The sequence below is a fragment of the Amblyraja radiata genome, chromosome 39, assembly GCF_010909765.2.
Source record: "Amblyraja radiata isolate CabotCenter1 chromosome 39, sAmbRad1.1.pri, whole genome shotgun sequence".
In the NCBI taxonomy this organism is placed as follows: Eukaryota; Metazoa; Chordata; class Chondrichthyes; order Rajiformes; family Rajidae; genus Amblyraja; species Amblyraja radiata.
Window position 1 is genome coordinate 4,352,991 of NC_045994.1, and position 72,089 is coordinate 4,425,079.

General features: G+C 47.4%; 2 protein-coding genes across 7 annotated transcripts in view; both read right to left on the reverse strand.

Annotated features, from left to right (window-relative positions):
- Window positions 1-9,503: 9,503 nt before the first annotated feature.
- LOC116967419 (fibroblast growth factor receptor 1-like) lies at window positions 9,504-49,567 on the reverse strand. Of its 5 annotated transcripts, none has more exons than XM_033013971.1 (11): window positions 49,545-49,567; window positions 44,312-44,509; window positions 39,704-39,976; window positions 37,720-37,836; window positions 34,911-35,101; window positions 33,488-33,632; window positions 23,400-23,590; window positions 21,977-22,121; window positions 18,964-19,154; window positions 13,162-13,306; window positions 9,504-9,913 (listed from the first exon to the last, which is right to left on the reverse strand). In XM_033013971.1, the coding sequence occupies exons 2-11, from the start codon at window positions 44,400-44,402 to the stop codon at window positions 9,831-9,833; spliced, it is 1,572 nt and encodes a 523-aa protein (XP_032869862.1). In that variant the 5' UTR covers window positions 44,403-44,509; window positions 49,545-49,567; the 3' UTR covers window positions 9,504-9,830. The 5 variants fall into 5 exon arrangements, with proteins under 5 accessions (XP_032869862.1, XP_032869863.1, XP_032869859.1 ...); XM_033013972.1 differs by lacking the exon at window positions 49,545-49,567 and adding an exon at window positions 48,148-48,287 and having other exon boundaries at window positions 39,704-39,967; XM_033013968.1 differs by lacking the exon at window positions 49,545-49,567 and adding an exon at window positions 48,148-48,287.
- A 22,304-nt stretch (window positions 49,568-71,871) lies between these two features.
- The window catches only part of LOC116967420 (lysoplasmalogenase-like protein TMEM86A), a 14,205-nt gene continuing 13,987 nt past the window's right edge, over window positions 71,872-72,089 (reverse strand). The window contains exon 3 of one of the 2 annotated variants that reach the window (XM_033013974.1): window positions 71,872-72,089. This exon is cut by the window's right edge and continues 487 nt beyond it. The gene's annotated coding sequence lies outside the window, so the exon portion shown is untranslated. The other variant, XM_033013975.1, reaches the window with a different exon arrangement.

A 72,089-nucleotide genomic window follows, 5' to 3' on the forward strand; every position in this document is an offset into this window, starting at 1 on the left:
GAACTGCAGATGCTGGTTGAAACCGCAGATAGACACAAAACCCTGGAGTAACTCAGCGGGTCAGGCAGCATCTGCAAATTTCCCAACAACGTTGTCATTCAAACGGTCAATGTATGTGATAAACCAGGCGGCACAGCTCGGACCTTTGCGGTACACCTTTGGCCACATATTTCCAATCAGAAAAACAACCCTCCACGAGTCCTGCATGAATATTTCCTCCAACCCCATTTTGCATCAAATTGGCTGGCTCACCTTGGATTCCAGGTGATCTAACCTTCCAAACTAGCTTGCCTTGCTACGTCGCTTGAAAGGCCTTGTTAATATCCACGTGTCCGACACCCACTGCCAACCTCTCAATTCCCTCGGTGACCTCTTCAAATATCTAAGTTTAGTGAGACACGGTTTCTCATGCACAAAGCCATGCTGACTATCCATAATTAGCCCGTGCCTCTCCTAGTGCTGGTATACCCCGTCCCTAAAGAACTCCACCATCACCACTCCCACCACCGACGACAATCTCACCAGCCTGTAGTTCCCTGGCATGTCCTTGCTACCTTTTTATAACAACGGTACAACATGAACCATCCTCCCGTCCTTCGGATCTTCACTTTTGGCTGAAGATTCAAATATCTCTGCAAAGACCTCTACACTTCCCACAAAGTCTAACGATGTACTGGTTTGGTCCAAACTTTTCCACCTTAATGCACATTGGAACCGCCAATACATCCTCTTTGTTATTCGAATCAATGTGATCACAATTAATGTGCGTCTGTGGTTTAGCTTCCATGATCTTCTCCTCAGTAAAAACGGACGAGAGGTATTAATTTAATATATTTCCATCATCTCTTGTAGTTCTACACAAGACCGCCATGTCGAACTTTAAAGGGACCAATTCTCTCCCAAGCCATCGTTTTACTCTTAATACACCCCTAGAATCTCTGTATTTTTCATACCTTACTTCTGTCTATTTTTTGTTCTCTGTTTGCCTTCCTGATTATCTTCTTAAATGTACCCCCACTTATAATCGAGGAGGGATTTTCTACTTAACTATGACGTACGCCTCATTTTTTCTAGTCAGATCGTCAACATCTCTCGCCAACGTCTCTCGATTCTCTTAAACTTACCATCCTTAGTTGTAAATAGATTCCCCCAATCAACGCATGTAGGTCCCAGCCTCATGCCACCAAGATCAGTGCTTCCCCATTTTCAGATTTTACCTTGCACCAGTCCTATCCTTCTCCATAACAACGTTAACATTAATAAAATTATGCTCACTGTTCCAAGGTGCTTTCATACTGACATTTCAGTCACATGTCCTACTTTTTACACAAAGAGGAGGTCCAATGTTGCGCCCCTCTAGTAACACCATCTACATATTGATCAAGATAACTTTCTTGGACAGATTTAATAACTTATACCCCGTCCAACCCCTTTAAGTCACGAGAGACCCAATCAATATAAGATGAGTTAACATCTTCCATTAAAGCTGCCCTATAATTTTACAGCAACGTAAAATCTCCCTCTACACCTGATCCTCCAATTTGCGCTGATTATGGAAGGGGAGGGGGAGGGGGGGGGGCTATAATACAGCCCTATCAATGTGGTAATTCACTTCCTATTTCTAAGTTATGCCACGTACCTCTCTGCGTAGTACCCCACAATAGTATATCTGTGTACTGTGGTTATGCACTCATTCTCCAAGAAGACAAATACTCCCACCTGTCCTCCCTTACTTTCACCTCTATCGCCAATGTAGTTTCTCAACATTGAAATATTGAGCTGGCAGTCCTGCCATTCTCTCAGCTATATTTCTGTGATGAAAATAATATCACAGTCTCTAAGACAAACCATGCCCTGGGTTCATCGGTTTTCACTGTGAAGCCGATAGAATTGAGATAAATATATATCAAACCACCGTTCTTTCTCCTCGTATTGAGGAGAAACCGTCCAGAACAGCAAATGTCCCACGCAGGATATTGATTCCACCCCTACTCGCCTCCACCCAGCCCCCCCCCCCCCCCCCACACACACACACACACCGTCCAGGTGTAATCCTTGCCTGTTACAGGTTCAACAAGGTACCCCAATGATCCAGAATCCACAGGCCACACCTCCTACATCAACTCCTCAAGAACGCTTTCATCTAAACTATCCTTATATTCCTAAAGATTCTTAAAGTGAGTGGAGTAGGAACGGGGTACTGATTGGGGATCATCCATGATCACATTGAATGGCTGTGCTGGCTCAAAGGGCCGAATGGCCTACTCCTGCACCTATTGTCTATTGTATATCAGCAACAACGATGAGTCGGCCTACAGGGAGGAGGTCCAGCACTTAGCAGCATGGTGCGCTGACAACAACCTGGCCTTTAACTCCAAGAAGACCAAGGAGCTCATTGTAGACTTCAGGAAGTCCAGGGGCGGCACGCACACCCCCATCCACATTAACGGGATGGAGGTGGAACGTGTTTCTAGCTTCAGGTTCCTGGGAGTCAACATCTCCGATGACCTCTCTTGGACCCACAATACCTCAACTCTGAACAAGAAGGCTCACCAGCGTCTCTTCTTCCTGAGGAGACTGAAGAAGGTCCATCTGTCTCCTCAGATCCTGGTGAACTTCTACCACTGCATCATCGAGAGCATCCTTACCAACTGCATCACAGTATGGTATGGCAACTGCTCTGTCTCCGACCGGAAGGCATTGCAGAGGGTGGTGAAAATTGCCCAACGCATCACCGGTTCCTCGCTCGCCTCCATTGAGTCTGTCCAAAGCAAGCGTTGTCTGCAGAGGGCGCTCAGCATCGCCAAGGACTGCTCTCACTCCAACCATTGACTGTTTACCCTCCTACCATCCGGGAGGCGCTACAGGTCTCTCCGTTGCCGAACCAGCAGGCCCAGGAACAGCTTCTTCCCGGCGGCTGTCACTCTACTCAACAACGTACCCCGGTGACTGCCAATCACCCCCCCCCCCCCCGGACACTTATTATTATTTATTCAAATCATTTGCTATGTCGCTCTTCCAGGGAGATGCTAAATGCATTTCGTTGTCTCTGTACTGTACACTGACAATGACAATTAAAATTGAATCTGAATCTGAATCTGAATCTGAATATTCCAGTCCTCAGTAGCATGAGGCACAGGAAATACTTCTGAGATTACCAATATTAAAGTCGTGCTTTTTAACTTATTTCTGAATCTCGTATATTCACTCTGCAGGACCTCAGTCTTCTTCCTACTTACGGCGTTGCTATTTCTGGTACCACAGCTACCTCTCACTGCTCAACATCCCCCCAAAGGATGCCCTGCAACCGCGGCGGGATATCCTGGACTCTTGCACCACGGAAACAAAAATACACCCTCGAGTTCCGTTTCCGACCACAGAAACTTCTCGTTAGACCCCACTATCACTTTCTCCCATCAATGTAGCACTGGCTGAACACCCAAACCAGCTGTGCCTCAGGGCCGGACTCTGTGTCTCAGAAATGACTGCTGCTGCTTTCTCTTGTGCAGTCATTCACCACAACACGACCCATAATATGTTTTCATGGGAAATGCCCACTCTGCCTGCTCGCTTTACCATTCCTGGTCGCACCCGTCTATGTTCTGCCTGCAGCTTAGGTGACCACCTAACTTCTATGTGTGACTCATTTTTTTCAATCCAATCCTGAGGTTGTCCAGGTACAGCTCCATTCTCATCCCTCGGTCAGTCACGAGTTGCAGCTGGGCGCGCATCCCACGGGTGTAGTCCTCAGGGATACTGGACGCTTTCCTCATTCCCCACATCTTGCAGGAGGAGCAATAGCTCTACCGTCCCCACATTTAGACTAAAGAAGGCCGCAGTATCTCACCTTATCTTGCTCTCATCCTTTGCCCACCCTCCAGTCCAAAGCTTCTCGAAACAAAAGCCGCAATACTTCGCTTACAAATACAGCACTTGAACGTCAGAATAAGACCTCTCCTGGCACAATGGCGCAGCGGTAGAGTTGCTGCCTTTTTCAGAGCCTGAGACCCGGGTTCGATCCTGACTCTGGGAGCTATCGGTACGGAGTTTCTACGTTCTCCCTGTGACCGCGTGGGCTGTCACCGGGTGCTCCAGTTTCCTTTTACATTCCAAAGACATCTAGGATTGCCGGGAACTTGGCATCTGCAAGTTGTCCCGAGTGTTTAGGATAAAACGACTGTACGGGTGATCGTTGGTCGGCGCGGACTCGGTGGGCCGAAGGGCCTGCTTCCACGCTTTATCTCGACATCTAGAATTGAAAACTAAATATGTCAGCTCCTAATTGGCCGCTCAGTTAAATAGCTTGTTTCTCTTATTGGCTGTTGTGCCTTTCAATGCGGATATCAATATAAACCACCGGCCGCTGTTCTGCTCTGTTCCGCCTGCTGGCGTGAACCACTTGTTTACAGGACGCTCTACAATTGTTTACAGGGCGCTCTACAAAATCTTCCTGCTGTTGCTCCGCTCTGATACCCCTCGAAACGTGCTCATCTCACCTTCCATCAGGATCGTCGCTGCCTCAAGAGTCTACGTTACAACTTTGCATCACATGCTACCTCTCCCTGTCCATGTAGGGAAAGTTTCTGATGGTCATTCTACTCTAGCAAAAGGATTTGAGTATAGGAGCAGGGAGGTTCTACTGCGGTTGTACAGGGTCTTGGTGAGACCACACCTGGCGTATTGTGCACAGTTTTGGTCCCCAAATCTGAGGAAAGACATTCTTGCCATAGAGGGATTACAGAGAAGGATCACCAGACTGATTCCTGGGATGTCAGGACTTTCATATGAAGAAAGACTGGATAGACTCGGCTTGTACTCGCTAGAATTTAGAAGATTGAGGGGGGATCTTATAGAAACTTACAACATTCTTAAGGGGTTGGACAGGCTAGATGCAGGAAGATTGTTCCCGATGTTGGGGAAGTCCAGGACAAGGGGTCACAGTTTAAGGATAAAGGGGAAATCCTTTAGGACCGAGATGAGAAAAACATTTTTCACACAGAGAGTGGTGAATCTCTGGAAATCTCTGCCACAGAAGATAGTTGAGGCCAGTTCATTGGCTATATTTAAGAGGGAGTTAGATGTGGCCCTTGTGGCTAAAGGGATCGGGGGTATGGAGAGAAGGCAGGTACAGGATACTGAGTTGGATGATCAGCCATGATCATATTGAATGGCGGTGCAGGCTCGAAGGGCCGAATGGCCTACTCCTGCACCTATTTTCTATGTTTTTATGTTTCTCTCTGTATATCGTCTGGTCCGGTTGGCACGCCCCAATATCCTGGAATCATATCGGCAACACATTACACAGCTTTGTCGACGAATGTTATAATCTGGTCTCAGAAAATGTTGTTCAACTGGAAAGTGTGCAGAGACGATTTACCAGGATGTTGACAGGACTCGAGTGCTTGAGCTATAGGGGGAGATTGAGATGGCTTGGACATTAAGCCTCGGAGCGCAGGAGGATAAGGGGTGTCCAGTGTTTTTTTTAAACCTGTGATACAGATCTGCACTAATTGACTCATTCTAACGGTAACGGCCCCGTAGTAGAGGCATCCACGTCGCGGGTCTGGAAACTGGAAGAATCCCCAGCTAATTACCGTTCACAGGGCGCACGGCTGGGAAATTAATATTCAAGGGTATACGTCCTATTGAAAAGAGATACAGGTTGGCAGATGGGGTGGGGTAGCTCTGTTGGTGAGGAATGAAATTCAGTCCCTTGCAAGGGGTGAAATTGAAACAGGAGATGTGGGGTCAGTATGGATAGAACTAAGGAATTGTAATGGTAAAATACCCTAATAGGACTTATCTACAGGCCCCCAGACAGTAGCCTGGATATAGGGTGCAAGTTGAATCAAGTGTTAATATTGACATGTTGTAAAGGTAATGCTACTGTTGTTATGGGTGATTTCAACGTGCAGGTAGACTGCAAAAATCAGGTTTGTACTGGACCCCCAGAAAGGGAGTTTGAGGAGTGCCTCCGTGATGGATTCTTAGAGCAGCTTGTACTGGAGCCTACCAGGGAGAAGGCAATTCTGGATTTAGTGTTGTGTAATGAACTGGATTTGATAAGGGAACTAGAGGTAAATGAGCCATTAGGAGATACTGACCATAATATGATAATTTTTAATCTACAATTTGAGAGGGAGAAGGGTAAATCAGAGGTGTCAGTATTACTGTTGAACAAATGGGACTATGGGGCCATGAGAGAGGAGCTGGCCAGACTTGACTGGAAATATACCCTAGCAGGGATGACAGTGGAGCAACAATGGCAGGTATATCTGGGAATAATATAGAAGGTGCAGGATCAGTTCATTCCAAAGAGGAAGAAAGATGCCAAGGGGAGTAAGGGGCGACCGTGGCTGACAAGGGAAGTCAGGGGCAGTATAAAAATGAAGGAGAAGTATATAATAGCAAAGGTGAGCGGGAAGCCAGAGGATTGGGCAACTTTTAAAGAGCAACAGAAGATAACGAAAAAGGCAATACCGAGAGAAAAGATGAGGTACGAAGGTAAGCTAGCCAAGAATATAAAGGAGGATAGTAGAAGCTTCTTTAGGTATGTGAAGAGGAAAAAAAAATAGTTAAGACCAAAGTTGGACCCTGGAAGACTGAAAAATGTGAATTTATTATGGGGGAGCAAGGAAATGGCAGACGGGTACTTTGGATCCATCTTCACTAAGGAGGACACAAACAATCTCCTTGATGCACTAGTGGCCAGCAGATCTAGGGTAGCGGAGGAACTGAAGGAAATTCACATTAGACAGGAAATGGTGTTGGGCAGACTGATGGGACTGAAGGCAGATAAATCCCCAGGGCCTGATGGTCTGCATCCCAGGGCACTTAAGGAAATATCTATAGAGATTGTAGACGCATTAGAGATCATTTTCCAATGTTTTATAGATTCTGGATCACTTCCTGTGAACTGGAGGGTTGCTAATGTTATTCCAATTTTTAAGAAAGGCGGGAGAGAGGAAACAGGGAATTATAGACCAGTTAGCCTGACATCGGTGGTGGGGAAGATGCTGGAGTAAATTATAAAATATGAAATGGCGTCACATTTGGATAGCAGTAGCAGGATCGGTCCGAGTCAGCATGGATTTATGAAGGGGAAATCTTGCTTGACTAATCTTCTGGAATTTTTTGAGGATGTAACTAGGAAAATGGACAAGGGAGAGCCAGTAGATGTAGTGTACCTGGACTTTCAGAAAGCATTTGATAAGGTCCCACATAGCAGATTAGTGGGCAAAATTAGAGCACATGGTATTGGGGGTATGGGGCTGACATGGTTGGCAGACAGGAAACAAAGATTAGGGATTAACGGGTCCCTTTCAGAATGGTTTGCAGTGACTAGTGGGGTACCGCAAGGCTCGTTGCAGGGACCGCAGCTATTTACAATACACATTAATGATTTAGATGAAGGGATTAAAAGTAACAAACAAATTTGCAGATGATACAAAGCTGGGTGGCAGTGTGAACTGTGAGGAGCATGCTATGAGAATGCAGGGTGACTTGGACAGGTTGGGTGAGTGGGCAGATGCATTGCAGATGCAGTTTGACATGGATAAATGTGAGGTTATCCATTTTGGTGGCAAAAACAGGAAGGCAGATTATTATCTAAATGGAGTCAAGTTGGGAAAAGGGGAAGTACAACGGGATCTCGGGGTCTTTGTTCATCAGTCAATGAAAGTAAGCATACAGGTACATCAGGCAGTCATGAACGCAAATGGCATGTTGGCCTTCATAAGAATAGGATTTGAGTATAGAAGTAAAGAAATCCTTCTGAAGTTGTACAGGGCCCTAGTGAGACCACACCAGGAGTATTGTGTGCAGAGGGCAGTGGAGGCTGGTTCTCTGGATGCTTTCAAGAGGTAGTTAGATAGAGCTCTTAGGGATAGCGGAGTCAAGAGATATGGGGAGAAGGCAGGATGGGGTACTGATTGTGGATGATCAGCCCCGAACATATTAAATGGCGGTGCTGGCTCGAGGGACCGAATGGCCTACTCCTGCACCTATTGTCTATTGTACACCTAACAAGCATCGTGCGCTGGGGCTGGAGGGAAAGGGTGTTGAGGACGGTAATGTGGTACCAATCTATCGGGTCATCTGTCCTGGACTTTTCTTGCCATTTGAACATTGTTGCAGCTGCACTCATCCTTCCACCAGCGATCCCCGCATATCGTACACATCCAGGGACAAATTCCAATTTTACCAAGCCAATTAGCCTACAAAGCTTTACGTACTTGGTGTGTGGGAGGAAACCGGAGCTCCCGGAGAAAACCCTCGCAGGTCATGGGGCCAGCGTACAAACTCGGGAAGGATTGTACACGGTGCACTTGCGATGTAAGGGAGCAACATTACCGCCTCCCCTTGTTGAGGTTAATGTGAAAAATCTCATAGCACCAGTACCTCAGAATAAAAGGACGTGCCTTTAGGATGAAGATGAGGAGCAATGTGTTTGGTCAGCCTGGTGGTGAATCTGCGGAATTCATTGCCACAGACTCCTGTAGAGGCCACATGTAGGAATTTGACAGGTTCTTGATTTTTTTTTTTTTTTTATTAAGATTTTTATTAGAAGTAGTGTACAGTAGTATAAACCGCGGCATATGACAAAATACATTTATTGTGCATTCCCATTTTAATTTTTACAAAAATGAAGTAGAAAAAGTGAAAAAGAGCAAGAGAGAAAGTGAAAGAGCAAGTGAATGTGTAAACCCCTAAACTACCAATGAGTGTAGTCACAGAGAGAATAAGTAAAGACTTTAAAAAAATAAAAAGACTAAACGAAAAATATTTTTTTTTTTAAAGAAATAAAGGGACGATAACGTGTTGATATACCTGCTTCATTTCTCACCACACCCATCACCCTGTCCGTAAATCGGTTTAATTCCGAAGTTGTGTTCCACCATACCTTGCTTGTAATGAATCAATGAAAGGAGACTATATCTTTAAAAATTGCTCTGCTTTTCCTGCTAAGACGAGTCTCATATCTTCAAGATGTAGCGTCTCAGACATGCTCGTGCTCCCCATTTTAAGAGTTGGGGTAGATGCATTTTTCCAAAAGTTAAATATAAGTTTTTTTGCTATTATCAGACCATAATTGAGGAAACGTCTTTGAAATATTGGTCCAGTTTTGTTTTTAATAATTTGAGAAGATTTCAAAGATTCATTTCCAAAATTTATGGAGTTTTATGCAAGAGGCGAAGGAGTGTGTTATAGTTGCTTCTTGAGATAGTCATTTGTCGCAGATAGGAGATGCATTTGGAAAAATTGTGTTCAGTTTAGTTTTTGAGTAATATAGTCTGTGTAGTATTTTAAATTGGATTAGAGTATGTCTTACATTAATCGAACAATTATGTATATATAGATATTGTTCCCATCTGTCTTTGGGGATTTTTAAGCTTAATTCCTGTTCCCACTCTCTTCTAAATACATCTGACGATGGAATTTCTATATTTAGAAGGATATTGTACAAGTATGATAGTATATCCATATATCTGTTATATATTGTGTTTTTTAGGTATGTATTTAAAAGTTCACTGGATTTTTGATTTTATATTAAGTCTCTTTTGTTGGGCAGATTTATCCAGATATTGATCTAGAACGCAATTGAAATCTCCCCCAATTATCACGTTTAGTAATTGTACTCAGAGCTTATATTCAGGATTTTATTAACGAATTGCGGATTATCCAAATTAGGAGCATAAATATTTACCATGGTGAGTGGAATGGAATATATCTCTCCAGTAATTATGACATACCTCCCCTCTTTATCTGCGATGGTATTCTTATGTTTAAATGGTATGCCTTTACGAATTATAATTGCGGTACCCCTAGATTTAGAGAGATCGGAGGAATGATATGTTTGACCGATCCAATTTGCCTTCAGCCTGGTCTGAGCTTGGAGTTTCACGTGTGTCTCCTGTAAAAATATAATATCAGCATTGAGAGATTTTAATTGGGCAAGAATCTTACCCCTTTTAATTGGCTCATTAGCGCCCCTTATGTTCCAGCTACAAAACGTAATTCCTCCAATTTTCTTTTGCGCGTCGTCTTGCATTATAAAATACATTGGTACCTTTATTTCAAATGGTGCAACGCAATACCTCAAGCTTCCGGGTGTTGGGTGGGTGCTCACAGCTGCTAAACTCTGCTGGTATATCCCTTGAAAATATGCACTTAATGAAAAAATCAAAAAAAGTGCTACATAGCATAAAAATTGTGAACAAAGAGTATTTTTTTTTTAAATACTGTGAGAAAAAAACACCAAATGATGGGAGAAAAATTGATGAAACCTTCCATAGATGTAATGTTGCATTAAGCTCTGCTCCCTTAAACAAGTATTGTAAAAAAGAACGAACAGTTCAAAACCGGGTAATATAGAGAAAACCAGCGAACATGTATTGTGATTAGTTCTTCTGGTGTCTTAAACTGAATAAGCATTTACTATTTAATTACTGTATTTAACTTACCAGACAAACCCCAGTATATTTAAGTACGAATCTGCTGGTTGGAAGGAGTTAACCAAAAATGCGATCTTGGCTGCTTGCCAGCTGTTTCACTCCCTTGCAGCCTGTGATTTCTTGTTAATTTATCCTGAGCATAACTGGGAATTTGTCTTCCCGAATCGATTACACATATTTTAGTATATATTAGTATATTAATCCAACAGACTTAACTAACGATCATAAGTCTGACTTTAAAAAAGAGTGAATCATTATTTGGTTATGATAGTACATTTTAGATTAGAATACATGAGTTAGTCCAGTTATTAATGTGTTAGTATATAGTTATTTATATATTTTTGTTAGTGAATTATTACGTTCCGCTACATTTAATTTGTTTTCTATGTTGCGTAGTTCCATTTTATTTTTCGTTCTATCTTTCGTTCAAGAATATCTTGTCCTTGAGGTTGCATTCCAAAGCTAATGGAATGTGGTGTCTAGACATAAGCACATGTGAATTCGGCAGCCATCTTATCGGCAACATTTGTACTTATATTTATTTAAAAAGTCATATTTTCTCAGTTTTCCCCTCTAAATATATATAAAAGGTAAACCTCCGGACAACAGCAGTTAAAAGACACTGTCATAATGTCCTTTAACTGCTGTTGTACCACATGCCTCAACTACCTCATTCCATTCACCCACCACTGTTTGTGTGAAAAGGTTGCCCCTCAGTTTCCTATTAAAACTTTCAACTCTTTAAACCTATGTCCTCTGGTTCCTGATTGCCCTACTCTGGGGAAAAGACTCTGTGTATCTACCCTATCTATTCCCCTCATGATTTTATACATCTCTATGCGATCACCCCTCATCCTCCTGCACTCCAAGGAATTAAGCCCTAGCCTACTCAACCTCTGCCTGTAGCTCAGGCCCTCGAGTCCTGGCAACATCCTCATAAATCTTCTCTGCACCCCTTCCAGCTTGACAACATCCTTTCTATTAGACAATAGACAATAGATAATAGGTGCAGGAGCCAGCACCGCCATTCAATGTGATCATGGCTGATCATCCCCAATCAGTACCCCGTTCCAGCCTTCTCCCCATATCCCCTGACTCCGCTATCTTTAAGAGCCCTATCTAGCTCTCTCTTTAAAGTATCCAGAGAACCTGCCTCCACCGCCCTCTGAGGCAGAGAATTCCACAGACTCACCACTCTGTGAGAAAAAGTGTTTCCTCGTCTCCGTTCTAAATGGCTTACTCCTTATTCGTAAACTTGTTAAAGACTCACCAACTCGCCCCCCCCCCCCCCCCCTCATCTCAGAGAGGTCCACGTTTGGCAAGTGCGTGGAGATGCCGCTGATAATTGAGGAAGGTTGACCCATGCCAGGGCCACAGTTGACCGTGGTTGACCCATGCTTCACCACAGTTGACCCAACATGGCAACTTCCCCCCTGCTGCCAATTATCAACCACTTGCCAACGTGCCACTCGTTGATGGTCACTTCAACAGAGGAGTGAAGTGGCATCAAGCGGGCATGCCTGAGGGGTTGGGTATGCAATGCAGGAAGCAGGAAGTTGGCACAGAGTTCATGCAAAAATACACAACCACAACAACCCCAAGAAAATGCATTTTTTTTTGGTTTCCCTTTCCAACAAAAATCGGCGCACACTCCAACACTGGCTAACCCGGTACGGCTCTGGAGCAGGGTCGGGCAGGCAGTAGGCATCGGGCATTGGCCCGACACCGTGCAGCCTGGCGGACCTGCGCCGGTCATCTCCGGGTTAGCCGGCCCTGGGGTTGGCACGCTGCTTCTTGAAGCGAGGAGCCGCTCAGATTCGCGGGCACTGAAGGTACCGAACTTGTGCGCTACAATGCTGAGAACTATATTCTGCACTCTGTATCTTCCCCTTTGCTCTACCTGTTGTAATTGAGTTTGGCGATTATATTTCTGTGCAGTATTATCTGATGTATCCGGATAGCATGCAGAGCAAAGCTTTCCACTGTACCTCGGCACAGGTGACAATAACAAATCTTAACCTAACCCTGTTTGCTTTCACATGAGTGCAGTTATAAGGTCATAAGTGATAAGAGTAGGATTAGGCCATTCGGCCCATCAAGTCTACTCCACCATTCTATCATGGCTGATCTACATAGAAAATAGGTGCAGGAGTAGGCCATTCGGCCCTTCGCCTTTCAATATGATCATGGCTGATCATCCTAAATCACTTCTGCATTTTGTGTCTACCTTCGATTTAAACCAGCATCTGCAGTTCTTTCCTACACATCAGTACCCCGTTCCTGCTTTCTCCCCATACCCCTTGATTTCATTGGTCCTAAGAGCTATGTTTAACTCTCTCTTGAAAACTCTCTCCCTCCTAATCTTTTTTCTCCTGCCTTTGCCCCGTAACCTCTGGCTGTGGACGGTCGCCAGACGCAACTCGCGACGCAGAAACGCCACCAGTCGTGTCAATGTCTGGGTGTAAACCGATGGCAAATGCACAGGGAGACTGCAGGCCCACAGAGTGGACAGTGACAACCGCGGGGCCAATTGTAGGGGGCAGGCCCTTTGGCTTCTGGGGCTCCCCCCCCCCCCCCCCCCCCACCTCACAACACACCGGCTGGCAAAAGGGATGAATTTAGGGCGGGCTCCCTCTATAGAAGCAGTAGCTGGCACAGGCCTTTGTTGGAAGGTGTGAATCATAAGAGAAAAGAGAGTAGCATGTACCTTGAAGAACTGTCAACCATGCAGAGTGATGGGATATCCCAATAGAATTACCCGCCAAGCATGTATACTGCCCCGCATCCTCAAAAGTAACATTCCGTAAATAGAGAGCCTCCATTTCTTGATCTGTTGTGTCAACACTAGTCGCCTAGAAGAGAAAACAGAAGCAAACGGGACAAGCAGACGAGATGAGAACTGTGGAGAGACAGACATAGTGGGCTGTGGGCCGAGGAGCTTTATTCCAGTGTTTCGTGACCCAAGTCACAGAACTACATGAAATTTTCACATATTGTGTAAAAATATTATATAAATCACCCCTGAAACTCGTCATGAACAAGACTTGCACATTTTTTTTATTGAATTAGAGAAAAAATGGAAAGATTTCAGGTATTTTTCGTCCAATCAACATTGAGTTGTATGCCAGTTCGCCAATCAGGCGAACTGGCATACTTTGCTTCAGGCTAGTACACAACATGGATGAGAGGACTTCACTGATGCATGTTTTACTGGAGATTCCGATGAAGGTTCTTTCTAGTTCTGTGGAATACATGTCGTGGAAACTTGCAGCAGGGTAATTGAATTTAGTGAGAAAAGCATTAAGAAGTCTGAAAAATGTGCAGCTAAGTGGATATGTGGAAGAAAGTCTTGAAAGCAAAGTCCCTGCTGAGATGCTGCAACACAAAGTTGTGAAACCAGTGAGATTTGGAGCCTGTACATTCACTCATTTATTCACTCACTCACTCACTCATTCATTCCTTCATTCATTCACTCATTCACTCATTCACACTTTGTGAATCAAGTCAAACTGAAAGGTAAGATCTAAAGTCTGAATTTATGAACATTTATCTGTATGGGCTTTAATTAATTTAATTGCACCCTTTTATAATGTGAAAAAATGAGATTTGGAGCCTGTACATTCACTCATTTATTCACTCACTCACTCACTCACTCATTCATTCACTCATTCATTCATTCCTTCATTCATTCACTCATTCGCTCACTCATCAATTCCTTCATTCACTCATTCACTCACTCATTCATTCCTTCATTCACTCATTCACTCACTCATTCATTCCTTCATTCACTCACTCACTCATTCATTCATTCACTCACTCATTCATTCCTTCATTCACTCATTCATTCCTTCATTCACTCATTCATTCCTTCATTCACTCATTCATTCCTTCATTCACTCATTCATTCCTTCATTCACTCACTCACTCACTCACTCATTCATTCACTCACTCATTCATTCATTCATTCCTTCACTCATTCATTCACTCATTCATTCATGAAGTTGAGGGCCTAAACTATGTGTATCCATAACACAAGGTAAATTAAACATTTTCACTAATGCCAGCTTGTTGTAGTCTAGTAAGTCTTTAACATTTAATATCGGAGCTGCCTGCGATAACTTACCGGGAAAAAGTGCTCCGATCGCGGGGCCTATGTACTTAACATAGTGAAGCCGCGGTCTCAATTAATAAGCGGGCTGGGGGGGGGGGGGGGGGGGGGGGGGGGGGGCTGTGCATAGTGCCGTCGGTAGCGGCCGTTTCCAGATCCGGGAGTACGGGAGAAAAACGGAGGAATATTCACTGCACTTTATAGGCTGCCATTGGAGTGCGAAATGGTCAGAAATGGCTGATGTTTATGTAGAAGTGAACTGGTGTATGTGAACTTGAACTAATTTATCTATGGTAGTAACAGTGTTGTTCTCATTAACATTAAGAAGTTGAAATGTTATGAATTGAAGTCCATGCAGACTTAATGACTATATGTTTTTTTTTGTTGCCTCTGCCTGACCCTTATACTTAATTATATATGTTTACAGTTATATTTACAAGTCATATATATATATATAGGTGTAATAATATATAGTTTAATTAATTAATGTGCAACGTTTGGCAATGACGAGGTATGACATCCTTCTCAATTATATTTCATCTAAATCTGTGGAAATTTTCATGTAGTTCAGTGACTTGGGTCACGAAAACTGATTTCTAGACACATTTTTGATGCTCGGCCCACAGCCTATAGGTGGACACCACTGTTATTGGTCACACTCGCCCCACCTCCCAGGGAGGTCAATGGGCTTAAAGCAACACCTGGCTGGCAGGTGACCTTCCAGGAGTGCAGGAGTCCACACCTGTCCCTAGGAAGCAAAACAGGTCGCAGAAGCAGGAGTAGGCCATTCGGCCCTTCGAGCCTGCACTGCCATTCAATATGATCATGGCTGATCATCTAAAATCAGTACCCCCTTCATGCCTTTCCCCATATCCCTTGATCCCTTTAGCCCTAAGAATTTTAGAGATACAGCGCGGAAACAGGCCCTTCGGCCCATCAATTCAGCACTGACCAGCGGCCAGCTAACCCACCCAGCCTCACATTTAGTTTAGTTTAGTTATATAGTACGGAAGCAGGCCATTCGGCCCATCGAGTCCATGCCAGCCACCAATCACCTGCTTACACTAGTTCTGTGTTACCCCACTTCCACTCCCTACACTCTAGGAGCAATTTACAGAAGCCAATTAACCTACAAACCTGCATGTCTTTGGGATGTGGGAGGAAACTGGAGCACCCGGAGACAACCACACCGTCATAGGGAGAACGTGCAAACTCCACACACAGGCAGCACCTGAAGTCAGGATCGAACCCGGGTCTCTGGGCCTGTGAGGCAGCAGCTCTACCGCTGTGCCACCATGCCGCCCATGAGAGTGGGGGAGAGAGTAGATGGCGAGGAGGGGTGGGGGGGGGGGGGGGGAGAAGGAACAGGAGAGAGAGAAGGAGAGAGAGAGGCAGATGTTTCTATAAGATCCCATCAGCTCCCATTGCCTGCGTTTTGAGTTGGGCATGGAAGCATTTTGGGACGGTTGATGTCACACCGGCAGTTCAAAACGGAGATGTCTAAAGAGGGAGGAAGGTTGTCCGGGGGGGTCCATGAGGAGGGGGAGATGGGACAAGGGGCATCACTGGGTGGTGAGGATTCCTTCACATAATAAAAAGCACGGAATGGAGGTGACGGAATGAAAGCTCTACGTTGTGGCGGACCCAGATGGGCGATTGGGGTAGAGAGGTTTAAAGTTGAGGTTGTCCCCTCTGTGGGACCCCTACGCCACAGCTCGGAGCCCTCATGACTGTTGGGGGCCCGGCCAAATTTCCTGTTAGACATCCCAACACTTGCAAATTCACTCCACTCCGCGCCCCCACCCCCCCCCCCCTCCCCCATCCTTCCACGGGTGGCTAGCATGGGCTGCATGGGTCGAAGGGCCTTGTTTCCTGGTCATCCCAACCAGTTGACCAGAGGCACCATCACCACTGTACACCAGGAGTTCGGCCATTTTCCTTCACGGCCACAACGGTCCTGGAGTTACGCTACACCCCCTGTGACGCTGGCTGTTGGACATCATGGAGATTGATGACTGTGTTGGGCAAGACTTCCGTTAGTCACAGTCAAACAGCATGGAGGCAGGCCCTTTGGCCCACTGAGCCCATGCTGACCCATTGACTACCCACTTACACTCAGCCCATCAACTCCCCTGTGATGCTACCATGATGGGGGCAAATTACAGCCAATTAAACCATCCTACCTTCTGTTCCTCTGTACTTTTCCCATACCTCTAGTTTCCCTCTCCCCTGACTCTCAGTCTTAAGAAGGGTCTCGACCCGAAACGTCACCTATTGCTTTACTCCGGAGATGCTGCCAGACCCGCTGAGTTACTCCAGCACTTTGTGTCTGTCTTCGGTGTAAACCAGCATCTGAAGTTCCTTCCTACGCAACCTCATGTTGTGTTTAGGTTGGTTCCTGATTTGAGATACAGCATGGAAACAGGCCCTTCGGCCCACCAAGTCCATGCTGACCACCCGGGAAAGGCAGGTGCGATATTTCCATTGCGAGGGTGGGGGTGTGGGTGGGAGAGATTTCACTAGTGCTGGGCCCCAGGCTGATGTCAAACCTCCCTAGGTGACCCAACAAGAAGCCACCCAGCGCTTAAATGGCCAATGAACCTTGTGTCTGTGAATCAATGGTCCCGAACACTGGCGGTCGTTCAATAAACCAACCAGCTGACTGTCTTCACTACTACGGGATATCCTGTGAGGATATTTAATTAAAAGAAACCCAGTCTTTGCTTTAACAGAGTTGGAGTGAGCGAGTCAAAGAGCAGAGGTGAGGGTTGGCGTGTGCATGGATCCAGGCCGATCACAAGGAAACCGATTGCCTGAAGCAGGTTGTGAGGGAGAAGCTGATTGTCCCAGCTCGTCAGATCAACTGGTGATCAGAGGGACAGGACTTCCCACGTCGCTGGGGCCTGAGGAACCTTCAAGTGACTTGGTGGGAGATGAGGAGAGATTTTCAATGTCATGGCCTCTCATAGTCGTACAGCACCAAGACAGGCCCTTCGGCCCAACTCGTCCAAGATGCCCCATCTATGCTAGCCCCATTTGCCTGCGTTTGGCCCATATCCTTCCAATCCGTTCCCATCCTGCAGGGCCACAGAACCAGTGGTAAGGGGAGCGGGCAGCTCTGTGTTGGCCAGCACAGAGTAGAGGGGCTGAACGGCCTCGTTCTGCATTGTACAGGCTCCACAGTTCGGGGGGGGGGGTGGTCGCAGAGGGCAGAAGAGGGTCACAGCTGATCGGTGCACAGAGCAAACCCCACCCATTGTCCACCGCACTTTGATATGTGTCCCTCGCCCTCAGTTGCAATGGGCAAAGATGGTCCCTTGAAGCCATAGACACCATGAAGGGGAATTAAACCACGGTCCACACCAGTTTAGTTCACAGATACAGCACGGAACCCAGGCCCTTCTGCCCGTCGAGTCCATGCCAACCATCGATCACCAGTTCCACGTAATCCCACTTTCCCATCCACTCCCTACACACTAGGGGCAATTAACCTACAAACCCGCACGTCTTTGGGATGTGGGAGGAAATCGGAGCACCCGGAGCAAACCTAGTGGTCACAGGGAGAACGTGCAAACTCCACACCGACAGCACCCGAGGCCAGGATTGAAGCTGACTCTCTGGCTCTGTGAGGCAGTGGTTCTACCCGCTGTGCCATTGTGCCACCCTGGTCGCCTAACACTAGGCGAACGTGACTGTGGACAGGAGAGAAGGGGTCTTTAACTCTCCCCTGCGAGCGAGGGTTAATATCAGGGTGAGCAGCTCTGAGCAGACCACACTCTAATGATGTCTTGTAGCCCTCCAGCCTCCAGGGGCAGCCATGAGTACTCTCTGGGGACAGTCCCAGGCAGCCTGTTCCCTCTTGCACCCACACCTCATCCACGTTGTCGGGGGAAACGTTCCCCAAGCCGTACAGCCTGGAAACAGGCCATTCGGCCCACTTGGTCATGCCGACCCATGGGCAGCCATCTTCACTGACTGTCTCCCCCCTCCTCCTCATTCATGCCAAATCAGATGAAGCACACACATGGGCAGCCAGTCTGATCTCGTCATATAGCCTGAGAACAGGCCATTCAGCCCACTATGTCCATGCCCACCCGTGGGAACCCATGTGCATTGACCGCCCCCCACCTCGTCCAATGATCAAACGCACCTGGGCGGGTTGTCTAATAGAGGCGTACAGTGTGGAAACAGGCCATTCGGCCCATTATGTCTGTGCCCACCCATAGGAAACCCATCTGCAACGATTCTTCACCCGTGGTCCCACCATGGCGGATAGTGGTACAGAGTGGAAACGGGCCATTCTGCCCATCGTGTCTATGCCGACCCACAGGCGGTCATCTGAGTTGACCACCCCACCTCATCCAAGCGTAGACTGGCCAAAGCTGGCGGCCAAGGACGTACCTTCAGCACTTGGAGGTAGGGAGAGCCATCGGGCCTCATCATGTTGTCGTTGACCATGACGTGCTTGAGCCACTGGATGTGGGGCTGGGGGTCGCTGTAGACCTTGCACACAAACTCCACATCGCTGCCCACCGTCACCGTCTTGTTGGCAGGCAGGCCCGCCTGGAGGATGGGCCGGTGAGGGGATCGCTCTGGGAGAGCGTCACGGGGGCACGGAGGGAGAGAGAGAGAGAGGGGGAAGAGAAAAGGTGAAGGGGGAGAGAGAGAGAGAGAGAGAGGTTGGAGAGAGACAAGAGGGAGAGAGGGTACAGAGAGGGAAGAGAGAGAAAGGAGAGGAGGGAGAGAGGGGAAAGAGATAGAGGGATAAAGAAGAGAGCAGGGGAGAGGGTGGGGTGAGAGGGAGGGGAGGAAGGGGTATAGAGGGCGAGAGAGAGTGCAGGTAGAGTGAATGAGGGGGAGAGAGACAGACAGAGCGAGCGAGCGAGACAGAGAGGGGGAGAGAACGAGAGAGAGATTTAGGTTTCCAATTGTCATGTAACCTTTGCTATCCAATCTGATCAGATAGTATCATGGTTCAATGGTACGCGATTGTTACTTGTAAGTAAGTCCAGTGAAAATGCTTGTTTGCTTACACTTCAGTGACAATGCTTGTATACATTAGGCACAACCATACTGGAGTACTGTAGTGTAAGGCAGTCGACCACACTGTCCGTACACCAGTCGCCATGTTTCTGGCACCTTCCAGTCACAATAAGAACCCGTGTAAGGTCCAGGTGCAGGAACAGCTTCCTCCCTACGGCCATTTGGCGATTTAACACTCCAACCTCCAAATAAGCTCAGAACTACAACAGACTATTATTGTTATCATTGGACTATTATTGATTGTATTTTTGTGTGTACGTATGTGACAATGGACAATGGGTGCAGGAGTAGGCCATTCGGCCCTTCGAGCCAGCACCGCCATTCAATGTGATCATGGCTGATCATCCACAATCAGTACCCCGTTCCTGCCTTCTCCCCATGTCCCCTGACTCCGCAATCTTTAAGAGCCCTATCTAGCTCTCCTTTGAAAGTATCCAGAGAACCTGCCTCCACCATCCTCTGAGGCAGAGAATTCCACACTCACAAGTCTCTGTGAGAAAAAGTGTTTCCTCGTCTCCGTTCTAAATGGCTTACTCCTTATTCTTAAACTGTGGCCCCTGGTTCTGGACTCCTCCAACATTGGGAACATGTTTCCTGCCTCTAGCATGACCAAACCATTAATAATATTTTATGTTTCAATAAGGTACCCTCTCATCCTTCTAAACTCCAGAGTGTACAAGCCCAACTGCTCCATTCTATCAACATATGGCAGTCAGTTGTATGTTCATATTGTATGTTTTTTATGTGTACGTATGCGTGCGTATATATACACACACACTGAACTTTTTTTCTCGTTTATTATACTGTTTACTAGTGCAGTGTGTTTAGATATTATGTTGTGCTGCTGCAAGTAAGAATTTCTTTGCTCTATCTGGGACATATGACAATAAAACACTCTCGACTCTTGGCAGCACACGATATGGGAGAACAGACTGTTACCTAAGGGAGTCGAAAACTGAAACAAAGTTTTTGCACCTGGGAAGCTGTGTCAATTCTACCGCCCCGACAACTTAATGAGCTTAATGCCCAGTGTCCGTGTTTACCTCAGGGTTTACCTAGCGGACACAAGTTCAGCGTTTTTTTAATTTAAAAAAAAAAAAAAAAATGAATTCAGCTGCGAGAACAAACAGGAGACTGTACCTGAGACAGTAACCCAACCCGGTAAATCGACCTTTGCAGTGAAAGATTCCTGTTCTACATAAATATATATTTTTAAATGTCGCACACAACAAACGAAGCATGCTGAATATTCAAAGGTTTAAAAACATTGTGCGAAAGTGCAAGCTGCCTCCCCCCTCCCTCCCTCCCACACGTGAACTAAAGCAAACACAGTTTGATAAAGGCTCACCAACTCGCCACCCCCCCCCCCCCATCTCAGAGAGGTCCACGTTTGGCAAGTGCGTGGAGATGCCGCTGATAATTCAGGAAGGTTGACCCATGTCGGGGTCACAGTTGACCATGGTTGACCCATGCCAGGGCCACAGTTTACCATGGTTGACCCATGCCAAGGCCATGGTTGACCCATGCCAGGGCCACATTTGACCATGGTTGACCCATTGCCGGGGCCACAGTTGACCATGGTTGACCCATGCCAGGGCCACATTTGACCATGGTTGACCCATTGCCGGGGCCACAGTTGACCATGGTTGACCCATTGCCGGGGCCACAGTTGACCATGGTTGACCCATGCCAGGGCCACATTTGACCATGGTTGACCCATTGCCGGGGCCACAGTTGACCATGGTTGACCCATGCCGGGGCCACAGTTGACCATGGTTGACCCATGCCAGGGCCACAGTTGACCCAACATGGCAACTTACCCCCTGCTGCCAATTATCAGCCTCTTGCCAACGTGCCACTCATTGATGGTCACTTCAACAGAGGAGTGAAGTGGCATCAAGCGGGCATGCGCAAGGGGTTGGGTATGCGGTGCAGGGAAGCAGTAAGTTGGCACAGAATTCATGCAAAAATACACAACCACAACAACCCCAAGAAAATGTTTCCCTTTCCAACAAAATCGGCGCACACTCCAACACTGGCTAACCCGGCACGGCTCTGGAGCAGGGTCGAGCAGGCAGTAGGCATCGGGCATTGGCCCGGCACCGGCACCGTGCAGCCTGGCAGACCTGCGCCGGCCATCTCCGGGTTAGCCGGCCCTGGGGTTGGCACGCTGCTTCTTGAAGCGAGGAGCCGCTCAGATTCACGGGCACTGAAGGCACCGAAAGCGGTCAGATCGGTCCGCCCCTCTGGCTTCTGGCCCTCTCGCCCACTCCCTCCCCCCCCTACCACCACACACCGGCTGGAAAAAAGAATGAATTTAGGGCATTTGTTGGAAGGTGTGAATCATAAGAGAAAAGAGAGCAGTATGTACCTTGAAGAACTGTCAACCATGCAGAGTGATGGGATATCCCAATAGAATTACCCGCCAAGCATGTATACTGCCCCGCATCCTCAAAAGTAACATTCCGTAAATAGAGAGCCTCCATTTCTTGATCTGTTGTGTCAACACTAGTCGCCTAGAAGAGAAAACAGAAGCAAACGGGACAAGCAGACGAGATGAGAACTGTGGAGAGACAGACATAGGTGGACACCACTGTCATTGGTCACACTCGCCCCACCTCCTAAGGAGGTCCATGGGCTTAAAGCAACACCTGGCTGACAGGTGACCTTCCAGGACTGCAGGAGTCCACACCTGTCCCTAGGAAGCAAAACAGGTCCTCATGTTACGTGTTAAAACCCGCCACCATTTTGGTTTTTGACCAAGCCCATCTCCGCATGCGAGCGATGGGACGCATGGAGAAAATGGAGCCACAATCCACGGGACGGGCCAGGGGGAGGTGGAGGAAAGGCAGGGGAGGTCGGGGAGAGGCTGAAAGGAAGAAGAGAGGCAACAAATGGCACTTGAGGGGCTCGCCGAGAAATTGGGCGGATGAAATCCTCGAGGGTTAGCTCCCGGCTTAGTTAGAAAACAAAAAGGTGCAGGAGTAAGGCCATTCGGCCCTTCGAGCCAGCATCGCCATTCAATATGATCATGGCTGATCATCTAAAATCAGTACCCCCTTCCTGCCTTTTCCCTATATCCCTTGATCCCTTTAGCCCTAAGAAGTTTAGAGATACAGCTTGGAAACAGGCCCTTCGGCCCACCGAGTCTGCACTGACCAGCGATCTCCGCACACTTACACTATTCCTACACATACTAGGGAGAATTTTACATTTATATCAAGCCAATTAACCTACAAACCTGTACGTCTTTGGTTCTTTGGGACTTTTGAGAAGCTGCCTTGTTTTTCCCTGGAGAGTTCCCTCAGGATTAGCTGGTCACCAGTGGACCAGCATTGGTGCCTTTCAACACCCTCTGTTGCCCAGGCCGGGCAGGTCAAACATATTGTGGGAGTCCAGGCCGCAGATATTCCCCGTACACCCCACGTTACCAACCAAGTGCCTTTTCCCTCAGGATTAGCGCTCCTCTAGTGGACCTGTATTGCCACCTTCCATCAGCCTCTGTTGCCCCTGGAGGTTGTGGGTCTCCAGGCTGCAGTTATTCCCCCTACACTGGACAATCGCAAAGGCCCAGCCACCGGCCAAGTACACGTGACTGTGCTCGGATGTGTGAGGTGGTATTTGTGGGGTTGGGGAGAACTTTGAATTCCAAGAGCTCTCTTGGTTTAGAAGCACAGGGGAAGGCCAATGGGCCCAATCTACCAACCAATATGGCCAGGGGTATTATAGGGTCGTACAGCTTGTTACAGCATCCAGCTAACCCACACACCCAAAGCTGGTGGCCAAAGACGTACCTTCAGCACTTGGAGGTAGGGAGAGCCATCGGGCCCCATCCTGCTGCCATTGACCATGACGTGCTTGAGCCACTGGATGTGGGGCTGGGGGTCGCTGTAGACCTTGCACACAAACTCCACATCGCTGCCCACCGTCACCATCTTGTTGGCAGGCAGGCCCGCCTGGAGGATGGGCCGGTGAGGGGATCGCTCTGGGAGAGGGTCACGGGGGCAACGAGGGAGAGAGAGAGAGAGAGAGAGAGAGGTTGGAGAGAGACAAGAGGGAGAGAGCGGAGAGAGAGAGGAGCGAGAGAGAGGAGAGGAGGGGAGAGAAGGGGAGAGAAGGGGAGAGAGAGGGAAGAGAGAGGGGAGAGGGAGGGGAGGAGGGACAGAGGGGAGAGAGATAGAGAGATAGAGAAGAGAAAAGGGGAGAGGGTGGGATGAGAGACAGGGAAGAGAGAGTGGAAAGGGAGGGGAGGAAGGGGTATAGAGAGCGAGAGAGAGTGCGGGTAGAGTGAATGAGGGGGAGAGAGACAGACAGAGAGCGTGCGAGCGAGACAGAGAGGGGGAGAGAATGAGAGAGAGATTTAGGTTTCCAATTGTCATGTAACCTTTGCTATCCAATCTGATCAGATAGTATCATGGTTCAATGGTACGCGATTGTTACTTGTAAGTAAGTCCAGTGAAAATGCTTGTTTGCTTACACTTCAGTGACAATGCTTGTATACATTAGGCACAACCATACTGGAGTACTGTAGTGTAAGGCAGTCGACCACACTGTCCGTACACCAGTCGCCATGTTTCTGGCACCTTCCAGTCACAATAAGAACCCGTGTAAGGTCCAGGTGCAGGAACAGCTTCCTCCCTACAGCCATTTGGCGATTAAACACTCCAACCTCCGAAGAAGCTCAGAACTACAACAGACTATTATTGTTATCATTGGACTATTATTGATTGTATTTTTGTGTGTACGTATGTGACAATAGACAATAGGTGCAGGAGCAGGCCATTCGGCCCTTCGAGCCAGCACCGCCATTAAATCAGAGGCAGGAAACACGTTCCCGATGATGGGGGAGTCCAGAACCAGGGGCCACAGTTTAAAGAATAAGGAGTAAGCCATTTAGAACAGAGATGAGGAAACACTTTTTCACTCAGAGAGTGGTGAGTCTGTGGGATTCTCTGCCTCAGAGGGCAGTGGAGGCCGGTTCCCTGAGTACATTCAAGTGAGAGCTAGATAGGGCTCTTAGAGATAGCGGAGTCAGGGGATATGGGGAGAAGGCAGGAACGGGGTACTGATTGGGGATGATCAGCCATGATCACATTGAATGGCGGTGCTGGCTCGAAGGGCCGAATGGCCTACTCCTGCACCTATTGTCTATTGTACCTGTCTAACTGCTTCTGTATCTAAATGATTGTGAATTGTGTGTGAATTGAATAGTTACATCTAATTTATGCAGATTCTGTGCATAATGTCTGCATAGTTGGCATGTCTGTGACTGTGCCTTTGATGCTGATGTCAGTAAGGGTTCATTGTACCCATATCGGTTTAACGGACAATAAAGATAGACACAAAATGCTGGAGTAACTTAGTGGGTCAGGCAGCATCTCTGGAGAAAAGGGATAGGTGACGTTTTGGGTCGAGGCCCTTCATCAGAATGGGTTTGCCTGACCCGCTGAGTTACTCCAGAACTTTGTGTCTATCTTCGACGTGGACTCGGTGGGCCGAAGGGCCTGTTTCAGCGCTGTATCTCTAAACTAAACTAACGTTACATTCACCTCATCAGCAGGCCGAGATTCATTGTCAATCTGTTGCGAGGAGTTTGAAGCCCACCAGGTTTTGTGAGGGAAAATTGAACACAACTGATTAAATAAACTTGGAATCAAAACTCCTTTAAAGCCCTGTCCCACAGTACGAGTTCATTCCAAAAGCTCTCCCGAGTTTGCAGCTGATTCGAACTCGGAGATTTACGGTAATGGCCACTCGTCGGTACTCGGGGTTCTCGTGGACATTTCTCAACATGTTGTAAAATCTTCATGAGTCTTCCCGTGCTTACCTGCCGTTAGCGAGTCTTCCCGAGTACCTGCCGTTAGCGTTACGAGCCGCTAAGAGACGTCCCCGAGCACCGACGTACCTGCTACGTACATTCTCCGTGCTTACCACGAGTTTGATTTTTTTTAAGCTCGGGAGAGCTCTTGGAATAAACTCGTGCCGTGGGACAGGGCCATTAGACTTTTGAAATATATAGGGTGAAAACAAACCCTTCGGCCCACCGAGCCGGCCCAGACCAACAATCCCGTGACACCATACTGGTGAACACTTCACCGATGGGCAGCACAGGCACAGCGGGCAGAGGTGCTGCCTCACCGATCCACACACCCGGGTTCTATCCTGACCTTGGGTGCTGTCTGTGTGGAGTTTGCACGTTCTCCCCGTGACCACGTGTGTTCTCTCTGGGTGCTCCGGTTTCCTCCCACTTCGACGGGTGGCGGGGGCCTGGAACACATTCCCAGGGGTGGCGGTGGTGGTGGCGGTGGTGGCAGATGTCATAGTGGCGTTTAGGACACTTTTGGATAGCCACGTATATATGATGACGAAGATAAGACATAAAAAGCTGGAGTAACTCAGCGGGACAGGCAGCATCTCCGGAGAGAAGGAACATTTCGTTACTCCAGCTTTTTGTGTCTTATCTTCAGCTTCCATAGAGACAGCTTTGCAGAGACAGTTTCAGCACAGACAGCTTCCGCAGAGGCCGACTGACCGCAGCCCATCTGCACTCACGTGCTTCCTTGTTGCTCTTCTCATCCGACTTGATCCCCTCGTCATCATCCTCATCCTCATCCTCGTCATCCTCTTCCACGGAGTAGACGGCGTCTGGCGGAGAGACAAGAGGTGAGTGAGGGGTCACAGCTCGCCCAGAGTACCCGTCTCCCCGACCACAACACCGCCCACCGTCTCATCCCCCCCCCCCCCCCCCCCACCCCGCCCACCGTCTCATCCACCCCCCCACCCCCGCCCACCGTCTCAGGCAACTGAACCATCCCACCACCAACCAGAAGGTAGACAAAAATGCTGGATTAACTCAGCGGGTGAGGCAGCATCTATGAAGCGAAGGAACAGGTGACGTTTCGGGTCGAGACCCTTCTTCAGACTGATGATGGGGTGGGGGGGGGGGGGGAGCGGGAAGAAGAAAGGAAGAGGCGGAGACAGTGGGCTGTGGGAGAGCTGGGAGGGGGAGGGGAAGGAGGGAGAAAGCAGGGACTACCTGAAATTCGAGGTCAATATGTCAGGTGTAAGACCCCAGTTCTTCTTTAATTCTGAACGGCCACTGAATCATCAGTGCCCAAAACCCAACTCACTGGGTCTCAAGACACCAGGTTCAGCCCCCTCCCCCCCCCCCCCCCCCCCCCCCGCATGATCCGAGACCCCAGGGCTTCTGGTGGTTCCCCTCGCCCCTCACTGCCCCAATCATCCATTCCCAAGACCCCAGACTCATCCGCCATGGTCCAACCTCAGACATCCTGGTGCCCCTCCTATGTGTCATCACCACCAATATCACCAATGCCCAAGGCCCTCATCACCAGGGGGCCCCAGGTTCAGACCCCCCTTATCCAAGATCCCAGGCCCATGGTGGGCCTCCAAGGTGCCCTCACCACCCCAATCACAGGGCCCAAGACCCCTTAAGGGGCGGAGCGGTAGAGCTAGTGTCTTACAGCGCCAGGGACCTAGGTTCGATCCTGACTACAGGTGCTTATCTGTACGGAGTTTGTACCTTCTCCCCGTGACCCACGTGGGTTTTCCCCCAGTTCTCCAGTTTCCTCCCACACTCCAAAGACGTACAGGTTTCTAGGTTAATTGGCTTCGTGTAAATGTTAAATTGCCCCGAGTGTGTGTAGGGTTGTATTAGTGTGCGGGATCGCTGGTCGGTGCGGACCCGAGTGGGCTGAAGGGCCGTGCTGTATCTCTAAATAAACTTAAAAACACCGCTGTGCCCAAGACCCCAGGTTTCAAATCCCCATGATCCAAGACCCCAGGCCCATGGTGTCCACCCTCTGGGCCTTCAGAACCTAATCACTACGGGATGGCAGGCATAGCCTCCCACTCTGGTCCAAAACCCTAAACATTATTCCCTTATCCAAACGTTTAGTTTAGAGATTCAGCGCGGAAACAGGCCCTTCGGCCCACCGAGTCCGCGCTGACCAGCGATCCCCGCACATTAACACTATCCTACACACACTAGGGACAATTTTTACATTTACCAAACCAATTAACGTACAAACCTGCACGTCTTTGGAGTGCGGGAGGAAACCCACGCAGGTCACGGTGAGAGCGTACAAACTCCGTACAGACTGCACCCGCAGTCGGGATCGAACTCAGGTCTCCGGTGCTGCATTCGCTGTAAGGCAGCAACTCTACCGCTGCGCCACCGTGACGTCTAAACGTTATTCCCTTCTCATGTATCTGTACACTGTAAATGGATCGATTGTAATCATATATTACCTTTCCGCTGACTGGATAGCATGCAAGGAAGAAGCTTTTCACTGTACCTCGTTACACGTGACTATAAACTAAACTGAAGTCCCCAGGGAAGAAGGGTCTCGACCCGAAACGTCACCCATTCCTTCTCTCCAGAGATGCTGCCTGTCCCGTTGAGTTACTCCAGCATTTTAATGGCTATCTTTGGTTTAAACCAGGCCCACTGGTGTATCCTCATTGTTGCCCCCTCCCACCTCAGCTCCCCCGCCCCCACATACCGGAGACGTTGACAGCAAAGTGGGAGGTCTCGCTGCCGGACGGGCCGCTGGCCACACAGGTGTAACGGCCAGAGTCCTGGCGCACCGAGTCGGTGATCTGCAGGTATTCGGCGGTGATGCGGGTGCGGTTGTTGGCGGGCAGCTGCACCCCATCCTTGGTCCACGCGATGCTCTGGATGTCCTCACGCAGTCGACAGCGCAGCTGCAGCGAGTCTCCCGGGTGTGTGGAGTACAGCTCCACCTCCGACCTCTGCTTCAGCGACACTGCAGGACCAGGGCAGGGAGGAAGGAGCAAGGTCAGGTGTGGTAGCAGGAGAATTAGGCCATTCAGCCCATCAAGTCTACTCCTCCATTCAATCATGGCTGATATATCTCTCTCTCCTAACCCCATTCTCTCTCTCCTAACCCTGCCTTCTCCACATCACCCCCTGACACCCGTACTAATCAAGAATCTGTGTGTTTATGTCTGTGTGCGTTTATATGTGTGTGTTTATATGTGTGTGTGTGCTTGTGTGTGTGTGTTTATATGTGTGTGTTTATATGTGTGTGTGTGTGTGCGTGCGTGTGTGTGTGTGTTTATATGTGTGTGTGAGTGTGTGTGTGTGTGTTTATATGTGTGTGTGTGCGTTTATATGTGTGTGTGTTTATGTGTGTGCGCGTGTGTGTGTTTATATGTGTGTGTTTATATGTGTGTGTGTGTGTGTGTGTGTGTGTGTGTGTGTGTGTGTGTGTGTTTATACAAAATGTATAAAAAATGGCCTTTATTAAAATCTGACAATGTGCACTTTAACCACGTGATATTTTTTCTATTTTTTCTATTACAAATCTCAAATTGTGGAGGACAGAGGCAAATAAATAAATGATGTGTCTTTGTCCCAAACATTATGGAGGGCACTGTGTGACCTCTGGTCCTAGACTCTCCCACTAGTGGAAACATCCTCTCCACATCCACTCTATCCAGGCCTTTCCAACATCTACTGGGAGTAAAGCAGGGCTGGAAAAAAAGATTCCCTAAAATTGCCTCCTTCGCTGGCTGCCAAGTAAGTCACGCGTGTGCTTGGCTTGATGAATGCAGGCCGTCACGCAGCGCCTCCAACGCTGGCCCCCAGGAGAGAATGGAGTCTTGAGATAAGTGATTCAGACCAGACCAGCAAACACACAAAAAAAATATTAAGCCTTCATTTCCTGTTGGAGGCGGGTGCCAAGAGGAAAAACCTTGGGAAGAGGGAGGGCGAGGGGTCTGAGCAGAACCTGGAGCTGTGCAAGCAGCAGCCGTGGAAACAGCCTGACGCTAACTGGCCCAGTTCTATCAGTAATAGGAACAGGCAGCACATAGACACTAAATGTCAGAGTGACTCAGTCTGGACTCTTATTCAGACTCTTCTTCATTTATTTATGTGCAGGAAGGAACTGCACAGGTTGGTTCAAACCGAAGATAGACACAAAATGCCGGAGTAATTCAGCGGCCAGATAGCAACTATGGGAAAAAGGGATAGGTGAGGTTCCGAGTTGGGACCGTTCTCCAGAGAAGCTGTCTGACCCGCTGAGTTACTCCAGCTTTTTGTGCCCATCTTTGGTTTAAACCAACATCTGCAGTTCCTTCCTACACATAAATAAACCATTTGTCTGAAGACAGGTCCAGACTCAAAACGTCACCTATTCCTTTTCTCCAGAGATGCTGCCCATACTCAAACTTTACTCCAGTCTGAAGAAGGGTCTCGACCCGAAATGTCGCCCATTACCTCCCTCCAGAGATGCCGCCTGTCCCGCTGAGTTACTTCAACATTTTGTGTACAGCTTTTTGTGCCTATCTTTGGTGTAAACCAGCATCTGCAGTTCCTTCCTACATATGTTTACTTTAGCTTAGAGAGACAGCATGGAAGCAGGCCCTTCGGCCCATCAAGTCCGGGCCGTCCAGCGATCCTCACACCCTCACTCTATCCTACACACACTAATGATCATTTACAATTTTAGAAAAGCCAATTAAACTACAAACCTGGATGTTTATGGCGAGTGGGAGGAAACCGGAAATCCCGGAGAAAGCCCACGCTGGTCGTGGGGAGAACATGCAAACTCCGCACAGACAGCACACATAGTCAGGATCGAACCCGGGTCTGGGGCGTGGTTGCAGCTGGAATTCTGGCGCAGACTCCCTAGGAGTTTAGTTTAGTTTGATGAAGATCGGGGGAGAGACATTGTTCTCGACCATGCACAAGCTTGACCAAGAGTGTGATTGAAATGTACTTATACAAGGAGAAGCTTTTATGAATTATCTTACTGTTTGTACTACTACAATGAAGAAACTATTAATCAAGAGACTGTTTTTGGAAGATTCATCATATGACGGCATTGAATGTCTCGTGGGTGCATATCGATTACCTTCTGATCCACGGCCATCATTTAAAGTGACCATTGAGGACTAAAACCTTGAGACGCTGTAAAAACCGGCTGCATCTCTGGAGATAAGGAATGGATGATGTTTCTGGTCGAGACCCTACTTCAGGCCCGAAACGACACCCATTGCTTCTCTCCAGAGATGCTGCCCGAGATACTCCAGCTTTTTGCGTCTATCTTCGGTTAAACCAGCATCTGCAGTTCCTTCCTACAAAGTTGGATCAAGGATGGTCTGTGGGGGTCACCAAGGAGATATTTCAGAGTGTGGGGCGATTGTAATATGTGAGTGGAGATCTGCTTCTGTGGCTCACGGGCGAATAGTCGTCTGTGTTTGACGCCATCTTGGACGCGGTCAGAACACGAAGGAGGGGCTGCAACGTGATTCTGCCCGCAGTGCGGTCGACGTGTTTGCTCCCGCGTCACAGACTGAGAGTGCGTTGGACAGAGGGGCCAAATCATCGACCTCTAGACTACACAAGATACACAGAGGCAGCGGCGACTGTCGATACTTCCGACTACAATTCACACTCGCCATGCTGCACACAACACACAAACCCTGCTTATGTATGTGTTTTAGATGACATCTTATTCCTTAAAAAGCTTCATAGTCTCTGCAGTAGGCCCAAAGCCTCAATTTCACAAAGTCAGGGCCGACAAGTGAATAATATCTGCAGGATACATTTGCGAGCTGCACGGTGGCACAGCGGTAGATTTGCCGCCTCACAGCGCCAGAGACTCCGTACCGGTCCTGACGCCGGGTGCTGTCCGAAGCCAATTAACCTACAGACATCTGTAGTGTGTGACAAGACCTGAGCACCAGGAGAAAACCCACGTGACCGCATACAAACTCCATACAGGCAAGCACCCGTGGTCATGAATCAACCCGGGTCTCTGGCGCTGTGAAGCAGCAACTCCACAGCTGCACCACCGTGCCACCCTCTCTGCATGATCTGCGCCCGCTCCAGCATGGCAACATCTGTCCTGTAACACGGTGCCCGGGACTGAACTCAATATTCTAAAGTCTGAAGAAGAGTCGACCCAAAACATCGGCCAGTCCTTCTCTCCAGAGATGCTGCCTGTCCCGCTGAGTTACTCCAGCATTTTGTGTCTATCTTCAATTTAAACCTGCATCTGCCGTTCCGTCCTAGTTGTACAGGGCCCCGGTGAGACCGCACCTGGAGTATTGTGTGCAGCTTTGGTCTCCTAATTTGAGGAAGTACATTCTTGCTATTGAGAGAGAGCAACGTAGGTTCACCGGGTTAATTCCTGGGATGGCGGGACTGACATATGATGAAAGAATGGGTCGACTGGACGTATTCACTAGAATTGCACTACTACTACTGTATGTACGTATATATATTTATTGCTCATTATTCTATGTTCGCTCTTCTGGGTGAGATGCTAACTGCATTTTGTTGTCTCTGTACACTGCACAATGACAATAAAGATTGAATCTGAATCTGAATCTGATGAGAGGGGATCTTATCGAAACATATAAAATTCTTAAATGGATTGGACAGGCTAGATGCAGGAAAAACCTTTCCGATGTTGGGGGAGTCCAGAACCAGGGGTCACAGTTTTAGAATAAGGGGTCGGCCATTTAGGACTGAGATGATGAAAAACTTTTTCACACGGCGAGTTGTGAATCTGCGGAATTCTCTGCCACAGAAGGCAGCGGAGGCCAATTCACTGGATGTTTTCAAGAGAGAGTTAGATCTAGCTCTTAGAGCTAAAGGAATCAAGGGATATGGGGAGAAATCAGGAACGGGGTACAGGTTCACAATCTTTTATCCGAAATTCCGAAAACCGAAAAGCTCCGAAAACCGAACATTTTTAACTGCCGGGATCGAGGCGCAAACTCGCGACCTTGCGGCCACGAGCCGAGCACTCTACCACTGAACCACCCGTTAAACGTTAAAATCTACGCTAAAAATCTTCCATTCCGAAATCCGAAAAATTCCGAAATCCGAAAAGTGTCTGGTCCCAAGGTTTTCGGATAAGAGATTGTAAACCTGTTTTAATTTTGGATGATCAGCCATGATGATATTGTATGGCGGTGCGTGGAGATGCCGCTGATAATTCAGGAAGGTTGACCCATGTCGGGGTCACAGTTGACCATGGTTGACCCATGCCAGGGCCACAGTTTACCATGGTTGACCCATGCCAAGGCCATGGTTGACCCATGCCAGGGCCACATTTGACCATGGTTGACCCATTGCCGGGGCCACAGTTGACCATGGTTGACCCATGCCAGGGCCACATTTGACCATGGTTGACCCATTGCCGGGGCCACAGTTGACCATGGTTGACCCATGCCAGGGCCACATTTGACCATGGTTGACCCATGCCGGGGCCACAGTTGACCATGGTTGACCCATGCCAGGGCCACAGTTGACCCAACATGGCAACTTACCCCCTGCTGCCAATTATCAGCCTCTTGCCAACGTGCCACTCATTGATGGTCACTTCAACAGAGGAGTGAAGTGGCATCAAGCGGGCATGCGCAAGGGGTTGGGTATGCGGTGCAGGGAAGCAGTAAGTTGGCACAGAATTCATGCAAAAATACACAACCACAACAACCCCAAGAAAATGTTTCCCTTTCCAACAAAATCGGCGCACACTCCAACACTGGCTAACCCGGCACGGCTCTGGAGCAGGGTCGAGCAGGCAGTAGGCATCGGGCATTGGCCCGGCACCGGCACCGTGCAGCCTGGCAGACCTGCGCCGGCCATCTCCGGGTTAGCCGGCCCTGGGGTTGGCACGCTGCTTCTTGAAGCGAGGAGCCGCTCAGATTCACGGGCACTGAAGGCACCGAAAGCGGTCAGATCGGTCCGCCCCTCTGGCTTCTGGCCCTCTCGCCCACTCCCTCCCCCCCCACCACCACACACCGGCTGGAAAAAAGAATGAATTTAGGGCATTTGTTGGAAGGTGTGAATCATAAGAGAAAAGAGAGCAGTATGTACCTTGAAGAACTGTCAACCATGCAGAGTGATGGGATATCCCAATAGAATTACCCGCCAAGCATGTATACTGCCCCGCATCCTCAAAAGTAACATTCCGTAAATAGAGAGCCTCCATTTCTTGATCTGTTGTGTCAACACTAGTCGCCTAGAAGAGAAAACAGAAGCAAACGGGACAAGCAGACGAGATGAGAACTGTGGAGAGACAGACATAGGTGGACACCACTGTCATTGGTCACACTCGCCCCACCTCCTAAGGAGGTCCATGGGCTTAAAGCAACACCTGGCTGACAGGTGACCTTCCAGGACTGCAGGAGTCCACACCTGTCCCTAGGAAGCAAAACAGGTCCTCATGTTACGTGTTAAAACCCGCCACCATTTTGGTTTTTGACCAAGCCCATCTCCGCATGCGAGCGATGGGACGCATGGAGAAAATGGAGCCACAATCCACGGGACGGGCCAGGGGGAGGTGGAGGAAAGGCAGGGGAGGTCGGGGAGAGGCTGAAAGGAAGAAGAGAGGCAACAAATGGCACTTGAGGGGCTCGCCGAGAAATTGGGCGGATGAAATCCTCGAGGGTTAGCTGCCGGCTTAGTTAGAAAACAAAAAGGTGCAGGAGTAAGGCCATTCGGCCCTTCGAGCCAGCACCGCCATTCAATATGATCATGGCTGATCATCTAAAATCAGTACCCCCTTCCTGCCTTTTCCCTATATCCCTTGATCCCTTTAGCCCTAAGAAGTTTAGAGATACAGCTTGGAAACAGGCCCTTCGGCCCACCGAGTCTGCACTGACCAGCGATCTCCGCACACTTACACTATTCCTACACATACTAGGGAGAATTTTACATTTATATCAAGCCAATTAACCTACAAACCTGTACGTCTTTGGTTCTTTGGGACTTTTGAGAAGCTGCCTTGTTTTTCCCTGGAGAGTTCCCTCAGGATTAGCTGGTCACCAGTGGACCAGCATTGGTGCCTTTCAACACCCTCTGTTGCCCAGGCCGGGCAGGTCAAACATATTGTGGGAGTCCAGGCCGCAGATATTCCCCGTACACCCCACGTTACCAACCAAGTGCCTTTTCCCTCAGGATTAGCGCTCCTCTAGTGGACCTGTATTGCCACCTTCCATCAGCCTCTGTTGCCCCTGGAGGTTGTGGGTCTCCAGGCCGCAGTTATTCCCCCTACACTGGACAATCGCAAAGGCCCAGCCACCGGCCAAGTACACGTGACTGTGCTCGGATGTGTGAGGTGGTATTTGTGGGGTTGGGGAGAACTTTGAATTCCAAGAGCTCTCTTGGTTTAGAAGCACAGGGGAAGGCCAATGGGCCCAATCTACCAACCAATATGGCCAGGGGTATTATAGGGCCGTACAGCTTGTTACAGCATCCAGCTAACCCACACACCCAAAGCTGGTGGCCAAAGACGTACCTTCAGCACTTGGAGGTAGGGAGAGCCATCGGGCCCCATCCTGCTGCCATTGACCATGACGTGCTTGAGCCACTGGATGTGGGGCTGGGGGTCGCTGTAGACCTTGCACACAAACTCCACATCGCTGCCCACCGTCACCATCTTGTTGGCAGGCAGGCCCGCCTGGAGGATGGGCCGGTGAGGGGATCGCTCTGGGAGAGGGTCACGGGGGCAACGAGGGAGAGAGAGAGAGAGAGAGAGAGAGGTTGGAGAGAGACAAGAGGGAGAGAGCGGAGAGAGAGAGGAGCGAGAGAGAGGAGAGGAGGGGAGAGAAGGGGAGAGAAGGGGAGAGAGAGGGAAGAGAGAGGGGAGAGGGAGGGGAGGAGGGACAGAGGGGAGAGAGATAGAGAGATAGAGAAGAGAAAAGGGGAGAGGGTGGGATGAGAGACAGGGAAGAGAGAGTGGAAAGGGAGGGGAGGAAGGGGTATAGAGGGCGAGAGAGAGTGCAGGTAGAGTGAATGAGGGGGAGAGAGACAGACAGAGAGCGTGCGAGCGAGACAGAGAGGGGGAGAGAATGAGAGAGAGATTTAGGTTTCCAATTGTCATGTAACCTTTGCTATCCAATCTGATCAGATAGTATCATGGTTCAATGGTACGCGATTGTTACTTGTAAGTAAGTCCAGTGAAAATGCTTGTTTGCTTACACTTCAGTGACAATGCTTGTATACATTAGGCACAACCATACTGGAGTACTGTTGTGTAAGGCAGTCGACCACACTGTCCGTACACCAGTCGCCATGTTTCTGGCACCTTCCAGTCACAATAAGAACCCGTGTAAGGTCCAGGTGCAGGAACAGCTTCCTCCCTACAGCCATTTGGCGATTAAACACTCCAACCTCCGAAGAAGCTCAGAACTACAACAGACTATTATTGTTATCATTGGACTATTATTGATTGTATTTTTGTGTGTACGTATGTGACAATAGACAATAGGTGCAGGAGCAGGCCATTCGGCCCTTCGAGCCAGCACCGCCATTAAATCAGAGGCAGGAAACACGTTCCCGATGATGGGGGAGTCCAGAACCAGGGGCCACAGTTTAAAGAATAAGGAGTAAGCCATTTAGAACAGAGATGAGGAAACACTTTTTCACTCAGAGAGTGGTGAGTCTGTGGGATTCTCTGCCTCAGATGGCAGTGGAGGCCGGTTCCCTGAGTACATTCAAGTGAGAGCTAGATAGGGCTCTTAGAGATAGCGGAGTCAGGGGATATGGGGAGAAGGCAGGAACGGGGTACTGATTGGGGATGATCAGCCATGATCACATTGAATGGCGGTGCTGGCTCGAAGGGCCGAATGGCCTACTCCTGCACCTATTGTCTATTGTACCTGTCTAACTGCTTCTGTATCTAAATGATTGTGAATTGTGTGTGTCTTGAAGCTGTCGTGGCACTGTAATTTCCTGAAAAGGATTATTAAAGGAATAATCTAATCTAATTGAATAGTTACATCTAATTTATGCAGATTCTGTGCATAATGTCTGCATAGTTGGCATGTCTGTGACTGTGCCTTTGATGCTGATGTCAGTAAGGGTTCATTGTACCCATATCGGTTTAACGGACAATAAAGATAGACACAAAATGCTGGAGTAACTTAGTGGGTCAGGCAGCATCTCTGGAGAAAAGGGATAGGTGACGTTTTGGGTCGAGGCCCTTCATCAGAATGGGTTTGCCTGACCCGCTGAGTTACTCCAGAACTTTGTGTCTATCTTCGACGTGGACTCGGTGGGCCGAAGGGCCTGTTTCAGCGCTGTATCTCTAAACTAAACTAACGTTACATTCACCTCATCAGCAGGCCGAGATTCATTGTCAATCTGTTGCGAGGAGTTTGAAGCCCACCAGGTTTTGTGAGGGAAAATTGAACACAACTGATTAAATAAACTTGGAATCAAAACTCCTTTAAAGCCCTGTCCCACGGTACGAGTTCATTCCAAAAGCTCTCCCGAGTTTGCAGCTGATTCGAACTCGGAGATTTACGGTAATGGCCACTCGTCGGTACTCGGGGCTCTCGTGGACATTTCTCAACATGTTGTAAAATCTTCATGAGTCTTCCCGTGCTTACCTGCCGTTAGCGAGTCTTCCCGAGTACCTACCGTTAGCGTTACGAGCCGCTAAGAGACGTCCCCGAGCACCGACGTACCTGCTACGTACATTCTCCTTGCTTACCACGAGTTTGATTTTTTTTAAGCTCGGGAGAGGATCTTGGAATAAACTCGTACTGTGGGACAGGGCCATTAGACTTTTGAAATATATAGGGTGGAAACAAACCCTTCGGCCCACCGAGCCGGCCCAGACCAACAATCCCGTGACACCATACTGGTGAACACTTCACCGATGGGCAGCACAGGCACAGCGGGCAGAGGTGCTGCCTCACCGATCCACACACCCGGGTTCGATCCTGACCTTGGGTGCTGTCTGTGTGGAGTTTGCACGTTCTCCCCGTGACCACGTGGGTTCTCTCTGGGTGCTCCGGTTTCCTCCCACTTCGACGGGTGGCGGGGGCCTGGAACACATTCCCAGGGGTGGCGGTGGTGGCAGATGTCATAGTGGCGTTTAGGACACTTTTGGATAGCCACGTATATATGATGACGAAGATAAGACATAAAAAGCTGGAGTAACTCAGCGGGACAGGCAGCATCTCCGGAGAGAAGGAACATTTCGTTACTCCAGCTTTTTGTGTCTTATCTTCAGCTTCCGTAGAGACAGCTTTGCAGAGACAGTTTCAGCACAGACAGCTTCCGCAGAGGCCGACTGACCGCAGCCCATCTGCACTCACGTGCTTCCTTGTTGCTCTTCTCATCCGACTTGATCCCCTCGTCATCATCCTCATCCTCATCCTCGTCATCATCCTCATCCTCATCCTCGTCATCCTCTTCCACGGAGTAGACGGCGTCTGGCGGAGAGACAAGAGGTGAGTGAGGGGTCACAGCTCGCCCAGAGTACCCGTCTCCCCGACCACAACACCGCCCACCGTCTCATCCCCCCCCCCCCCCCACCCCCGCCCACCGTCTCATCCACCCCCCCACCCCCGCCCACCGTCTCAGGCAACTGAACCATCCCACCACCAACCAGAAGGTAGACAAAAATGCTGGATTAACTCAGCGGGTGAGGCAGCATCTATGAAGCGAAGGAACAGGTGACGTTTCGGGTCGAGACCCTTCTTCAGACTGATGAGGGGGTGGGGGGGGGAGCGGGAAGAAGAAAGGAAGAGGCGGAGACAGTGGGCTGTGGGAGAGCTGGGAGGGGGAGGGGAAGGAGGGAGAAAGCAGGGACTACCTGAAATTCGAGGTCAATATGTCAGGTGTAAGACCCCAGTTCTTCTTTAATTCTGAACGGCCACTGAATCATCAGTGCCCAAAACCCAACTCACTGGGTCTCAAGACACCAGGTTCAGCCCCCTCCTCCCCCCCCCCCCCCCGCATGATCCGAGACCCCAGGGCTTCTGGTGGTTACCCTCGCCCCTCACTGCCCCAATCATCCATTCCCAAGACCCCAGACTCATCCACCATGGTCCAACCTCAGACATCCTGGTGCCCCTCCTATGTGTCATCACCACCAATATCACCAATGCCCAAGGCCCTCATCACCAGGGGGCCCCAGGTTCAGACCCCCCTTATCCAAGATCCCAGGCCCATGGTGGGCCTCCAAGGTGCCCTCACCACCCCAATCACAGGGCCCAAGACCCCTTAAGGGGCGGAGCGGTAGAGCTAGTGTCTTACAGCGCCAGGGACCTAGGTTCGATCCTGACTACAGGTGCTTGTCTGTACGGAGTTTGTACCTTCTCCCCGTGACCCACGTGGGTTTTCCCCCAGTTCTCCAGTTTCCTCCCACACTCCAAAGACGTACAGGTTTCTAGGTTAATTGGATTCGTGTAAATGTTAAATTGCCCCGAGTGTGTGTAGGGTTGTATTTGTGTGCGGGATCGCTGGTCGGTGCGGACCCGAGTGGGCTGAAGGGCCGTGCTGTATCTCTAAATAAACTTAAAAACACCGCTGTGCCCAAGACCCCAGGTTTCAAATCCCCATGATCCAAGACCCCAGGCCCATGGTGTCCACCCTCTGGGCCTTCAGAACCTAATCACTACGGGATGGCAGGCATAGCCTCCCACTCTGGTCCAAAACCCTAAACATTATTCCCTTATCCAAACGTTTAGTTTAGAGATTCAGCGCGGAAACAGGCCCTTCGGCCCACCGAGTCCGCGCTGACCAGCGATCCCCGCACATTAACACTATCCTACACACACTAGGGACAATTTTTACATTTACCAAACCAATTAACGTACAAACCTGCACGTCTTTGGAGTGCGGGAGGAAACCCACGCAGGTCACGGTGAGAGCGTACAAACTCCGTACAGACTGCACCCGCAGTCGGGATCGAACTCAGGTCTCCGGTGCTGCATTCGCTGTAAGGCAGCAACTCTACCGCTGCGCCACCGTGACGTCTAAACGTTATTCCCTTCTCATGTATCTGTACACTGTAAATGGATCGATTGTAATCATATATTACCTTTCCGCTGACTGGATAGCATGCAAGGAAGAAGCTTTTCACTGTACCTCGTTACACGTGACTATAAACTAAACTGAAGACCCCAGGGAAGAAGGGTCTCGACCCAATACGTCACCCATTCCTTCTCTCCAGAGATGCTGCCTGTCCCGTTGAGTTACTCCAGCATTTTAATGGCTATCTTTGGTTTAAACCAGGCCCACTGGTGTATCCTCATTGTTGCCCCCTCCCACCTCAGCTCCCCCGCCCCCACATACCGGAGACGTTGACAGCAAAGTGGGAGGTCTCGCTGCCGGACGGGCCGCTGGCCACACAGGTGTAACGGCCAGAGTCCTGGCGCACCGAGTCGGTGATCTGCAGGTATTCGGCGGTGATGCGGGTGCGGTTGTTGGCGGGCAGCTGCACCCCATCCTTGGTCCACGCGATGCTCTGGATGTCCTCACGCAGTCGACAGCGCAGCTGCAGCGAGTCTCCCGGGTGTGTGGAGTACAGCTCCACCTCCGACCTCTGCTTCAGCGACACTGCAGGACCAGGGCAAGGAGGAAGGAGCAAGGTCAGGTGTGGTAGCAGGAGAATTAGGCCATTCAGCCCATCAAGTCTACTCCTCCATTCAATCATGGCTGATATATCTCTCTCTCCTAACCCCATTCTCTCTCTCCTAACCCTGCCTTCTCCACATCACCCCCTGACACCCGTACTAATCAAGAATCTGTGTGTTTATGTCTGTGTGCGTTTATATGTGTGTGTTTATATGTGTGTGTGTGCTTGTGTGTGTGTGTTTATATGTGTGTGTTTATATGTGTGTGTGTGTGTGCGTGCGTGTGTGTGTGTGTTTATATGTGTGTGTGAGTGTGTGTGTGCGTGTGTGTATTTATATGTGTGTGTGTGTGCGTTTATATGTGTGTGTGTTTATGTGTGTGCGCGTGTGTGTGTTTATATGTGTGTGTTTATTTTTGTGTGTGTGTGTGTGTGTGTGTGTGTGTGTGTGTGTGTGTGTGTGTGTGTGTGTGTGTGTTTATACAAAATGTATAAAAAATGGCCTTTATTAAAATCTGACAATGTGCACTTTAACCACGTGATATTTTTTCTATTTTTTCTATTACAAATCTCAAATTGTGGAGGACAGAGGCAAATAAATAAATGATGTGTCTTTGTCCCAAACATTATGGAGGGCACTGTGTGACCTCTGGTCCTAGACTCTCCCACTAGTGGAAACATCCTCTCCACATCCACTCTATCCAGGCCTTTCCAACATCTACTGGGAGTAAAGCAGGGCTGGAAAAAAAGATTCCCTAAAATTGCCTCCTTCGCTGGCTGCCAAGTAAGTCACGCGTGTGCTTGGCTTGATGAATGCAGGCCGTCACGCAGCGCCTCCAACGCTGGCCCCCAGGAGAGAATGGAGTCTTGAGATAAGTGATTCAGACCAGACCAGCAAACACACAAAAAAAATATTAAGCCTTCATTTCCTGTTGGAGGCGGGTGCCAAGAGGAAAAACCTTGGGAAGAGGGAGGGCGAGGGGTCTGAGCAGAACCTGGAGCTGTGCAAGCAGCAGCCGTGGAAACAGCCTGACGCTAACTGGCCCAGTTCTATCAGTAATAGGAACAGGCAGCACATAGACACTAAATGTCAGAGTGACTCAGTCTGGACTCTTATTCAGACTCTTCTTCATTTATTTATGTGCAGGAAGGAACTGCACAGGTTGGTTCAAACCGAAGATAGACACAAAATGCCGGAGTAATTCAGCGGCCAGATAGCAACTATGGGAAAAAGGGATAGGTGAGGTTCCGAGTTGGGACCGTTCTCCAGAGAAGCTGTCTGACCCGCTGAGTTACTCCAGCTTTTTGTGCCCATCTTTGGTTTAAACCAACATCTGCAGTTCCTTCCTACACATAAATAAACCATTTGTCTGAAGACAGGTCCAGACTCAAAACGTCACCTATTCCTTTTCTCCAGAGATGCTGCCCATACTCAAACTTTACTCCAGTCTGAAGAAGGGTCTCGACCCGAAATGTCGCCCATTACCTCCCTCCAGAGATGCCGCCTGTCCCGCTGAGTTACTTCAACATTTTGTGTACAGCTTTTTGTGCCTATCTTTGGTGTAAACCAGCATCTGCAGTTCCTTCCTACATATGTTTACTTTAGCTTAGAGAGACAGCATGGAAGCAGGCCCTTCGGCCCATCAAGTCCGGGCCGTCCAGCGATCCTCACACCCTCACTCTATCCTACACACACTAATGATCATTTACAATTTTAGAAAAGCCAATTAAACTACAAACCTGGATGTTTATGGCGAGTGGGAGGAAACCGGAAATCCCGGAGAAAGCCCACGCTGGTCGTGGGGAGAACATGCAAACTCCGCACAGACAGCACACATAGTCAGGATCGAACCCGGGTCTGGGGCGTGGTTGCAGCTGGAATTCTGGCGCAGACTCCCTAGGAGTTTAGTTTAGTTTGATGAAGATCGGGGGAGAGACATTGTTCTCGACCATGCACAAGCTTGACCAAGAGTGTGATTGAAATGTACTTATACAAGGAGAAGCTTTTATGAATTATCTTACTGTTTGTACCACTACAATGAAGAAACTATTAATCAAGAGACTGTTTTTGGAAGATTCATCATATGACGGCATTGAATGTCTCGTGGGTGCATATCGATTACCTTCTGATCCACGGCCATCATTTAAAGTGACCATTGAGGACTAAAACCTTGAGACGCTGTAAAAACCGGCTGCATCTCTGGAGATAAGGAATGGATGATGTTTCTGGTCGAGACCCTACTTCAGGCCCGAAACGACACCCATTGCTTCTCTCCAGAGATGCTGCCCGAGATACTCCAGCTTTTTGCGTCTATCTTCGGTTAAACCAGCATCTGCAGTTCCTTCCTACAAAGTTGGATCAAGGATGGTCTGTGGGGGTCACCAAGGAGATATTTCAGAGTGTGGGGCGATTGTAATATGTGAGTGGAGATCTGCTTCTGTGGCTCACGGGCGAATAGTCGTCTGTGTTTGACGCCATCTTGGACGCGGTCAGAACACGAAGGAGGGGCTGCAACGTGATTCTGCCCGCAGTGCGGTCGACGTGTTTGCTCCCGCGTCACAGACTGAGAGTGCGTTGGACAGAGGGGCCAAATCATCGACCTCTAGACTACACAAGATACACAGAGGCAGCGGCGACTGTCGATACTTCCGACTACAATTCACACTCGCCATGCTGCACACAACACACAAACCCTGCTTATGTATGTGTTTTAGATGACATCTTATTCCTTAAAAAGCTTCATAGTCTCTGCAGTAGGCCCAAAGCCTCAATTTCACAAAGTCAGGACCGACAAGTGAATAATATCTGCAGGATACATTTGCGAGCTGCACGGTGGCACAGCGGTAGATTTGCCGCCTCACAGCGCCAGAGACTCCGTTCCGGTCCTGACGCCGGGTGCTGTCCGAAGCCAATTAACCTACAGACATCTGTAGTGTGTGACAAGACCTGAGCACCAGGAGAAAACCCACGTGACCGCATACAAACTCCATACAGGCAAGCACCCGTGGTCATGAATCAACCCGGGTCTCTGGCGCTGTGAAGCAGCAACTCCACAGCTGCACCACCGTGCCACCCTCTCTGCACGATCTGCGCCCGCTCCAGCATGGCAACATCTGTCCTGTAACACGGTGCCCGGGACTGAACTCAATATTCTAAAGTCTGAAGAAGAGTCGACCCAAAACATCGGCCAGTCCTTCTCTCCAGAGATGCTGCCTGTCCCGCTGAGTTACTCCAGCATTTTGTGTCTATCTTCAATTTAAACCTGCATCTGCCGTTCCGTCCTAGTTGTACAGGGCCCCGGTGAGACCGCACCAGGAGTATTGTGTGCAGCTTTGGTCTCCTAATTTGAGGAAGTACATTCTTGCTATTGAGAGAGAGCAACGTAGGTTCACCGGGTTAATTCCTGGGATGGCGGGACTGACATATGATGAAAGAATGGGTCGACTGGACGTATTCACTAGAATTGCACTACTACTACTGTATGTACGTATATATATTTATTGCTCATTATTCTATGTTCGCTCTTCTGGGTGAGATGCTAACTGCATTTTGTTGTCTCTGTACACTGCACAATGACAATAAAGATTGAATCTGAATCTGAATCTGATGAGAGGGGATCTTATCGAAACATATAAAATTCTTAAAGGGATTGAACAGGCTAGATGCAGGAAAAACCTTTCCGATGTTGGGGGAGTCCAGAACCAGGGGTCACAGTTTTAGAATAAGGGGTCGGCCATTTAGGACTGAGATGATGAAAAACGTTTTCACACGGCGAGTTGTGAATCTGCGGAATTCTCTGCCACAGAAGGCAGCGGAGGCCAATTCACTGGATGTTTTCAAGAGAGAGTTAGATCTAGCTCTTAGAGCTAAAGGAATCAAGGGATGTGGGGAGAAATCAGGAACGGGGTACAGGTTCACAATCTTTTATCCGAAATTCCGAAAACCGAAAAGCTCCGAAAACCGAACATTTTTAACTGCCGGGATCGAGGCGCAAACTCGCGACCTTGCGGCCACGAGCCGAGCACTCTACCACTGAGCCACCCGTTAAACGTTAAAATCTATGCTAAAAATCTTCCATTCCGAAATCCGAAAAATTCCGAAATCCGAAAAGTGTCTGGTCCCAAGGTTTTCGGATAAGAGATTGTGAACCTGTTCTAATTTTGGATGATCAGCCATGTTGATATTGTATGGCGGTGCTGGCTCGAAGGGCCAAATGGCTTACTCCTGCACCTATGTTTCTTGCCACTTCTCCCATTAAGTCCCAAGAGCATCCGCTACCCCCCCCCCCCCCCCCCCCCCCTCCCAGCAAGAGTGAGGGTGTTCCTACCTTGCTCTGGAAGTGTCAGAGCAGGCCGTGCGGTGGAGAGGGAGAGAAGGCCAAGCAGAGCCCAGCACACCAGGTCAACGCAGCTGTTCATTCCACTACCACGTATGCTCGCCCACAGCCTGTCCTATCACCACCTGGGCGCCCGTCCCATCGGCTTGCTCCGTCACTGTCTGAATCTCTCAGCTGGAAACGGACCCGCTGCAAAAGAAGACAAACACATCTGTTAGTGCGAACATTCACCCCCTACCCCAGATCCAGCCCTACTCCCCGACAGATGCAATGAAGCTTTGGTTTAGTCTGGTCCAGTCTCTCCACATCATTGGCTATATCTCCCCTTCCCCTTATCCATTTAGGGCCGGTCCCACCAGCATGCGACTGCATGCGACGAGCGTGACCAAACCGGTTGCGGGGGCCACGCGGAGGTCGAGTGATCCCGTACGAGTTGACATGAAGTTCGAACGAAGTCCGTAGGAAGTTCGCGCGTGACGTACGACGTCAAGACGCTGCGTATGGTGGCGAGAGACGCTGCGCACGCCCGTCGAGGCGGTGCGTACGGCCTCAAGGCGGCTGCGGGCCGGCAGGCCATTCCCGCGCGGAATTTTTGGACAGCGTCAGTTTTTCGGAGCCCCGCGCGATGTTGGGACCAGCTCCGCACAACTCCATTCGGCTCCGGCGATCGAAGTGGGACTGGCCCCGCGAGGCCGTACGGCTCAAGCGACCACGTTAGGTCGCGCTTGCCGCATGCTGTCGCAAGCTCGTGGGATTGGCCCTTAACCAGTCTGAAGAAGGGGCTCGATCCAAAACGTCATCCATTCCTTCTCTTCAGATACGCTGTCTGTCCCGCTGAGTGACTCCAGCTTTTTGTGTCTATCTTCAGTCTGAAGAGGTGTCTCGACCCAACACATCACCCATTGATGCTGCCAACACATCACCCATTGATGCTCCCGTTACTCCAGCATTTTGTGTCTATCTTCGGTGTAAACCTGCATCTGCAGTCCCTTCCTACACTTTCAGTTTAGATTAGTTTAGAGATACCGCGTGGAACCTGCCCATCGGCCCATCGAGTCCGTGCCGAACCAGCGATCACCCTGAATGTTAGAGCCATCCTAACACGAGGAGCAATTCACGATCTTTACCAAAGCCAATTAATCTACAATCCTACACGTCTTTGGAGTGTGGGAGGAAACCGGAGAAAATCCAGGGGGTCACGGGGTGAACGTACAAACTCCGTACAGACAGCACCCATAGTCAGGATCGAACCCGGGACTCAGACGCTGTAAGGCAGCAACTCTACCGCTGCGCCACCGTGCTCTTGACTAAGCTGCTGGCAGGAGGCCTCACTGCTAGTGTAGTTTGGTTTAGTTTATTAGTCACGTGTACCGAGGTACAGTGAAAAGCATTTTTATTGCATGCTATCCAGTCAGCTAAAAGGCTATACATGTTTACAATCAAACCATCCACATTGTACAGTATGCAGGGAACAATCTTTAGTACACAATACAGTGCAATGAAAGTCATATTAAAGATAGTCTTATGAGGTAGATGGAAGGTCAGGACCACTCAAGGGGTTAGTGCGTACAGACAAGCGCACACACACTTAAGCACGTGTATAGGGTCACGAAAGGTCACTGGAGCATAGATCCCTACCCACGTGACCGCAAAATCCAACTGAGGTACAAGCGTCAATTCCGTTGCAGCGAGCAAACGCGATAATTCCCGATATTTTCGATCTTTATATCTCCACGGCAAATGTCCGCTAACCACTTCCGCTGTTGTTGCCCCTTCAGTTCACTCTTGTATTTACCTTCGTTTTTATCTATGTTCTGGACTGTAAAGTAAGATAACTGTGCCTCACGGTCACCCCGACTGGCACAGTTATTTACAGCTCAAAAATGGGCCGTTTTCGCGGTTTTTAACGGGTGTGAAAGTGCGCGTTTTCAGCATCAATAACATGGACCGGAAGTGACGCTTGTACCCCAGTTGGATTTTGCGGTCACGTGGGTGAGGATCTATGCTCCAGTGACCTTTCGTGAAATCACCCTATACACACTCACACCCGCGCAGACGTTGACTCAAGCGCCCACACCCCCGCGCACACGCACACACATACACACAGACTCGCACACACACACAGACACACGCACACACACACACACACACAGACACACGCACACACACACACACGCACACACACACACAGACTCGCACTCACACACAGACACACGCGCACACACACACACACTCGCACACACACACACAGACACACGCACACACACACACAGACTCGCACTCACACACAGAAACACGCGCACACACACACACGCACACACACACACACTCGCACACACACACACAGACACACGCACACACACACACAGACACACGCACACACACGCACACACGCACACACACGCACACACACACACACACTCGCACACACACACACAGACACACGCACACACACACGCACACACACACTCGCACACACACACACAGACACACGCACACACACACAGACACACGCACACACACACACACTCGCACACACGCACACACACACACAGACTCGCACACACACACACACAGACTCGCACACACACACGCACACACACACACAGACTCGCACACACACACACGGACACACACATACAGACACACGCACACACACACACACAGACACACACACAGACACACACACAGACACACGCACAGACTCGCACATACAGACACACGCACACAGACTCGCACACACACACACACACACACACACACACACACAGACTCGCACATACACACACAGACACGCGCACACACACCCGCCCTCTTAGCCACAACCCCACCAGATTCAACCTGTGGTCATCTCTGGACACAAGCACATTCCGCAGGAGACTAATGACCACATCTCCAACACTTACAGGAATGAATCCAAATGTAAATACTTGACGTCACCCAGTTCACAGTTCAGTGTTATGTCCTTACCCACTGCCAGTGATGTGACAGAGGCCAGGAATGTAAGCTGTCATCCGTGTCTGCCTGCCTGCCTGCTCCAGATGTGACTAACGCAGCAATCTTGGCTGCACTCCTGGTTTCCACTCACCACAGCCTCCAGCTCATGTACAACGTTGAAGCCTGCGTCACAACCCAACTCAAGCCAGTCCGAAGAAGGGTCTAAACCCGACACGTCACCCATTCTTTCGCTCCTGAGATGCTGCCTGACTTCCTCCAGCTTTTTGTGTCTATCTTTGGTTTAAACGAGGCTTCGGTGAATGTGTAGGAAGGAACTGCAAATGCTGGTTTCGACAAGATAAGACACAAATAGCTGGAGTAACTTATTGGAACTCCCACTCTCACTTCTGCTTATAGGGGTGGCACTGTGGCGCAGCGGTAGAGTTGCTGCCTTTACCGTGCCGGAGACCCGGGTTAGATCCTGCAAGAGAAAGGTGCAGTGCAGACTTTCAAAAACACTAACTGCGTGAAAGGAAGAAAAATCACACACACATTCACTCACAAAAAATCCAAACTCCCTGGAGGGGAAATAAAACAAACAGCTGGAGACGGGGGAAAGTTACGCGGTTGGAAGCAATCTAAGCGCCGCAGTGTGTGGTAAAATAAAATGTTCCTCAAACATATTTTTCACATTGACGAGGGGGACGGAGATGGGTTGGAATCTATACAAAGGGAGGGGGACAACCGCTCTGGGAGAGAGCTCGGCGCTGGCGGCCGACTTGGTACAAAGCCGCCGAGTTGTACTCAGAAAGTTTGCAACACATCGCCCCAACTTTTCTCCCAGTGAAATCTCACATTGAAACTGACCAGCGCCGCTGCAAATCACTCACCGCCTGGGTGATACGTCCCCGCTCACACACACACGCACGCAACAGGGTTTGGAGATTCTTTTTTCGAAGAATCTTCGTCTTTCTTTACCTTTTGTTCGCCTATGTGTCCCGAGGCTCATGAGCTGCAGGGAGAGCGAGGGAGGGAGGGACGGGGGGAATAAAGACACGTGATGGTCTCAAACCCAAGAACTTCGACTCGCTGCTTCTCGCAAAACTTCTCAGCTAGTTGCTGTCAAGTCAAGTCACTTTTTATTTATATAGCACATTTACAAAGCAACTCTCGTTGGCCAAAGTGCTTTACATTGGTATAAGATCTCCTGATGGCAGGAGATCCAGGTGTGTGTGAACGGGGCTCAGTGTGTCCTTTGCAATGCTCAGCGCTTTTTTTCAGGCAGCTGCTCTGGAACAGTTCTTGTCAGCCAATGATCCTCTCTGCTCCCCCCACTACCCTCGACAGAGCGGGTGGTAACGTATTCCAGTCCCGTATCATCCTTGTGTGAAGGGAATATTGATAGCACAGTTTATTGACATTGAGCCAGTTGATGATGTAGGGACCGTTATTTTGTCTTGTTTCATGGCAGTTGGTGCTCTGGGATGACGGGAGATTTGATGGTGTGATTTTGTGAATCTCCTTGTAAATTGCAATAAGTCTTAGCCTGATTCTGCGGAGATCTAGGGTATCCCATCCGAGGGAAGTCACTATATTGTTCACGCTTGATTTGTGCTTGTAGTCATGACATACAAAGCGGGCTGCTCGACGTTGTACTTTCTCCAGGGTGATCTTGTGGTGAAAGGATCCCATACGGCTCCACAATCAGGGCCGGATTTACGTATAAGGTCGACAAGCTTAAGCTTAGGTCCTACTCACCGGACCCGTCGAACCTCGCCGCCCCACCGACCATCCGCCCACCGGAACCTCCTACTCTTTGCCCGCTGACCCAGACTCCACTCCCCCACCCTCCAGCAGCCCGCAGCCATTGCATTACCTGCAGCCTGGACTCAGCACCGGGCCTGAAGCCTCCACGCTGCTAACTCCCACTCCCCTGGGTTTGACTGCGCTGGATCCTAGTGCTAGTAGCCCCCGCCCTGGTAACCTCAGTGGCTGTTCCACTGGGTCTTCCCCATTCCCCTCAAACCATGTGACCCCAGCTCTTCCACACCCACACTATAGTCCTCATACCCCCCTACCCCCTGACCACCCACCACCCCCCCCCCCCCCCCCCCCCCCACCAGCCCTGGCCTCAGTTCACCCACCTGCCTTCCTCCGGCACCCCCATCATTGCCGTGTGTTCACCATCCCCCCTGACCTCCCCCTCTCAGATACTGAATGGTCTGTCCTCAGCAGAGGCCTCACCTTTGTCCCCCTCCATCCCCACCTCAATGAGTTCCGCGCCCACCACGACTTGGAGCTCTTCTTCCGTCGCCTCCGCCTCACACCGTTCTTCCATGGGAAGGAGTCCTCGCCCCATTGATGATCTCTTTTCCCGTCTCCAACGGACCCCCTCCTCTTGAACCCCCCATCATGGCCATTGGTACACTGAAATTTGGGGGTCAGCATCCGACGTCGGAACGGAAGAACATTCTCAGCGTCTTGTACTTCCTACCGGAGATCGCGGCTCCCGAATTCCACAGGCTGAGCTGGGTGGAGATTCACGCTGGCGGCCCTCGGCAAAGGGTTCCCAGGGCTCCGCGATGTTGAAGTCAGTGCTGCCCGAGGCTGGGAGCTCCGCAAAGCACAGCACCATGATGTTGAAGCAGCAGGCCCAACACTTCAGAGCTTCAAACGGCGATCCAGGTAAGGCATCGCCCGCTCCGCGGTGGATCCAATATGTATTTTAAAACCAATTGTTTAATGACAACATACAGCAGGATCTAAAAATGTCACACTGTCACTGTCGGGTAGTCATGGTCCTCTAGTCATGAGGGCGGGGGATTGGGATGGGAGGGCCTCACAAGTGAAATAGCTTAGGGCCTCTCTTCATCTAAATCCGGCTCTGTCCACAATACTCCAATTTGGGTTTGACCAAGGACTTGTAGGCATTCTCTTTGGCGGATGTACTACATGCGTGAACATTTCTCTTGAGAAGGCCAAGAGTTCTATTTGCTTTGCTAGACACTTGAGCATGTGTCGCCCAACTTAAATCTTTGCTTAATTCGACTCCGAGATATGGGTGATGGTCGACAGCAAGCAATGTACGGCTACCCGTGTTGTATTCTGATAAAAATGGTTTGATCTTGTGTGAGACATGCATGGTATGACATCTGGTTGTATTGAACGACATCTGCCAGGTTTACACTGAAGGTAGACGCAAAGAATTGGAGTAACTCAGCTGGTCAGGCAGCATCTCTGGAGATAAAGGAACAGGCGACGTTTCGGAGTCAAGACCCGTCTTCAGAGTTTAGGGAGAGGCAAACTAGTATGAAAAGGGCACAGAACAAATTGGAGCCCGCAATGATGAACTAGGAGCCCACAATGGTCCATTGTTGGCTGTGGAGGAGGTGATAACGATGGGATACGAACAGTGGAACTGGCAGGATGACTAATGTGGGGCGGGGGGGATGGAGAGAGAGGGAATGCAAGGGTCTTTGCTGGACATTGAGGGGCAGAGTCCAATGGGGACACCCCTCAAACAAGGGAAGGGATATCACTGCAGGGGCCACATGAGAGGCAAGGGTGCTTTGTTCAGTCTTCTTCTTATCGAGTCCACACACAAGATTTGTAGCTGTTCAACCAGAGCTGAACACACTGCTTGGCATCTGCATACAATGGTGTCTGTCTTGTCGCTTCTTGTGCTTCTTGTGCGTGGTGGTGGTGGAAAGATTGGTGGAAACAGGGCCACGACGTGAACGCTCTTTCCTTGACCCCTTGTTCAGTCTGAACAGGGGTCCCGACCCGAAATGTCACCCATTCCTTCTCTCCAGAGATGCTGCCTGTCCCGCTGAGTCAAGAGCGGAACTCGCTATCAAAACATGGAGGGGACGGGGACAAAATATTTTGGCAGCCACGCGCGCATGCGCACACTCACACACACACGCGCGAGGCTTCGGAGGCTCAATCGAGCACCAAATGCAGCTCAACTCTGCCTGTCTCACCGGGATAACTACAGCCCTGTCTGGACTGATGGGATATCAGCGCTGCTTCTCCACGCTGGCCATATTCCCCGCAAGTCCAGGCAGGTTAACCTGGCGGGACAGGCAGAGTTGAGCTGGGTTTAGTGCTGTTTCACTGCGCTGGCCGTGGGCCTGAAGGCACAGCTCGCGTCTGTCTGCTCTGGCCACCCGTGGGGGGGGGGGGGCACTTGGGACAGCGCCGGAGACCCGGCTGGGATCGATCCTGCCTGCGGATGAGGCGCAGGTCTGTGCCACGTCTCCCTCCTCTAATCATCGCGCCTTCGGTCATCAGTCCCACCCCCACTGCCTCGCGGAATGCGGAGATATTAAAATTGGGATCACAAAAACTTGGGGTGGATGTCCCCCACCTCTCAAAACATGGGGGGGACACGTGTCCCCTCTGGCCCCCCCGGGTTTTCCGCCCCTGCGCTGAGTTACGCCAACATTTTGTGTCTGCTTTGTTGAAAGCCATGTGTGAACATTACTGACAATAGACACTGAGAATGTAGGAAGGTTTTCGCGCAGTTTTTATTTTGAACTTAATTTCTATTCTGAATATGGTTTATATTTGGAATTTTTAAACTTATTTAACGATTGGGACGGCATAGTGGTGCAGCGGTAGAGATTGCTGCCTTATAGAGACAAAGACACAGGTTCGATCCTGACTACGAGTTCTGTGTGTACGGAGTTTGCATGTTCTCCCTGTGACCACGTGGGTTTCCTCCGGGTGCTCCAGTTTCCTCCCACACCCCAAAGACGTGCGGGTTTGTAGGACAACTAGCTCTGTAAATTGTCTTGTGTGTAGGGAGTGGTTGCGAAATAGAGATATCATAGAACTAGTGTGAACGTGTGATCAATGGTTGGTGCAGACTCCATGGGCCGATGGAACTGTTCCATGCTGTATCTCTACAATTAAAACTCTCTCTAAAAATATCGGTCAAGTGAAGACACAAAGCGCTGGAGTAATTCAGCAGTGCCCGTCATCAATAGACAATAGACAATAGACAATAGGTGCAGGAGTAGGCCATTTGGCCCTTCGAGCCAGCACCACCATTCAATGTGATCATGGCTGATAATCCCCAATCAGTACCCCGTTCCTGCCTTCTCCCCATATCCCCTGACTCCACTATTTTTAAGAGCCCTATCTAGCTCTCTCTCGAAAGCATCCAGAGAACCTGCCTCCACCGCCCTCTTAGGCAGAGAATTCCACAGACTCACCACTCTCTGTGAGAAAAAGTGTTTCCTCGTCTCCGTTCTAAATGGCTTACTCCTTATTTTTAAACTGTGGCCCCTGATTCTGGACTCCCCCAACATCGGGATCATGTTTCCTGCCTCTAGTGTGTCCAAGCCCTTAACAATCTTATGTGTTTCAATCAGATCCCCTCATCCTGCTAAACTCCAGAGTGTACAAGCCCAGCTGCTTCATTCTCTCAGTATATGACAGTCCCTCCTGCACCCTATGGAACAAGGTCCTAGCCTGGTCCAACCTCTCCCCATAGTCCATGCCCATTCAGCCCTGGCAATATTCTCGTAAATCTTCACCCTTGTCAGCTGAAAGACATCCTTCCTGGAGCAGGATGACCAAAACTAAACACAATACTTCAGGACAGACACAAAGTGCCTGAGTTACTCCAGCTTTTTGCGTCCTTTTTTTGTAAACCAGCATCTGCAGTTCCTTGTATTAACATTGGTCAGGTGTGGGTTGATGCCCCTAAAGCCATGCTACTGTATCTACTGCTGCCAGGGTGTGTTGTTGGGGACTCCACTGTTACATCATCAGTCTTTCTCCTCTGGATCACCACACCGGGTCACATGCAGAGCTCTCCTGAAGCCACAACTCTCATTCCACCTCCATCATGAACTTGTCCACTTCTACAAGATCACCCCTCATCCTCCTGCGCTCCACTGAATAAAGTCCCAGCCAATCTCTCCCCATAGTCCATGCCTTTCAGCCCTTGCAACATCCTCGTAAATCTTCCCTTCACTCTTTTCAGCTTAAAGACATCCTTCCTGCCACTGGGAGATGAAAGCTGAACACAATACCTCTGGACAGACACAAAGCGCTGGTGTAACTCAGCGGGACAGGCAGCATTTCTGGAGAGAAGGAATGCGTGACTTTTCAGGTTGAGACCCTTCTTCACAATGAAACGTCACCCATTCCTTTTCTCCAGAGATGCTGCCTGCCCCGCTGAGTTATTCCAGCACTTAGTGTCTATCTTCGGTTTAACCTGCATCTACAGTTCCTTCCGAAACAATACATCAGGTGCAGCCTCACCAACTTGTTTAGTTTAGTTTAATTTAGTTTAGAGATACAGCGCGGAAACAGGCCATTCGGCCCACTGAGTCCGCACCAAACAGAGACACCTACACACATTGGGGACAATTTACAACTATACCGAGCCAATTAACCTACAAACCTGTACGTCTCTGTGATAAAGTTCACTTTTTAATGCAGACAATAACACAAAGGGTTAAAGGTAAACCATGCCAATTTTCGTCATGACTGGAGTGGCGGGGACTAGTACAGAGAGTATACCTATATACTCAGTGCTCCCCAAGCAGCCACTCAAAGATACAGTGTTTTACAATTTCTTATATACAATTCAAGTCAAGTAAATGCCTTAGTTATTCTTCCAGACACAACTGCCGAGGAGTATTTCCAAGAAGCAACATCCGTTTCAGTGACTGTTATCTTATCTTCGGCGGAGCAGTGATCTATGTACATCAGTCTGGTCAATGTTGTTCTGTACTTTGCTTATCCCAGGCATAGTCTGTTCGGTGGTTAGTCCAAGGATTGCAAGTTTCGCTCATACCCACACGAGTCTGCAGTATTTGTTATCAGTTACCCCCATACGAGGCAGTATTTCAGTTTTCAGCCACACTGGTCAGCAGTATATATCCTCGGTCAGTAGTTTGAGGGGACAAATGGATGGAATATTGGGTCAGGAGGTGGAGAAAAAAGCAAGATTTGTAAAACAGGCACATTATGAGCTAGGCCCTAAATCCACTAAAATACTTGCCCGAAGGCTACACAAACCAAAGAGCCAAAGAGCGGAGCAAGATAGACCACTCCTGCTAAATGCAATGGGCTCTTGTGTAGTACGCAATGGAACGGAACGTGGGCCTTTTTTTCATCCATTTCCGTAACCGGACCCGATCCGACTCGCAGTGTAATCAACGTTGCGGGGGAACAGTTTGTGTTAATAAATTTAAATTCTGAAAATGAGAAGAATTTTACCAAATAACTTTTATTTTTACGAGGATGTTTCCGTAACCGGCTTCAGTCTCCGCACTAGTATCCTACGGGATCTTTGGTGCGGAGACGGAAGGCGGTTACGGAAATGGGGCCTAAAATTACCCATGAATCTGCCCATGACCGTACTACGTATTTTTCGTCGAGTGGACTATCTTGCTCGCTATAGGAACTTTGACGCAAACAACAGGCTGACAACACCATACACAAAATTAAGGACCCCTGTACACAGAAATTGAAGAGTGATCCAAAAGATATAGAATATATCTTCCAGGAATATTATAAAGAATTATATACACAAACCTCTACAGTAGATGGGGAATCAATGAGGACTTTTTTTAAGAACATATAGAACAATAGATCTGCCCTGTATTGGAGAGACGCATAATACAATGATCACAGCAGAAATGTCACTGGAGGAGATAGAGAAGACAATTGGGAGGATGAAAACAAACAAGGCCCCAGGCAGTGACGGTTTCCCTATAGAATGGTGTAAAATATTTTGGAATGAGCTGAACCCACTTCTTCTGAGAACCTTTAACTGGATTATCAAAGTACGCAAGACACCCCCATCATGGAAAGAGGCAATTATAATATTAATCCCCAAAGAGAACAAAGACAAGGAAAATTGTACCAACTACAGACCAGTATCAATTCTGAATGTGGACCATAAATTAAATTCTTCAATTATCTCCAAACGATTTGAAATGTTCATGCCAGATTTAATTGATGAAGACCAGACTGGTTTTATAATAGGCAGACAAACACAGGACAGTATTAGAAGAACCCTACATAAAATACCCAACATTCAACAGGAAAGTACGCACGCTGTCCTGATAAGCCTAGATGCGGAAAAGGCTTTTGATAGGGTTAATTGGGAATTCTTATATCAAACACTAGAAAGATTTGGCTTTACTGAAGATTCAATTCAAGTTATTAAAGCAATTTACCAGCAATCTACTGCAAGAGTAAAGGTGAATGGGTCCTTAACTGAGAGATTAGTGTTGGGAAGAGGAACGAGACAGGGATGTTGTCTTAGCCCTACCCTGTTTGCTATACAGTATATATTGAACCATTGGCTCAAGCAATTTGTCAAGATAGGGAACTGAGGGGAGTAACTATAAGAGACAGAGAACATAAAATTGGCCTTTTTGCAGATGACGTAATGATGTATCTCACGGAAGTAAACACCTCCTTTCCAAGGATGATGGGGATGATAGAGAAATTTAATTTTTATGCAGGATATAAAGTGAATATTTCAAAAACTCAAACCCTCCTATTTTATTGTGCTCCTCCAGAAGAAATCAAACAGAAGTATTGATTGATACAAATACATCAATAGATGCTCCTGAACACATCATCAGTGATGTAACCTAGGGTCATTGGGTGTTTCGGGTCTTTCAACATCAGACACCCTCACCCAGGCGACCCAGCCGTGGTTGATCAGACCACGACTTGTGTTCAGGTGGCAATCGCTGCTCCCCATGGACCTCCTCTCCTGATCCAGAGCCATCTTGATGCCTTCTCCGCTGCCTCTGTGGTGTTCTTGATGGCCCTTCTCCTTGCCACTCCGTTGATGCCCAGTGCATTCAAGGCTTTGTAGAGCGATTGCCCTGCAAAACCTCTGCAGCCAACCTCGATGGGCATACACCTTGCCTTCCAGCCCTGCTTACGGCAGTCTATGACCAGCTCTTCATACTTGGCCATCTTCCTCTCGTGGGCCTCCTCCAGACGGTCCTCCCACGGCACTGTCAGTTCCAACAAGACGATGTTTTTGGTCGCCTCTGAGACCAGGAGGATATCTGGCCTCAGGGTGGTCATGGCAATGTGCTGTGGAAACTTCAGCTGTTTCACCAGGTCTACGGAAAGCTGCCAGTCCTGCGCAGTTGCCAGGATTCCTGACTGATTCCTGGCTGCTGTGGTTCTTGGCAGCTGCACTCCGGGCTTCACGAAGGTGATCATCTGGGTGGTGGGGCGTTCTCGTCTGCAGCTGCTGATATTAAATGGGATTCAAAGTCAATCAAATACCTAGGGGTACATATAACAAAACATATATCAATGTTGTAGGGGGTCAATTATAATCACATCAACCAAAACATAAGAAAGGATATAGAAAGATGGTCCACCTACCCAATGGAGTTTAGTAGTAAGATAAATGTGGTGAAAATGAATATTTTTCCAAGGCTGTTGTACTTGTTTCAATCTCTGCCAATAGAGATACCATTAAAACAATTCACAGAATGGGATAAATTAATATCTAGATTTATTTGGGTTGAAAAGAAGGCCAGAGTTCGATACACTACACTCCAGTTGCCAAAGGACAAAGGTGGAATGGCACTTCCAAATTTTAGGATATATTTCTATGCAGCCCAACTTCGACCACTAATTAATTGGTGTGAGGACAGCTATATAGTTGGGTGGAAAGAGATTAAGACATATATCCCTGGCTTCCACATCCAAACACTCTTGGGAGAAATCCTGGACATATCAGGAGTATAATCGATCCAGTAACGATATTTACTTTAGAAACCTGGTTCACTCTTGCCAGACAACTTAAACTGAATAAAGGAGAAAAAGGTTTAAGGCGGATAGCTTTAGATAATTAATTTAAACCAGGGATGTTTGACTCAACATTTAAAGAGTGGATGAAGAAAGGAATGACTGCATTTTGTACTGTTATTGAAAATGGAGACCTCAGAAGTTTTCAAGATTTGAAGGATAGATTTGCACTTCGGAACCAAGACTTGTTTAGATACCTCCAACTGAGAGATTATTACAATAAATAAGAAAAAAAAGGAGGCACTAGAAGAAAAGAATCCAGTGATAGAAGTGATAGTTAATGTGTATCATCAAAAAACATCAAGGATTATATCTAAATGTTGTCATAGTTTAATGGAATGTCAAGCTAAAACTACATTTTATGTAAAATTTAAGTGGGAAAAGGAATGGACATCAGAATCTCAGAAGAAGAAGAATGGCATCATTTGTGGGTAACACTACAGACATCCACTAATTCGCAAAAATTGAGAGAATTTAATTGGAAATTTTTTATTTATTTTTTTATTACACCTAACATAAAAAGCAAGCAAATTCTAAGGCAACAAACAGGCTGGAGGCAATGTGGCCAAACAGACGCAAATCATGCACATATCTTCAGGAGTTGCCCAAAAATAGAACCATTTTGGTACAGAGTGAATTCAGAATTAAAGGAGGTATTAGGATATACTAGTGTTCAAGAAGGAACTGCAGATGCTGGAAGATCGAAGGTACACAAAAATGCTGGAGAAACTCAGCGGGTGCAGCAGCATCTATGGAGCGAAGGAAATACTAGACTAAGTGGGACCCGGTGGGTCCCAGCATCACATGGGAGGACTCATCACCAATGCAATATTCCACCTCTCCACCAATTCCAATATTGCTTGGCAGTGTGGGGGGGGGGGGGGCTTTCTGTTGTGCTAGTATGGGTGTTGCGGGCCGAAGGTACTGGTTTCCAGAGGGCTAGTATAGACATTGTGGGCCGAATGGATTCTTGGGCTGGCAGCCAACTGTTGCAACGATTTTAAAAGCCAAGCCAAGGCAAACAATTTGGCTGCAGCCAACCGACAACCAAAATTCATTTTGTGAACACAAACCTTTTAAAAAGGCGAGGCAAACAATTGGGCAGCAGCCACCTGACAACCAAAATTCATTTTGTGAACACAAACTTTTTTTAAAGGCGAGGCAAACAATTGGGCAGCAGCCACCTGACAACCAAAATTCATTTTGTGAACACAATCTTTTTCAAAAGGCGAGGCAAACAATTGGGCAGCAGCCACTTTACAGCCGCATCGAAGGGACTCACCATGGAGTAGACGTGCGTTCAGTGTTATTCGCAGCTCAGAGAGCCATGACCCTCTCGCTTCCTGGGTCTGGCAGAGACTGAGTGAGGGACTACACTTCCGGGTTTTATAGTCCCTCCCCCTGCCGCCAGCGGGGGCAGTAGAGAGAATGGTGATTGTTTTAAAAACATTAATATCTCTCTGATTTTTCATCGATGGGAATAATCCTCCGGTCCCGGAAGGCGGAGGGGGGCTCTGAGCAAGGTGGCCAAAAATGAAGGCGGTGGTGGCGTTCTCTCGGAAATCGCAGCACAGTGGGCCAAAAGCGGTCAAGCTCAGACTTTTAGTAATATAGATAGTCTCCAAGAGGTGTTCCATATTATACCAGGGTAACATAAATACAGTGGTGCTGAAGGAAGATTATTACTTGGTTAAAATCCTACTCACAGCTGGCAGAAAGTCCAATACAAGAAACTGGCTTGCAGCGGACACACCCAGACTTAGACAATGGCTAGACATAGTACAGGAAATATTCGTCATGGGGAAATGACATATTCTCTAAGAGTGAAAGAAGATGAATTTAACAGAAAATGGGAAAAATGGATTAGGTATAGAAATAAAGATATCAACGCTGTATAATTTTATTGATAATAATGTAAGTTATTGGAAAATGTTTTAATAAGAAATCGTTCTGTATATTGCATCATTCATTGTAAACTGAACCCCCCGCTTCACTGTTGTATGTTTCACTGCATTGTTGTGGTGGAGTAGCAAGATGGATTCAACAGTGGCTGAATGGGAGATGCCAGAGAGTAATGGTGGATGGCTGTTTGTCAGGTTGGAGGCCAGTGACTAGTGGGGTGCCTCAGGGATCTGTGTTGGGTCCACTGATGTTTGTCATGTACATCAATGATCTGGATGGTGTGGTAAATTGGATTAGTAAGTGTGCAGATGATACTAAGATAGGTGGTGTTGTGGATAATGAAGTAGATTTTCAAAGTCTACAGAGAGATTTAGGCCATTTGGAAGAGTAGGCTGAAAGATGGCAGATGGAGTTTAATGCTTATAAGTGTGAAGTGCTACATCTTGGCAGGACAAATCAAAATAGGACGTACATGGTAAATGGTAGTGAATTGAGGAATGCAGTTGAACAGAGGGATCTAGGAATAACTGTGCACAGTTCCCTGAAGGTGGAATCTCATGTAGATAAGGTGGTAAAGAAAGCTTTTGGTGTGCTGGCCTTTAGTGTGCTCAGAGCATTGAGTATAGAAGTTGGATGTAATGTTAAAATTGTACAAGGCATTGGTGAGGCCAATTCTGGAGTATGGTGTACAATTTTGGTCGCGTAATTATAGGAAGGATGTCAACAAAATAGAGAGAGTACAGAGGAGTTTTACTAGAATGTTGCCTGGGTTTCAGCAACTAAGTTACAGAGAAAGGTTGAACAAGTTAGGTCTTTATTCTTTGGAGCACAGAAGGTTAAGGGGGGACTTGATAGAGGTCTTTAAAATGATGAGAGGGATAGACAGAGTTGACGTGGATAAGCTTTTCCCACTGAGAGTAGGGAAGATTCAAACAGAGGACATGACTTGAGAATTAAGGGACAGAAGTTTAGGGGTAACATGAGGGGGAACTTCTTTACTCAGAGAGTGGTAGCTGTGTGGAATGAGCTTCCAGTGGAGGTGGTGGAGGCAGGTTCAATTTTATCATTTCAAAATAAATTGGATAGTTATATGGACGGGAAAGGAATGGAGGGTTATGGTCTGAGTGCAGGTAGATGGGACTAGGGGAGAATAAGTGTTCGGCACGGACTAGAAGGGCCGAGATGGCCTGTTTCCGTGCTGTAATTGTTATATGGTTATATGGTTGTATGTTCCGTTGTTATATTTGTGTATGCATAAAAGCAATAAAGACTAAAGTGAAAAAAAAACTACTTCCGAGGAGTATTTCCAACAAATCTTAACATCCGTTTCAGTGACTGTTATCTTATCTTCAGAGGAGCAGTGATCTATGTACATCAGTCTGGATGTACAGAATGTTGTTCTGTACTTTGCTTATCCCAGGCATAGTCTGTTCGGTGGTTCGTCCAAGGATTGCAAGTTTCGCTCACACCCACATGAGTCTGCAGTATTTGTTACCCCCATACGAGGCAGTATTTCAGTTTTCAGCTACATTTGGCAGCAGTATATATCCACTGTCAGTAGTTTTAAAGCCACATAAGCATTTAAGCAATAATTCAGAAATGGCCAAGTATCCCATCATGCAAGGTAACCCTAGCTAATAGCGATTAACTCTTTCTTCCTTCCTTTTTATCATAACATGATAACATTACAGTCCCCGCAAAGCACAGAGTTGTCAGATATAATGCATAACAAATATCAACATAAGCACCAACAGAAAAATAGAACCGTAATGTAGTATGGTCCCCTATAGACCTCCAAACCAGCCAAATAGCCACAAGCTGCGATGTGCAACCATTTCAGCTGTCGTGGATGAGAGGGCCTTTTGCTTGTAAGTAAAAGTGCATGCAGTTTCATTAACCAACTTCTCCAATACGGAGGCCATATTAATCAATTCCCGTGATAGGCGGGCTGTCCCGTAAAATGGGAAGGCAACCATCCATAATTGCTTTGACTTCGATATACTTCACGTAGCCCTCATGGGGATATACGTTTCAGTTAATGTTACACAGCTCGCATGTGAGGGACAACAAAGGCCAAATAACCTTGAAATAATCCCCTGAAAATATCAGCAAACACTTATATTATCACAAAGAGCAATTTCAAAACTCATAGACAGAAACAAATTATTTCCCCAAGTCCAGTTCATCTGGGCCAACCCCAGAATAAAAAAGGAGAGGCCATTTAAATAGCCCCATTGTCCTTTCTTGGTTCTCCGTTTACAGTCAACCAGATGTACCAATGGGGGTGATCTTCAATCTTCACGGCAGTTGGTGTTGTTGGTAGCACTTGATACAGTCCCTTTCAACACAGTCTCAATTTCTTCCGATTCCATTATCTTATCAGTATGTAGCCTGATTGTATGGACTCGTCCCTGTGTTCAACTGGTCGTGGCTTCTATGCCTCTCGTACCTGGGAATGCAGATCAGGCAAGGCATGGGTTAATTGCTGTGCATACGTAATTAATTAATTGCTGAGGGCCTGTAGGTGGAATTTCCACACTCTAGTTGCACCCCAGGGGTTTTGTAGCGTGGGGTCACCCTCATTTTAAAGAGGGCCATCTTCTGGTAGGTTCATATCTTGTCCTGTTATCAATTTGAAAGGTGTTAACCCTGTCTCTATCGCTGGGGTTGTTCTGGACCATAAAAATGGCTGGAAATATCTTTACAATCAGTCAATCAATATCAGTTTTATTCGTCACTTGCACATAAAGAGCAAGTGAAATGAATTTACCAGCAGCGGTACAATGAAAAAGAACACTCAAAAACACAATAAAAATGTTTAACACAAACATCCACCACAGCATTCATCACTGTGGTGGAAGCCACAAAATTTGGCCAGTCCTCCTCCATTTTCCCCCGTGGTCGGGACCTCAACCCTCCGCAGCCGCCACTGCTGGCGTCCAGAAGTTCAGACAAGGCAAAGTCCAGATAAAGTCCAGGTAAGTCCTGAACCGTTGCTTCCGCACTGGAGACCGCGGCTTCAGGTTGGTGTAGGCCGCAGGCCGGCGGTTGAAGATCTAAAGTTCCCGCCGCACCGCAGCCAAAAGCACCGCTGACGGCAGGGCCGGAGGTCAGAGCTCCTCTCCTGGGGTCCCCGGCGAGGGACCCCGCTCCTGATGGTAAGTCCCCGCCGTGCCTGCGGTAGAAGTAGGCCATGGGCCGGCGGTCGGAGCTTCTTCTCCTCCTGGGTCCCCAGCGAGGGATCCCAGGCAGTGGACGCCACGCCAGCTGGAGCTCCACAGACCGCGGCTTCAGGCTGCCGTGGGCCAACGAACAGAGCGCTCCCCTCCAGTGACTCCCGGCGAGAGTCCGCGCTGCGCCCGGGCACTTCTCCGGGAAAGGCCGCCCGATCCTCGATGTTAGGCCACGGGGAGACGGCATGAAAAAAATCGCCTCTCCGTGGAGGAGGCGACCGAAGCGGTTTCCCCCTTACCCCCCACACAAGACACACAGAGAGACTTTAAAAACACACGTTACAACACACAAAAAAAAAATTTTAAGTTGAAAAAACTAACACGCTGCTGGCAGGGCTCCCGGCTTGCAGCGCCCCCACCGACCTTCCTGTCCAGTCTCGGCAAGGCTTTACTTAAACTTACTGCACTAATCCAAAACTCTGCGGGTGGTTAGGAAATGTAAAATAACTCTTTAACTACTTACAAGGCAGAAGCCTCCTTCATCACCTTCACTGTGAATGTGTTCCCTGGTCAGTGTCTATCTGAAGAAGAATCCCCACCTAAATATTATTTCTTTGACTCCATATCACAATTCTAGCTGTTCTATCATGGCATGGGAATACCTTTATGTAGTCACTTGTCCCACATAAGAGATTAGTATACAAACTTAAAGCACACGGTATTGGGGGTTCAGTATTGATGTGGATAGAGAACTGACTGGCAGACAGGAAGCAAAGAGTCGGAGTAAGCGGGTCCTTTTCAGAATGGCAGGCAGAGACTAGTGGGGTACCGCAAGGCTCAGTGCTGGGACCCCAGCTATTTACAATATATATTATTGATTTGGACGAGGGAATTGAATGCAACATCTCCAAGTTTGCGGATGACACGAAGCTGGGGGGCAGTGTTAGCTGTGAGGAGGATGCTAGGAGGCTGCAAAATAACTTGGATAGGCTGGGTGAGTGGGCAAATGCATGGCAGATACAGTATAATATGGATAAATGTGAGATTATCCACTTTGGTGGCAAGAACAGGAAAGTAGACTATTATCTGAATGGTGGCCGATTAGGAAAAGGGGAGATGCAACGAGACCTGGGTGTCATGGTACACCATTCATTGAAAGTAGACATGCAGGTACAGCAGGCAGTGAAGAAAGCAAATGGTATGTTAGCATTCATAGCAAAAGGATTTGAGTATAGGAGCATGGAGGTTCTACTGCAGTTGTACAGGGCCTTGGTGAGAACACACCTGGAGTATTGCGTACAGTTTAGGTCTCCTAATCTGAGGAAAGACATTCTTGCCATAGAGGGAGTACAGAGAAGGTTCACCAGACTGAGTCCTGGGATGGCAGGACTTTCATATGAAGAAAGACTGGATAGACTCGGCTTGTACTCGCTAGAATTTAGAAGATTGAAGGGGGATCTTATAGAAACTTACAAAATTCTTAAGGGGTTGGACAGGCTAGATGCAGGAAGATTGTTCCCGATGTTGGGGAAGTCCAGAACAAGGGGTCACAGTTTAAGGATAAGGGGGGGAAGTCTTTTAGGACCGAGATGGGAAAAAAGAAATTCGCACAGAGAGTGGTGAATCTGTGGAATTCTCTGCCACAGAAAGTAGTTGAGGCCAGTTCATTGGCTATATTTAAGAGGGAGTTAGATGTGGCCCTTGTGGCTAAAGGGATCAGGGGGTATGGAGAGAAGGCAGGGATGGGATACTGAGTTGGATGATCAGCCATGATCATATTGAATGGCGGTGCAGGCTCGAAGGGCCGAATGGCCTACTCCTGCACCTATTTTCTATGTTTTTATGTTTTTTATGTTTAAGCACATCAGTGCAGCCCAGCTACCACTGGACTTTGCCTAGTTGAAGAGCATGTAACTGGCCTCATTCTGTCTCCATGGTCTGTTACTACCTGTACCACTTTTTGTACCCCTCTTTAATTATCACAGCGTAAATGGTAGAGTGCAGTCAAATATGAGAATCCCAGTGCTAGGAAGGAGTTCGGGGTTAGTTGGTATTTTGTTTTCAATTGTCCAAATATGTTTCTCCTCCAGTATCTGCTTTATCTCTCACTTTTTACCCCCCATAGTGAGTTCTCTCAAACCCCCTTTTGTAATCAACTAGCACAATACTGCATGAACCTTCATTTGTCCTTTACACAACACATGCTTCGAGCCTCCATACATTTCCTTCCTGGCGACAGAAACCTGGCTGCTCATTTGCATTCTAAAAGACAAACACTGTGATCACATCAAAACTCAAAATGATCCCAAAAGAAATCAGTAATCCATAACTTTGCCAATATCCTTAAACCATTTAAAAATAGAACATTATTAAGAAAAACAATTAAAAAAATCATTCCCAATTCTTCCAATCTATCTCCCCAAATTCACAATGTCAAATTCCTAGTATAAATGTATGCTAATCACAAATTTTCCAAATTAACATTTTTTTCTGCGATATTAGCATCTCCAATCTCTAGCAATGTTTCAAAATTTTGAGATTTTAAAATCAAGTCTGCAATTTATCCCATTAGATAAAGCATAAAAAGAAGTTTAATTTGACATCTAATTCACTTTCATATCTTCAGTATTTAAAAAGTTATGGTCATTTTCATACTCGGAAATTAGCATCTTGTTCTCTATTGCTTTTCCATTGACTTAACTCAAAAGCTGTGATCATGGACAGTCAAAAGCCCATAGCTTTCTTAAAAATTAAGAGAACTGAATGAAATTTTCAGTTATTATAGATTGAAGCCATTCTGAACAAATATGAAACAATCTTACTTGGATGACCTGAAATTAAAGCATATAATAGTTAGTTACCTAATTGTAGCTAATTACAACATTCAATTACTAGATCTAAACATCTATCCATTTCTTAAGAAAAGGTTAACATTTTTAAATAGCCTAAGTGTCCAAATAACATTCACACAAGAATTCACAATATAACATGATTTTTAAATCTCATTGTCATGAATTTATAGGCCAAATGGAAAGAATTTAGTGTATAATTCCATAATGGCCATTTAAATCATCTTGCGAGTGAGATTTTGTGGAACGCGATCATTTGGAACGTTGCGGTTTGCGGTGAATTTAAACCCCGTATCGGCAGGAAAAACACTGCCGGTTCGTATGAGGCCTAAATCACCTTTTCACAACGTAAAATTTGGATTAAAGTAATCCTAAATTTATATGTAAAATAAAGGCTTACCTTTATTTGTCCCGTACGGGAGATCCGTCCTGTTGTCGGCGTAGATGGCGTTGAAGTCGATTTTAATTTTATTCCAGCCATTAAATTGTCCAGTGATGTTTTAAACAAACTTCAGAGACGAAAGTCGGAGCGATTTTTCTGCAGTAGCTGAACAGGCTGAGAAAGATCGACTCCGACAGGCAGGAGAAAACAGCATTTTAATTCCGCCCCCCTCTTAATTTTAATCCCGCCAGTGGCAGAACTGCAGCGCCGCTGAAGGTAAATTTTGTAACATACCTACAATCTCATCTAACACTTTAACCAAGATGCCTAAAGCATCCAGGTCTCTTTTTGAACTCAATTCAAAAGATAAGGATAGGAAGAAAACAAACTTAAAACATCAATAAGACAAAACAAACTGCATATTTGCATCTCTCCTCTGAATAACCAGTTAATTTCCACATAATTTCCAGATAAGCATATCCAAAGAACAAAGGAAAAGAAAATAACTGTGTGAAGCTCCACCCCTCTTCTTAAAGAGACACTACCTCTTAAAACACATGAGACTACAATTATTTATTACGTAGAAGAGCAAAATCATTTAATGACATCCTATTTCATCTGAATTATAGGATTAATTCAACATTCACCCAGAAGTGGTCCCACCAACACGTAACAATCTTTAAACTCACTTACTTCCAAATTAATAACTATGAGATTGGAAAAGATTTTACCGCAAATTATCTCTGAAGATCAGACAGGTTTTATTAAAAATCGTTACTCATACTTTAACGTTAGGAGATTAATGAATATTGTATATACAGCGTCTAATAAAACCCCAGAATGTGTCATCTCACTTGATGCCGAGAAGGCGTTTGATAGAGTAACATGGGAATACTTATTCAATACACTTGAAAAATTTAAGATTGGTCCAAAATTTATCTCTTGGATCAAGCTGATATATTATATACCTCAGGCTTCTGTATTTACTAATAATCAGAGATCCCCTTTTTTCAGGCTCTTTCGAGGTACTAGACAGGGCTGTCCCTTAAGTCCTTTACTATTTGATATTGCTTTGGAACCTTTAGCCACTGCTATTAGGGAATCCCCTAATATTTTTGGTATTGCCCGCGGGAATAAGATACATAAGCAATCTCTTTATGCAGATAATCTGTTATTATTTATTTCTAACCCTGAGAAATCTATTCCGGCAATAGTAGCATTACTTAATAAATTTAGTAGTTTTTCTGGTTATAAACTAAATCTTAGTAAGAGTGAGCTTTTTCCATTAAATAATCTTGTTTCGAATTATGGACAGTTTCCATTTAGATTGACTACTGAAAGGTTTACTTATTTAGGTCTTAAGTTCACCAAGAAACACAAGGATTTATTTAAAGCTAATTTTATGCCTTTAATTGACCATATTACTAAATGGTCACCAATGTCCTTATCCTTAATTGGCCGAATCAATGCTATTAAAATGTTCATTTTACCTAAATTTCTGTATTTATTTCAGATGATACCAATATTTATTGTCAAATCTTACTTCGATATTATAGACTCCAAAATGTCTTCATATATATGGCAGAATAAAAATGTTTACAGTTGAACCCTTATCAGAGAGGATTAATAACGACTATTTATGAGTTGATTTTGAAATTACAAATAGATATATTTGATAAAATTAAGAATGACTGGGAAAGAGAACTCCAAATTTCTTTATCTATAGAGAAATGGGAGAGGATTCTTCAACTAGTCAAATCCTCTTGAATGTGTGCAAGACACGCTTTGATACAATTCAAGGTGGTTCACAGGGCTCATATGTCAAAAGATAAGTTGGCTCGTTTTTATGGTCATATAAATCCTACCTGTGACAGATGTAACTCTGAAGTGGCCTCATTGACCCATATGTTTTGGTCCTGCCCACCTTTGGAAAAATATTGGAAAGACATTTTTGATACTATTTCTGTAGTCTTAGGTATAGATTTACAACCTCATCCTATTACTGCAATTTTTGGGCTACCAATGTTAGATTCTATTCATTTGTCCCGCTCCGCACATTGGTTGATTGCTTTTACCACATTAATCGGCAGAAGATCTATTTTATTTAAATGGAAAGACTCCAACCCTCCGAGCACACGCCAGTGGTATTCTGAAACGATATCATGTTTAAATTTAGAAAAAATCAGGAGTGACATTGTTGAACCCTTGGTTAAATTTGATAAGACTTGGGGAAAATTTATTGAACACTTTCATACAACATAAATTGCTCCCTTTTAAACCATTATAAAAATTACTTTACCTCTATATGGTGGATCAGACGACGGCAAACAGTTCAGTTTCTCATTCTGTTTTGCTTTGGTTAGTTTTTATTTATTTCTTTCATTTTTATTCTTATTTTATTATTATTAAATGTTTTTTCTTTAGATTAGGGGGGTTTTGTTTTTTCCTTTTTTCCTTTTCTTTTTGTCTTTTTATCTTTGTGGTTTTTTTTACATCTATAAGTTTTCTTTTAAAGATTTAACTATATTTACATATATATATTTACGGGAAGTCTATATTCAATGTGTATTTTGATAGTCTCATATTAGGTTATACCTGTTATTAATGTAATCCTGATCCTAATCCTGATCCCTATGTATCAATATCATTGTTATGTTTATCATTATTCTTTTTGCTCTGTTTTTTATGTCTTATTTTTGTTTTTTGGGAAAAAAAACAATAAAATGATTTTAAAAGAAAGAAAAAAGAATGCCTGGACTGGTTTTTCACCAATAGTTATTGGTTTCCACGATCTAGTTAAATTTTTTTTTTCATTTCACAGTCACTAAAGTGGTACTTTTCAAAGGTGATCTACCCATTTTGTTTGTTACTTGTATGTACATGTGTGCAATTTTATATTAAAATGGAGCTTAGATCTGTTTGGTCCATTAACTCACATGCACTTTTTAAGCGCACATTTTGATTACTTTCCATTCTACCATAGAGATATAAAGTCTATAATAGACTTTATTTGTATTTCTATGATCTACAGACCTTGGCTAGGAACCTGGGGCTCACCAAAATTGTTCTCAATTGGGTCCCGCACCTCCTAAGGCCGGCCCTGGTTCTCCTCGTGATCTGCGTGGGTTTTCTCCAAGATCTTCTGTTTCCTCCCACACCCCAAAGACGTACAGGTTTGTAGGTTAATTGGCTTGGTGTAAATGTAAAAATTGACCCGGGTGTGTGTAGGAAAGTGTTAATGTGCGGGATCGCTGGTCGGCGCGGACCTGCTGGGCCGAAGGGCGTGTTCCCGCGCTGTATCTCTATACTAAACTAAGAAGGGTTAATTAATATGGAAGACAAAAGTAATGAGATTTGGAAATTAGTCAGTGATTTAGTTGAAACAACAAGTAGTTAGGGTTTAGATGCCCCATCCTGGGTTGTAATGGAGGCAGATTGAAAGATATCAAAGTCGATGTGGGTAACTATCTGAAAGAAAATAATCTGCAGAGCTGTGAGAGAGACAAGTAACAAATTTAGCTGGATTGATGTGCAAAGGTACATAGAACAAATCAGAGCACGTATTGATGACCAAGGAAAGATGGAGCCCACAATGGTCCATCATTGGCCGTGGGGAAGGTGATAACGAGTAAAAGAGACAGTGAAACTCAGCAGGCCGACTCAGTCCGAAGAAGGGTCTCGACCCGAAACGTCATCCATTCCTTCTCTCCAGAGATGCTGCCTGTCCCGCTGAGTTACTCCAGCATTTTGTGACTACTCCAGTGTAAACCAGCACCTGCAGTTCCTTCCTACACATCTCGATTATAGGTTATTGTTCTCTGATCTCGGGGGGAGGGGGGGTCGGTTTATGTAGATAATACCCCTCCCCCCCCCTCACCATTCTGCCTGCAATCAGAGTGAGGAAGGGTCCCTGTTAACCCGCTGAGTTACACAGGCAGTTTGTGTCCTTTTTTCTCACAGAGGTTGGTGGGTGCCTGGAACACACTGGCGGTGGAGGCTGATGCCATAGTGGTGTTTAAGAGGTTTTTTGGATATGCAGGGAATGGAGGGAATGCAGAAGGGAGATCCTTCTTCCCGGTGGCTATCAAACTTACAACTCCTCCCCCGTCTGTTGTGGGGTAGACTGAGACTGATTCCCATCCTCCCCCCCCCCTCCACCCCAATCTTTGCACATCCTCAATCCTTTCCACTCGTCACTTTAATTTCATGTTTCATGTATTTTGTGTGTTTATGACTGTCGGCAGATCAATTTCCCTCCTATGAAAAATAAAGTTGTATCGTATCGTATCAATATGGATTATGTGCGGGCCGATAAGCATTGGGTTTGGCATCATGTTCGGCACTGACAGCCTGCCCCTCTGCTGCACTGTTCTAATGGGAGGAAGTAACTGCAGATGCTGGTTTAGACCAAAGACAGACTCAAAAAACCAGAGTAACTCAGCATCTCTGGAGAGAAGGGAATAGGTGATGTTTTGGGTCATAGGGAGAAGGCAGGAGGATGGGATTGAGAGGGAAAGATAGATCAGCCATGATTGAATGGCGGAGTAGACTTGATGGGCAAAATGGCCTAATTCTGCTCCTGTCACTTACGACCTTATATGACCTTAGGAAAGGAAACAAGAGATATCACCGCTCCCCATTAAACCTGACATAGCTTGAGAGGGTCTGCAGGGAAGAATGGGAGAAATGACCCAAATACAGGTGCGCCAAGCTTGTAGCATCATACCCAAGAAAACTTGAGGCTGTAATCGCTGCCAAATGTGCCTCAACAAAGTAAAGGGTCTGAATACTTATGTAAATGTGATATCAGTTATTTCTTTATAATTACATTGCAAACATTTCTAAACACCTGCTTTCGCTTTTTTATTATGGGGTATTATGTGTAGATTGATGCTACAAAAAATGAATTTAATCCATTTCAGAATGAGGCTGTAATGTAACAAAATGTGGAACAAGTGAAGGGATGTGAATACTTTCTGAATGGACTGTATATTGTATAAGTGACAAGTATCGTGTGAGTGGGTACAGCTTGTGATTGATTTGAAGTGGATATTGTGTTAAACGTCATTGCTGCAACTCTGTATAAATATGTGATCAACTGTTTGTCAAGTTGCTTGCTCTGCTAGGTCTGTGAAGAGTCTGGTCGGAGTCCTAACAGATACCTTGAAGTTAAGCCCCGCGGACGGTAAAATCTGTTGGACTCGACCACTGTATTCGACTCAATTATCATTGAACCTGATTAAAGGTAAAAGAACCGGAATTCACATTTGGTGTCAGAAGTGGGATCTCAACGGACAAGTCAACGCGAGTTGGCGATCAAGGAGCTGAGTTGTCTCGGAGAGAGGTAATTGGGCCCCCGATGTAAGTCATGTTCTTTTGCTACTTCGGTTTTCCTCCAATCCGTTGGTCTGACGACGAATCGGCCATTCGCTAACTCTCGTGTGGTGTCCCGACGTGATTCGGGTTAGTCTGGCAAATACTGGATGAGGCAGATAAATAGGTCAATGATCAAATATCGCTGAAGGGAAAATAATTGGTAACTGTGTTTGATCTGAAATAAGTGTGAAATGATAAGTATCTGTGCCGTTTGATATTATAAAGTAAGCAGAATGGGTAATTGTGTAGATATTACGACCGAACCAGGCAGTGCTTTGCAAATCCTATGAGAACGACATCCTGAGAAATCGAAACACCTCAGACAACTGTCGGAGCGATTAACTACAAAATTGGGAAATGGATTGTGGCCATTGGGAGGAACTAAGGATTTAGATGTTGTTAAAAAGCATCAGGAGATAATTTGGAAGAATAATAGGGGTACCACGGCAAAGGAACGTATTGCCCTGTGGAAACTGCAATTGCTGGTTTAAATCGAAGATAGTCTCCTCTTTTTTAGTTCATGTAGCAAGCTGCCTGGGGTCAGGGAGAAACAAATAGAAGGACATGTTAATAGGGAGAGTTGCAGTGATGGGACTGGTATAAAGGCACAAATACCTGCATTAACTATTAGAGTTAAACAGTCTGCTTCTGTGCTATAAATACTATGTCATTCTGAAAGCTTGCTCAGTCGGTCGTTCTTCTGGGCTCAGCAGGGCTTGCGTGAGGAGATGAGGAGATATCAACCGCGGTACAAAGAACAAACGTCACATTTTTTTAGGAAAATATTTATTTATATTTGTTTTACAAAATTGATGTGCAATGTGCAAGAAAGGAGGACTAAGGCTGTAGGAAGGAACTGCAGATGCTGGTTTCAACCGAAGAAATAACTTTTTCACCCAGGGAGTTGTGAATTTGTGGAATTCCCTGCCACAGAGGGCAGTGGAGGCCAAATCACTGGATGGATTTAAGAGAGAGTTAGATAGAGCTCTAGGGGCTAGTGGGATCAGAGGATATGGGGAGAAGACAGGAGCGGGTTATTGATAGGGGACAATCAGCCATGATCTCAATGAATGGCGGTGCTGGCTCGAAGGGCCGAATGGCCTCCTCCTGCACCTATTTTCTATGTTTCTATGTTTCTAAGATGGACAAGAAATGCAGGAGTAAGTTTGGGTCTGAAGAAGGGTCTCAACCCGAAATGTCACCCATTCACCTCTCTCCAGAGATGTTGCCTGCCCCGCTGAGTTACTCCAGCACTTTGTGTCTATCTTCGGAAGAATAAGGCATGTGTCTTTGAATCGGTGATGATAAGCACGGGCTTTTCTTTCCAGCATGTCATG

Excerpts from the sequence above, each read along its gene's own strand:
- LOC116967419 (XM_033013971.1), bottom strand. The coding sequence starts at position 44,402 with ATGAACAGCTGCGTTGACCTGGTGTGCTGGGCTCTGCTTGGCCTTCTC. Across the intron at positions 39,977-44,311 it reads TCTGACACTTCCAGAGCAAG|GTCCTGCAGTGTCGCTGAAG; the intron begins GTAGGAACACCC and ends CTCCTTGCCCTG. Across the intron at positions 33,633-34,910 it reads CCTACCTCCAAGTGCTGAAG|GCGACTAGTGTTGACACAAC; the intron begins GTACGTCTTTGG and ends TTTCTCTTCTAG.